The sequence below is a fragment of the Rhodamnia argentea genome, chromosome 9 (assembly GCF_020921035.1).
Source record: "Rhodamnia argentea isolate NSW1041297 chromosome 9, ASM2092103v1, whole genome shotgun sequence".
Taxonomy (NCBI): Eukaryota; Viridiplantae; Streptophyta; class Magnoliopsida; order Myrtales; family Myrtaceae; genus Rhodamnia; species Rhodamnia argentea.
In genome coordinates this window covers 21084047-21155205 of record NC_063158.1, presented here as the reverse complement: position 1 = coordinate 21155205, position 71159 = coordinate 21084047, and the positions used below count along the sequence as shown (strand labels likewise).

The 71159-nt window shown below is 41.1% G+C and overlaps 5 protein-coding genes and 2 pseudogenes across 9 annotated transcripts; 1 reads left to right on the top strand and 6 right to left on the bottom strand.

The window, feature by feature from the left end:
- The first annotated feature begins 16292 nt into the window (after positions 1-16292).
- LOC115752977 (probable alpha,alpha-trehalose-phosphate synthase [UDP-forming] 7) lies at positions 16293-21335 on the top strand. Of its 2 annotated transcripts, none has more exons than XM_030691418.2 (4): positions 16293-16520; positions 16776-18855; positions 18977-19250; positions 20827-21335. In XM_030691418.2, the coding sequence occupies exons 2-4, from the start codon at positions 16877-16879 to the stop codon at positions 21154-21156; spliced, it is 2583 nt and encodes an 860-aa protein (XP_030547278.1). In that variant the 5' UTR covers positions 16293-16520; positions 16776-16876; the 3' UTR covers positions 21157-21335. The 2 variants fall into 2 exon arrangements, with proteins under 2 accessions (XP_030547278.1, XP_048141787.1); XM_048285830.1 differs by lacking the exon at positions 16293-16520 and adding an exon at positions 16640-16665.
- An 839-nt stretch (positions 21336-22174) lies between these two features.
- LOC125316473 (L-type lectin-domain containing receptor kinase IX.1-like) lies at positions 22175-22992 on the bottom strand. The gene is made up of 2 exons (XM_048284807.1): positions 22861-22992; positions 22175-22729 (listed from the first exon to the last, which is right to left on the bottom strand). The coding sequence occupies exons 1-2, from the start codon at positions 22990-22992 to the stop codon at positions 22175-22177; spliced, it is 687 nt and encodes a 228-aa protein (XP_048140764.1).
- A 9667-nt stretch (positions 22993-32659) lies between these two features.
- Positions 32660-66438, bottom strand: LOC115752927 (L-type lectin-domain containing receptor kinase IX.1-like). Of its 2 annotated transcripts, XM_048285831.1 has the most exons (4): positions 66180-66438; positions 59106-59108; positions 57387-57394; positions 32660-34332 (listed from the first exon to the last, which is right to left on the bottom strand). In XM_048285831.1, exons 1-4 carry the CDS (start codon positions 66432-66434, stop codon positions 32769-32771), a joined length of 1830 nt encoding a protein of 609 aa, XP_048141788.1. In that variant the 5' UTR covers positions 66435-66438; the 3' UTR covers positions 32660-32768. The 2 variants fall into 2 exon arrangements, with proteins under 2 accessions (XP_048141788.1, XP_030547209.1); XM_030691349.2 differs by lacking the exons at positions 57387-57394; positions 59106-59108; positions 66180-66438 and having other exon boundaries at positions 32660-34913.
- Positions 38047-40159, bottom strand: LOC115752950 (annotated as a pseudogene).
- On the bottom strand, positions 43745-45716 carry LOC115752948 (L-type lectin-domain containing receptor kinase IX.1-like). The gene has a single exon (XM_048285833.1). It carries the CDS (start codon positions 45008-45010, stop codon positions 43760-43762), a length of 1251 nt encoding a protein of 416 aa, XP_048141790.1. The 5' UTR covers positions 45011-45716; the 3' UTR covers positions 43745-43759.
- LOC115752978 (L-type lectin-domain containing receptor kinase IX.1-like) lies at positions 51493-66682 on the bottom strand. 3 transcript variants are annotated; one of them, XM_048285832.1, is made up of 2 exons: positions 66536-66682; positions 51493-53645 (listed from the first exon to the last, which is right to left on the bottom strand). In XM_048285832.1, the coding sequence occupies exons 1-2, from the start codon at positions 66678-66680 to the stop codon at positions 51712-51714; spliced, it is 2079 nt and encodes a 692-aa protein (XP_048141789.1). In that variant the 5' UTR covers positions 66681-66682; the 3' UTR covers positions 51493-51711. The 3 variants fall into 3 exon arrangements, with proteins under 3 accessions (XP_048141789.1, XP_030547280.1, XP_030547281.1); XM_030691420.2 differs by lacking the exon at positions 66536-66682 and having other exon boundaries at positions 51493-51649; positions 51701-53887; XM_030691421.2 differs by lacking the exon at positions 66536-66682 and having other exon boundaries at positions 51493-51655; positions 51707-53887.
- A 2666-nt stretch (positions 66683-69348) lies between these two features.
- LOC115734101 lies at positions 69349-70923 on the bottom strand (annotated as a pseudogene).
- Between the last annotated feature and the right edge of the window lie 236 nt (positions 70924-71159).

Here is a 71159-nt window from a genome sequence, read left to right as displayed (position 1 = left end):
TCAAGCAAGGCTAGCGGCGGCTCACCGGCCGCCGGTCCTTAGTCGATTTTGTTTTTTTTTTTCAAATAAAAGTAAAAGGGCTTTGTAAATTATAATTTTTTGAAACACCGTTTCACCTAAAGTTGTATCCCAATGTATTTTTAAAATATACTTTATCAAACGCTCTTTGAGTTTCGAAAAACCCTTTTAGTTCAAAGGCCTATACATTTTCCCAAAGAGAATCAGCCAAAGCCTGACCAAACAGGCAAGACATTGGGACAAGATGACAAAGGCGGCACTTAGATTTGATTTGATTGGCTCCTTAACTCAAAAACTAGCATGCTAGTTCACCAACTATCCCTCTATTTTGGTCAAAATTCAAAACTGTCACTTTAAAAAAGGTGCTACCGTTGATAAATGACATCGTTTCAAATGCCGGATTTTGCTGACATGAATTTAACAGAAATTTCTAGTGCGAATCCCTTTTTAAAGTAAGAAAGAAAGCAGCTAACTTGGATTGCAAGGGCCTTTAATTCGTATTATTTTATTCTGGACTAATGTCACGAAAAAAAAATCAAATTAATACGTTTATGACGAATTTACTTTAACTAATTGTTAGAAAGTACAAGGATCATTTTCAAGAATACGAATAGATAAAACCATATCGAGCAAAAACAGAGGGTTCACTGGTTGACCTTATTCATTTTTTTTTGTCAGAACATTATTCATTTTATTTGTGTTGGGCTATCTTTGCAATTTTTTTTTTCCTTAACTAAAATATTAGTCACTACTCGAGTGACTCGTGTGAAACAAACAAGTTAGGTAAATACGGAGCATGCACCTGAAGAACTACAGACAAACAAGAATCAACTGGCGCTATACAACGTCATGGCTTACACTCGACTGGGATTAGGTATTAATATTGCACGGACGTGCTTCACCCTCTCCATGCACTACCCATAATGAAAAGATTTTAGGTTTGGAATCAAGTGACAACCAAGAAAGGATTTCTTTTTCTATACGAATACTGAAATAACTCTAATTTTTAAGGCTTCGCACCAGTTTTTGATTCCCGGAAACAGATTCCATGTTTGATTTCCGATGATATCGACTTCAGTTCTAAGTGCATTTTGCTGATCATCATAGTGGAATTTGGTAATGCATAGACATTTTTTTTTTCAAGATGAGAGAAGCTCGTTCGAGATGGCTTGGACCCATTAAACAAATCCCCACGATGCTCAACTAAAGAGATGCGATTATGAGACAATACGAAAAGACATGGAGCGCCTCGATCTTACCTAACATTGATCGCCAAATCTCGTACAATAACGTAAGAAAATGCGTTACTAATTGTTGCATCAATCAAATTCGAAACGTTGTTTTCACAGGAACAGACGCAATACTATCTTGGGTCAAAACCTATATAGAAAAACATTGCAGGCTGATATATCTCACTTACCCGATAACGACATGCATAAGACACGTAATTTATATGTGTCTTATGAAAGAGCAAAACGACAATCTGAACGTGCGATCGCAAGATCATCAAAAGGGAAACGACACACGGCAAATGCCAAGTGTGTGGAGGCCCCTGCTATTCAAGATTAAGTAAAGAGTTGACTGGCGAAGATGTGGATGGATTCTCTTAAAATAAGAGGCAATCTGCGCTTACTTGGACCATTAGGGTTTCGTTGTTTCTAAATGTTTTAGGTAAATCAAAGGTGCTTTTCGAACGTCCAACCCTTTATTTGTAGAAAAAATAGCAGATTAGAGAAAGCATGAGGTCCTCTTCCTTTTGGCTTTTTTTTTTAATGAGGTGAAAATGGGATTGGCCTGCGATGACAGCAGCAGTTGGGGACTGCTACATGCTAACCACCAACATGAAGGAAGAGCACAATATTGTTCATCCATCGAAATTTTATGGCCCTTTTGATTTTTTTGTCCTTTTTTATTTCTTTTCGACTAATTAATGAAAGGTGTGATAAGATTTGTCTTGTTCAATGAGTTCGAAAGCACATAATGCCTCCCCTTTGGTGTCTTGAAGGAGTAATTCATGGCTGAAACTTTCATTGGTGAATTGTGTGTCCACAGTCATGAGTATATAAACAAGCAGATCACGTAATCTATAGGAGTATTTATTCAGAAATTTAAAAAGAAATGGACGGAATATAAAGTTGGGTTTTGGTAATAAAGTGAAAATGACCAATCGAAAGATCCTAGGTGAAAAAATAGGCAACTTGGTCTTGTGTAGCGACATAAAAGATGGCAAGTTGCTTATGAACAAACTTCTTTTGGCTTTTAGTGCTAGACTTGGAAATACTGAGTTGCATTGGTATTATCCACATACTTTCTGAGATCATTATCGATAGAAAGTTGTATCTAGCTTGTTTGGTGCAGCTTTTTCTCAGCAGTTCAGTTGTGGGAAGGAGTGTTGCGACACTTTATACAATGTTCACTCCCCTAACACCCGTTTAACCGACCTTGTCCGCAAACAAGGCCCCGGCTTTCATCAGTGGAACAAATTCCGCTCCAACTTTCAAATGTCTCAGAAATAGGCCTAAACTTTCATTCGAAAGACAAATCTGATCGCCGTTAGCCTTGCCGTTGGACTTTACTTACATGGCGTCGGATGTGTCAAACGGAGGACGAATGGCCATTGATGACCGTCACATCAGCCAATTCGCCGAAAACTTCAAACAAAAATGACTTTGCCCTCTCTGCTAAAGAAAAAGACGTCGTCAACTTAGGGTGCGCATGATAACACTTCTAGAAGTGAATTTCCGCGGCAGAAGTGCTTTTGGGGTGGAAATCCGTAATGTAACCTCAGAAACAAAAATTCATTTGTTAAAAGAAATTTCCGCTTCTGAAGTGAATCTTCATTTCTGAAGTTGTTTTTCCCTCAATTTGAGAAATTAAAAAAAAATAATTTCTCCAACTCAAGAAGTACTTCTGGCCTCATCCTTTTTTTATTACCCCTCACCCTCTTTTCGATCATACCCATATCCGCCAACCTCTGCAGCCGTAGACCGTCACCGGTTGCTGCCCATCACCGACCTCCACCGGCCGCCACCCACGACCACCGCCAACCACCAACCATCGCTTGCCCCCGCCTGCCGCAGATCTCGGCCAGCCACCATCCGCCGACCATCCTCGGTAGCCAACCACTGCCGACCTCCGCCGGCCACCGCCCGCGACCGCCACATGCCGACCGTCCTCGGTAGCCAACCACCGCCGACCTTCGCCGACCACCGTCTCCACCGACCACCGCCCACTGCCAACCTTCGTCGGCGGCGATCATCGCCAACCGCCGCCCCCTACCGCCAACCATCGACCGCCGCACTAGCCGCCGCCACCGAGTCGCTGTCAAAATAATATTTTAATAATAAAAATTATTTTTCAAGAAATTTAAAAAGTTCAAAAATGAAGTAGAAATTTTTCGCCACTTGATAATATTTTTTTATAGAATATTTTGTGTTAATAATGCTTCAGAAGTAGAAATTTTCAATCATTATCAAACGAATTTTTCTGATCAGAAATAATTTTTGGAGTAAAAGTAAAAAAATCAAATTTTGCTTTTGAGGAGAAGTAGAAAAATCAACTTTTTGCCAAAAGGTGATTTCTAAAGCATAAGTGTTACATGCGCGCCCTTAGAGGTCTGAATCAGAGAGAGATAGATTGGATTTGAAGTCGATTTCATCATCTTGAGAGAGAGATAGATTTGGTGAGGGGGGGCTCGACTTGGGGAGATTTGGGTTTTAAAATTTAGGGGCACAACGTTGTTCAAGTTAAATCAAGACTCGGCTACGGTAGCGGCACGGTAGTCGTTTCTCGTTTTTTTTTAATAGCATACTCCATTTAACAGATCGGACGCCCCATAAGGAAAGTCTAACAGCAAGTTCGATGGTAGCCAGGCTTGTTCATCGAGCCCTTTTATGAGACACTTGAACGTTGAGAACAAGTTTATACAACACGGAAGAAAGTCAAGGCCTTGTTTGGGGAAAAACCCTATGTAACCCTCATAGCTCCGATAACTTACAGCGAGATCACTTAGTTTTGAGGCGCTACAATTCATATATATGCGTATTACCGAACAGAACTCAACCTCGGCGGATTTACAGCATAGTCACAATTATACCAAAGAGACAGATACTAAATACTTTGACGTAAAACTGAAGGATACGCAAATTATTTGAAAACAAAACACCTTTGCATTATGTAATTGCTGAAATTTTCGTTTAATCATTTGTATTGTATCGCAAGCACACATCATACAAGCAGATCATGTCAAAATGGTTAGCCATGGTTCACGTGGATCATCCAAATCAGGATCTGACCTTGGAGTTGGAGTTGTTGCTATATCCCTGGAGGAGTAAGCTGTTGATTTGGATCGTATCCGCCATAATAATTAAGACCTACAAAATAATGATCGAAAAGAGTTTCCAAAATCATAGTTTTATCTCAGTAAGCAACTTGTTAATCTTCTTTAACCACAAGATGATTTTCCACATAGTCCTCATAAAACTAGTATCATACAGCCTTTTTTCTAAATAAATAAATAAAAAGCGACATATATCGATGTAAAGTTGGAAAAAAAATTCAACAAAAACAATCGCCTTTGGTGACGGGGAACAAATGCAAAATAAAGAAGGATACGTAATTAGAATAGCGACTAAATTTCTTGAAAAGCACATGTGTCCTCCAGGTGATGCTAAACATGGAGAAGAAGAAATCAATGTGTTTTTATTTGGCCATTAATGTGATTTCTAACAAAATCCCTTTTCTAAAACAAGTCTTGCATTAGGTGGTGTATATAAATACATGTAGATGGCCCAACACACCCACCACAAAACCTCTCCATACAACCCTCTCTTCACAGTTGCTCTCAAACCTAGCAACCTCTCTCTCTCTCTCTCTCTCTCTCTCTCTCTCTCTCTCTCTCTCTCTCTCTCTCTATGGCTCGGTTTAGCACAGTGATACTCATGACCTTGATGATCGTCTTCGCGACTCTTGCTTCGAGTTCTGAAGCCAGGAAGCTTTTGGAAATGAAGGAGGAGAAGCAGAAGAAGAAGGAAGTGCCATTAATGGATGCGAGCTTGATCTTCAGTGCCCTTCCCAAAGGGGACGTCCCCGACTCGGCCCCTAGCAAGAAGGGTCACGCCTCACCGATCGACCGTAAGCTGCTTGCCAGACATCTCGTGAGGCCCAACCGGGTCTTGCGTTCCGTTCCAAGCCCCGGTTTCGGCCATTAGTCATAGCTCTCTCTAGTATTATTTCAGCTGCTCTTTTCTGCATCTTCACTTTTAGCTAGTAAATTTTGGGATAATTTTCTGGTTTTTTTCTTTTTCTTTTGGTGGGGGTTAGAATATCTTGGATAAGTCAACGTTATAAGCAACATGATTAAAGTTGTGATATTTCCCTTCAACGTCACTACGTGATGATCGGTTTTATTATTGTATGCTAAGAGGGATGCTGCGCATAATAGAACTTTTGATGTTGCGGCAGGTCCAGAAGTAGTGGATCGAAAATTTCACACAAGTGATAACTAATAATAACAAGGGTGGAATAAGTTAATTATGGTAGTCAAATCTCGACAAACATCATTCGACCGAAAAAAAAAAAAAACCAAGTATTCGTATTAATAGTAGTTTATAATGTTGATGTCATAACTATATTCTTGTTGGATACTTGAAAATAAGGTTTTTCATATAATTTGTTCAAACATCCACTTATGCCACAGTTGATTGTTTAGCATCAGTTCTTTTTCTCGTCTTTTTCGTTGAAACTAAGTGCACCTAAATACTCTATATTTCATCATGGGTTTTTGTTTTCTCCGACCGCCATCCCGATTGCTGAATTACAAGTTGTGGACATCAACCACATGCAAAATTAGCTTAGTACAAGTGTTGATAAAATCCAAAAGTTATAACCCACCAGCCAAAGGAAAGTGATAAGAGAAAGCTTTCGACAACCAGGTGAGAGGAAAACGTTTGCCCCTTTCGTCATATGCCTAACGTTCTATTGCAATGTAAAGTCCAAACTTTGATGCCTAATGATTAGTCGGCGGTGTTATATAATCATTCCTTCCATCTTGTGGACCACTTGGGGAGAGTAAAAGAAAAGGAATAAGACCCCTGGTGATGTTAACCTAAGCGACACGGGGACTTATATTCTCATCCATGAAGTCACGAGTTCGAACCCGTTTGCACTAGTAACTATGACTTAACCAGAATAAGACCACTTGTGATTCTTGTGTCGATGAATTGGTTTCTGGACATCTAGCATTCTAGTGGAGCTGTGGCAGTGGGCTCGAACACCAACAAGTACACTAAGTAACTATGACTTAACCAGAATATGTTGTAACGTGTTTGAGACACACACGATTGCCAAATGCTGAAGCCGATCACACCTCGCCCCCTCTTTTTGTCTGACCGAAAAAAAAAAAAAAAGGGTAGACAAGCTTCGTAATGTTGATTTGGATAAATGAACAATAGATTTTAGACTGGAGTTCAATCACAACTCCTTTTAATCCTTATATGGAGCTTTTCTTGATTTGTATGCAAAATTTACAATCTAATTTCAATCATTAACACGTTATTTATTTTTTATGGAAGCCTAATTGAAATAAGAACAACTAAACCTAACTTCATCGATCAGGTTAAACGTAAACTAGAACTCATGTAAAAGCTCAAACATGAATTTATTGGAGTGAGAAACGAATTTTTGTCGTGCGCTCCTCTCCTTTTTAGGATGCATGTGTGAGTTGTGTTAGAAAATTCATACATCGGAAAATTGATGTGGTGTGGAGCAGTTAATATATCCTAGTTGGCCCATAACTCATTAGATTAAGCTTTTGAATAAAGGTGAGTCCAATTGAATATGTTGACGGGGTTTGGACTTGGCTCCCTCTTGGCAATCTCCCCGGGCGAAGGTATCGAAGTTCCACTCTCATGATAGACCCTTATTTCGGGTGAAAATTGGTCCGGCGAGAAGAGACCATGGACAGTTGCTCACACGTGCACCTAGTTGACCCATAACTCATTAACTTAAACTTTTGAGTGAAGGTGAGTCCAACTGGATATATTGACAGGCTCGGACTTAGCTAGATCTCCCAAGGTAAAGGTATCGAACTTTTGCTGCGTACTCCCCAACACTCCTTGCATACAAATTTGCATGCAAATGTGCTCCTTTGACCAGTAACTCAATCTCATAAGGTTAGTGTCACTTTGAAAGGAGATCAACATTTATCATTACACTCAAGCAATAAGCTACATTTTATCTTATAACTTAAACATTATTGAGATAAATTAAAGATAATCACACTACTAGATATCATAAAACAGGTAAATCGGTGTCCGCGTATAATCAATTTTCATACTTTCAATTTGAGAGGGAAGGTTAAAATAATATGGATTTAACACTGCTTGCACCTAATAATTTAAAATGGATAGTCATATCTACTACCTGTAACTCTCCTCACTTATTCCAACATCGATCCTTTTCTATGAAAAGAGTTAGTTCATTGCATAATTTCCATATGAACCTATAAATCATACAACATGCTTAGAATTCCTTAAAGACATTTTATAGGTATGGGTGAGCGTTCCGGGTTCCATACAAGTTACATTAGGAATTTGTAACCTACCCTACATATCTTAGAATGTGGAATCTACCTTGTCATAGATTTCAGTTGGTTTCGGGGTTTACTCAGATTCTATTAGTATTCCGAATTGAACTTGCCCGCTGAAATTTTTGAAATATGGAGCCTACCCTACAAACCCCGAAACCTAGAATTGGACAAGTCCCTACTAGTTTGGCTTAAGGTTCTACCCTAGAATCATGCTCACCCATATTCATAAGTGCACTTTGAAGACATTTTTACCGTAGAATTCATTGACTAAACTCATTTTACAATACCAAGGTAATCAAATCTTATGACAACAATAATATCTAAATTGAATTGAGTCCCACAAAGGAACAGTCCAAAATGTTCCCTTTCCTCCAATATGTTTCATCGTATCCGAAGAAAATCATGTAGAAACTAGCAAAAGGGCGGACGCGTTGCACAAATGTAAAAGATTCAACATTCGAAAGTTCTTAAAAGATCGTCATACTGCAAATTATAAGCATTAGTAAGTATAAAAAGGAAATTTTTTTTTTTTTGTGGTAAAGTAAGTGTGTATTGAACTTTTCAAGAGGCTAGGTACATGTAGGAAATTCGGACACAAAAAAACCATGAACCATCGGTGGCACCATGAGTGCCAGAGATGGTTCAACGGTGAACCGGTTGCAAAATACAAAGGAGCATCAAGGACGCATCAAGGACGCATCGGCCCATAGCCACAAGAGCCAAAAGGAGTAAACAAGTGGCTAACCATGTAGACCTAAGTAAGGAAAAAAAGAGTACGGAACAATGAAAACTAGGAGCATAGAAATGCTGAAATACAATAGGACTCCGGAGACAAAGGAACCCAAAAACACGATACGGGTACCAGCAGCATCGAAGGCCGGCATCATGCGTTGGTGTAGGATGTATCGTGCAACAGAAAAAGAGAAGCCTCCAATCAGCATTAGGGGTAGAGGAGGGCAGTAGCGAGAGGGCCTCCTAGGGTGTAGCACTAGTAGAACTAGCACATCAAGTCCGGGAGTAGCAGAAGAACCGGTTGGTAACAACACCAAAGTACGGACGCAGTAGTCAAGGGGATCAAAAGCAAGCAGCAAGTCGGTAGTAGTTGGCCTGATTGAGTTATGTAGCACCGGCAGAATCAGGTTGAGCAACCCAAGAGCATCAAAAGAAGAACTCGGTAGAAGCAACGCAGCAACAGAGCAGACCCGGGAGGGCAAGAAGCCGGGGTTATCGGCACACAGTATAACCAATCAGCCTAGGAAGCCCCAACAAATATGGAACAGAGGAGGTAGCAGCGGTAGAGCAAGGGGAAGGGCACCAATAATGTAGCCAATAGCGATCGGAGAATAAACCGAAAAGGGAGTAGCGTAGAGCATTGGAAGGAGTGTGAGCAACGACCAACGTGATGCAGCGGGACCATCCATTAGTGAGCAAGACACCCGAGCAACAGTGGAGGTGACTAGTTGAAATCATCCTTATAGGACCAATGGGATGATTACACATAAGCTTAAAGGGTCAGTAGTACCAACACCAACCGAGAACCCACCGAGAACAACAACTCCAACCAGTTGTAATTGGAGAGAGTAATAAAGTAAGTTGGTGAGAGGGCTATGTAACAAAGTGTGCATCGCAGCCAGCAAGCTAGCAAAACAGAACTAAGACAACAACAACTTCCAATGATTGGCTGCAGAATATACAGATAATTGTCTCCTAACGGAGATGAGAGACAACAGCAGGGCAACGTAGCATATGGCAGCAACCCGTAGATTTGTAGCAATAGGAAAATATGCAATGAATAAGTCGGTGGTTATGTAGGATGATGACGTTCATCAAAGATGGTGGGAGATAATCCCCAATTTGTCTGTAACCTTCTATTAGTGGGGTGGTCACGAAGAGGACTAAGAGATACGGCCTTGTCTTTAACCATTTTGGTGAGGTGCGAGATAATAGCCGGTATGAAGAGAGCTTTGTTACGGAAAATAATATTATTCCTCTCTGTCCAAATGATATGACATAGAGCACCAAGAGAGTACCCGGCAATTCGATGGCAAACGATCGGCTACCTATATGTTGCTTGGCCCACCGAATGTGATCAATCCACGGACGATTGCACCAATTTAAATTGCACTTTGATGCCCAAACAGATGCAAGACCATGCGTGATAGCACATCCAAAGAAAAGATGATTAACCGAATCCGGTGTAGATTGACAGAATGCACAAACACCAACATCAATTCTGCTGTATTGGAGTAGTAACACTTGAGTAGGTAGACGGTTACGGGTGGCTAGCCACATAATGAAAGCATCACGCGGTGCAAACGCTTTATCCCATACAAAGGAATGCCGAAAGGCATGTTGTCCCTGGATTTGAGGAAGTCCCATGCTGATGATACCGAGAAAGTCCCAGAGGAATGGGTTATCCATGATAGTTTGTCCTCCTTATGTTCCATAAGCGTAGGTGGCGGCCCCAACCAATGCAATATACGATCCAGCATTGGTGAGGGAGACCACGCGGTGATGCAAAAGTCCCTAATCATTGCCTCACGAGGTATTCTAGAGCGATAGATGTCCCCGGCCGTGAAGTGCTTAAAGAGGGGTCCATTGTCGTGCCAATGGTCAAACCAAAAGGATGTTGATTGACCATTACCAATCCTCCATTTGAATTGCGGGTAAGCATCCGGCCGGAGGTCTAGAATTTTCTTCCAAGCCCAAGAACAAACCGTAGGTCCATTGGCTATCCAAAAGTTGGAATTCTTGAGGAAAGTAGAGTGAATCCATTTACACCATAGCGACTCTTTGTCGGTGAAGAGGATCCAAATATGTTTGAGAGTGAATGCCATGTTGCAATCAAATAGCCTCCGAATCCCTAGTCCCCCTTCGTCCTTAGGAAGACAAATATCTCTCCAAGCCACCTTAGCCCCTCCAACCCCCAAGTTCGGGCCTTTCCACGAAACCGCCCCGAGAATAAGCTCAATCCTATACAAGATTGCCCTCGGAAGAGTAAAAACCGAAAGTCCAATATACGGGTATAGTATGCAAGATGGATTTTAGTAATTGCAAGCGACCAGCAGACGACAAAAACCTTTGGGACCAAGATCGCACTCTAGTGGTGACGGCATTTACCGGGGCAATGCAATCAGACTTGGACAACCTTGTAGCAATGACGGGGACTCCTAAGTACCGAAAAGGAAGAGTACCTTCTTGGAAGTTAAGGCAATGTCGAATCTGGTCCTGAAGTGTAGTGTTACCTCCGGAAAGGAAAACTTCGCTCTTCATGTGATTCGGTGAGAGACTCGACCAGGAGGAAAAGAGATCTAATCCCTCCTTTAGTAGTTCGATGGTGTGGAGGTTAGCTTGAGCAAACAAAAGGACATCATCGGCGAAGAATAAATGTGAGAGCCAAGTAGCTTTGTACCGCCAATAAAATTTGAAGCCCGGTTTATAAAAAGGAAATTATTGACGCAACATAAAAGGATTATCCGTATAGTTTCTTGGAAAGAGAATTATACTTCAAGATTTGAACATTTTTCGGTAAGGTTGTTTATCAAACATAAAAGATTCATTATTTGAAATTAAGACATGCCATGGATAAAATAAAATTGTCAATTCAAGCATTTGTTCATTCACAAAACGTTCATAAAGTAACTAATCGAGGATAATCTGGGAATAAGAGAAGGATGATTATCTTCTCAAAATAGGAGACCTTCTTTACTTTGGGCCTGACTTTTATTGGGCTCGAAAAGTAAAGAATGTTTTTGTTTTTGCTAAAGGCCCCAAAAGTTGCCTAATTTATGAAAATGCACCATAATAGGCAGTGGGCTACGGTGCTGCCACCACATGGCCCAAAAAAAATCGCAATTTCAATGTAAGGGTTGATTGACTACGAGTCCATAATAGTCAGTTTTGACAGAAAATGGAAGAAAATTTGTCAATTGTGCTTATTCCTTACATGCACATAAGCGCATATATAATACAATGAGGTACGATGTAGGAAACAATACACGAAACAATATTTTCCTATTCTGCGGACTAAGTATCCAATCTTATGGATTGTCTGAATCAATCAATCTAAGGTTTGCACAATCAATCTGAAGAATCAAATCCTATCTTCAACTCTATCTTCAACAAGTTTGATCGAAATGTGATTATGAGATAGCCTTCTTGCGCTATCTTATTAAATCAATGTCCTCGGCAATACATCTTCTGAAAAATTGCAGCTCCTTAAACCTAGGTAAAAATAATTTGAACGTGAGGACGCGGCCACAGCTCGTTTTGGAAATTAGAGACATTTTTGTCCTGCGATGTGATTTCATGAAATTTTTTTTTGGCACCATGCTATCTCAGAATACACCCACATGACATTGTGTTGGTGATATGGAGGGACAAAAAGAAAAAAAAAAAAAAAAAAAGGAAACAAATGCCAATGAATAAAGCTGATCAGTTCATAATAGCTGCAATATACAACAAAGGATTTATGGTATATTGCTGATTGGTCCCTGAGGAACAAATATTGATAGAATTAGTCCCTACAAAGAGGATGGAAGCAATCATGCGGTATCTGAAAAAAAAAAAAAAAAAGTACCCGGTGGTAGTTGGGAAGGTCTTGTGGCATATGCCGAGGACAATGCCAACACAAAAGGGTTATCTTAAAATATCCATGTTAAAAAGAAGATATTTTGCTAATTTGATTAATTATGTCAGTCAAATCCCCATTCCATAGGAATTGCAGTACAGAGGATTTAATTAATATATCTCGAGCCAAGGCCTTAATCCCATCTAGATTTTAATAAGACAATTTTGCAAGAATTTTCGGATTATGTTTCATTGAATTGAAAGTGAAATTTTTGGACGGTTCTGATCTACCAAAATTTATAGACGCGTCTTAAATGCTACAATTCCTATTTATTCCTTTTAGATTGTCGCTTGACTTTGGGCGGGGGAAAATTTCTGTTTCTGAAAAAGGTGAAAATACCAAGCAAATAAAAAAAAACCCTAAACTATATTCACGGCGAGACTAGAAACCCACGTTTTTATCGTGTCACCAGTACTCCCAAACTTAGCAGCGCTACGAAAATACCTTTTGTCTACTCAAAAATTCATAAATTTTGCTTACTATGACGATGATTATCCGAAACCTCAAAACTTGTACTTACCATGAAAATTTATGTTTTTTATTTGCATACCGGCACAAGTTTAGGGTGTGTATGGTAACATTTACGTAAGTGAATTTATAATCCAGAAGTGCTTCTGGAGCATAAATCCGTCCGGTAATGCAACTTTTAAAGTAGAAATTCGTTTGGTAAAATTTTTTACTTCCGAAAAAATTTCTACTTCTAAAGTGAATTGTCACTTTGGAAACTGTTTTTCTCTCAATTTGAGAAACTAAAAAAAAATTGCTTCTCAACTTACGAAGTACTTCATGTCTCAACCTCTTTTCACTATGCCTCTCTCGCCCAATCACCCCTTGGCTGTTGCCAATCACCGACCTCTGCCAACCGCCGCCACCCATTGCCTCCCACTTGCTACCCCCGCCGCCAATTGCTGCCGACCACCAAGCACCACCTACGACCTCCGCCTATCGACCTCCGCCGATCATCGCTTGCCGAATCGCGGTAAACTTTAACTGGTAATCAATTATCGGCCTTTGAACCGGTTTCTCTAGGATGATAAATTCCTGTTGCCTCACAAAAATTCTCCCACCACCTCTAACCTTCGTCGGCCACCGCCACTCCCCGTCGTCGGCCACCGCTAACTATCGCCGTCAAGTCGTCATCTTCGGTTGTAGGAGTAAAAAAAAAATTCTTTATTTTTAAAGAATAAATAATATTTTTAATAATAAAAATTATTTTAAAAAATTGAAAATGAAGTACCAATTTTTCGACCGCCAATACTAATTCGTCTTAGAATATTTTGTGTTAATAATGTTCTACAAGTAAAAATTTTCAACCGTTACAAAATGAATTTCTCTAAATAAAAAAATCAACTTTTACTTCTAAGGAGAAGTGGAAAAATCAACTTCTGACCATAAGTTGATTTTTGAAGTAGAAGTGTTGCCATGCGCGCGCCCTTAGAGCCTCAACGACACAAAAAAAAAAAAAGTTTAGATATGATGTTGTAGTGCGCGTAATTTAGGATTTTTGGTAGACACGATAAAAAAAAGAATTCGAGTATTTGATGTTAAACCCTTTTTGGAAAGTGCTAGAATTTTTTTTTTTTTGTCTCCGAGTATTAAATAGAATAAAAAGAAGATGTTCCATTCATTAATTCCGCCTACCACAAACTCCCCACCAACTCGGCACAAATTAGGTGAAGACAGCACACGCCCGCGTTCACATTGTAAAATGATTTGGTCAAAAACGGACAGCGATCTGGTCCAACTCCAAAAGGATGTATTTTTCTCGTACCCTTTTGCCCTCGCTCTTTTCCACGTCATGCTCCACGTCGAGCAGCGGGCGGCAAGGTAAAAATCCGGAATCCCCGGGGACGAATTTGACATTTCGTCCCCGGTCCTCCAACTAGTTAGTTCCCCCCCGACCAGAAAGCACGTTATTAATTCACATGCCACCCTGACCCCAAAAAAAAAAAAAATTTCGCATGCCACCAACCAAAGGGGCCAACTCTAGCCACATCCGCTCGCCATCCAATGGGGGGCCGCCGCGTGTTCCAGTGACGCATCGGGTGACGCCACCGGGAGCTGCACGACCTCTCCTACGTGTCCCGCCGTGTCCCACAACGAGCTCCCCGCGTCCTTCGATCTGCCACGTGGAGGGCTCGCGCGCTTGGGCGGGGGTGTCCCGACGGAGGTGGGTATATTCAGGTGCTCCGTGGACCACCGGAGCTCGCGTCGCTTTCTCCCACTTGGGTCGCGAGGGGTCTCTGAGCCGATGACGTGGCGCGATGGGAGCCGTCCGTAGCGGGAGGGCGCCTCGGGTGCGTGGAACACGTGAGGAAAGCTCTCTGCCCCCAACCCCCAAACCCAACCGAGTAGATTCCAACTCCCACCCCCCAAAAAAACATAATAATAATAAAAATAATAAGGATAAGGGACGCGGGACGTGTGGGACCCGCGCTGAGCACAGTGCGTTAGAACGTGCACGCGTCGTCGGGCCCCATCTGGTTTTGAGAAATCCACGTTGTCAATTGAGCAAAACATCGTTTCGGCGGTCTTTTTTAGGTTTCATGTTGACATTTAATTATCGCATAATAGAATTCACGACACCCTGTTTGATAAAATCTTAGAGATTATACTAGAGGCGTCACAAGTTCAATTAGATAAATTCTAATTGCTTTGCATATAAGATTTACAGAACTAAAGTTTTTGATACAGCATGACTCTACTTGAGTAAGAAGGATAGTCCATTATTATAAAGAATAAACAGATATCGCAAATTTCGCACTCGTTTTCATATGACAATGGGCGGATTTCGGTTCGGACGGCGTATCGATATTTTTGAGAAAGTAGGGTCCTTGGTAAAATAAAATATTTGATTGTCCATTTCCTATTTAAAACCGCTCTTGGTGAAATTTCTTTACAGCACTCGTTATGTATTAACCAACTTCATCATTGTTTATCTTTATTTGCTTTTTCTATTTTTCGAATAAGTTCTTCTTTAATAAACGAAAGTATATCAAGTGAAAAGAAACTGCAATGTATTAGAAAACGTGCTCATTAAGTACCCAATAAAAATCTTAGCATCTCTAACATTGCACCTGTTCATTCTTTAACAGAGATTAAGTTACAAAAGTGGGTTAACATTGAAGAGAAGATTTTCCTTTTTCGGTTTGTGCTTTTTGACTCTCTTGTCAAAACAAATCACGCTACGATTTTTTTTTTCATGAAAATTAAATTATTTGAAGAATATTTTTTTAACAATAAATATATGTATTACTCGAGATAATTAGTCGATAATTTCTTTTATTATCGACAACAATTTACGCTTTAACATTTTCGTCGATAATGAAAATACTCCCTTCATAAGCGAAACAAATATTTTTAGGAAGATATTTCGCGACGGCAAAACAAATGACATGCTAAACCGATCAATCTTTTGAGAAGAGTTTTTTTTTTTTTTAGTGGAAAACCTCGTTCATAAGTTTGAATTCTTCAATGTCGAGTGAAAAAATCAAATCTTAAATTCCAAACACTAACTACAAAGTGGACTAATTGGGGGAAGATATGCGGACTAACATTACTCACGTCGGATCAAACCGCAAATCAAGCCAAAGTACGTACGAAAGAGTCAAAATTCTCAACATAATTAATGATAATAATTGATAAAGGAAGTCAAATAATGAAAATAACATCGTACGGCATCGATTTAAGATTTTAAGTGGAATGCAGTTCATCTCTAAGTAAGGCAAATAACATTAATCTTTCCGAAATTATTTTAATCACAACCTTCGGAAAGTTTGGTGAAATGGTCGGAATTCCGCGGCTCGAAAAGGGGGGGAGATTCTACGACAATATTGCGGTCCATCACTCAAAGAATCATCATATTTATTTATATATATTTATATGATTTTTCTTTTTATTTGGGGAAAATACAAAATGGAAAATGCCAGTTGGCATGACTGGGCAGCCTACTGGCCGACCTTATCCTCTTCCTTTATTTTATTATTTTCTTTCTTTCTTTTTTTTTTCTTCCTTGTCCCTCTGTCTCTCTCTCTGTGTCTCTCTCTCTTTCTTCTTTATTTCACTTTTCATTCAGCAAAAGCAAGAATTTTTTTGGCCTTTGGAGAGGGAAGAGGGAGTGAATGTGCTATTGGGATCAACCCTGGAGGTGATACCAAACCCTAGATTTCTTGTTATCCAGTAACTGGGGGCGGAATTCATATTCTTTTGTTCGATTTTTCGGATCGAAAGCAATTTCTGCGAGAGAGAGAGAGAGACAGGATTTTGGGTTCGTCAACAGCCGAGGTGAGTTGTGTCTTTTTTTTTTTTTTTTTTTCTTTTTTGTGTTCTCTTGTTACTTGATTTCCTCTTCAGATTGGGTTCCGTAAAGTTTGGGCTTTTGTTGCTCTTTGCTTTAGTAGTCTTGGTCCCAGCAGCTTCAAGAATTTCGGTTTGTTTACTGTGTTATTGCTTCGGTGTTTCAGCTTGGTTTTCTCTGCATAGATGAGAGGGTTTCGTCAGTGGGATTGCTGATGTTATGTTGATTGGTGTGTTTTCCAGATCGCGGCCGATTCTGGGTCACTCCGAAGAGAGGGATTAGGAGGTGGGTTGGTTGGTTCTGGGAGATTCTGCGGTTCTTTTGAGCTGGGATTGTTTCGAAAATGTTGTCTAAGTCGCACAGCAACCTTTTAGATCTAGCTTCTGGAAATTTCCCGGTAATGGCCCGTGAGAGGAGGCGGCTTCCTCGGGTGATGACTGTTCCGGCGGACATATCGGAGCTCGATGATGATCAGGCCAATAGTGTGGGTTCGGATGTCCCATCTTCGATTATTCAGGATCGGATAATCATTGTGGCTAATGAGCTCCCCGTCAAAGCTAAGCGACGGCCTGATAATAAGGGGTGGGGCTTCAGTTGGGACGACGACGCGCTGTTGTTACAGCTTAAAGATGGTTTGCCCGATGATATGGAGGTTTTATATGTTGGTTCTTTGAGGGTTGAGGTTGACCTTAGCGAGCAGGATGATGTTTCGCAGCTTTTGTTAGAGAAGTTTAAGTGTGTCCCGGCATTTTTACCACCTGACATCTTGTCAAAGTACTACCATGGGTTTTGTAAGCAACACTTGTGGCCACTTTTCCACTACATGCTCCCTTTTGCAGCCAATCATGGTGGCAGGTTCGATAGGTCTTTGTGGGAGGCTTATGTTGCAGCAAACAAGATTTTCTCGCAAAAAGTGATTGAGATCATAAATCCAGAGGATGACTATGTCTGGATTCATGATTATCATTTGATGGTGTTGCCTACTTTCTTGAGAAGGAAGTTCATCAAGCTGAGGATGGGGTTCTTTCTCCATAGCCCTTTTCCATCATCGGAGATATATAGGACCCTTCCAGTTAGGGAGGAGATACTGAAGGCGCTTCTTAATGCTGACCTGATTGGTTTCCACACATTTGATTATGCTCGGCATTTTCTATCCTGTTGCAGTAGAATCTTGGGTGTAGAGTATCAGTCGAAAAGGGGTTATATTGGTTTGGAATATTATGGAAGAACAATTGGGATAAAGATCATGCCTGTTGGGATCCACATGGGCCAGATTCAGTCTGTATTGAAACTGGCGGATAAGGAGTGGAGAGTGGGCGAGCTGAAGCAGCAGTTTGAAGGAAAGACTGTATTACTTGGGGTTGATGATATGGACATTTTTAAAGGTGTCAATCTGAAGTTGTTGGCGATGGAGCAGTTGCTAAGACAGCACCCAAAGTGGCAAGGGAGGGCCGTTTTGGTGCAGATTGCTAATCCTGCTAGAGGGAGGGGTAGTGACCTTGAGGAGATACAGGCTGAAATACATGCGAGCTGTGAGAGAATTAATACAAATTTTGGTCAGCCGGGTTATGAACCAGTTGTCTTTATTGATAGGCCAGTTTCCCTTTGTGAGAGAGCTGCATATTACACTGTTGCTGAGTGCCTTGTGGTCACAGCTGTGAGGGATGGTATGAATCTCACGCCTTATGAGTACATTGTATGCAGGGAAGGAGTCTCTTGCCCAGGATCCTGCTCAGATTCAACTGGGTCCAAAAAAAGCATGCTTGTTGTGTCCGAGTTTATAGGATGTTCTCCTTCATTAAGTGGTGCTATCCGCATCAACCCGTGGAACATTGAGGCCACTGCTGAGGCATTGAGTGAGGCAATTTCAATGGCAGATCCTGAAAAGCAATTGCGCCATGAGAAGCACTACAAGTATGTTAGCTTGCATGATGTGGCATACTGGTCAAGAAGCTTCTACCAGGATTTGGAAAGGACTTGCAAAGACCATTTTAGAAGGCGTTGCTGGGGAATTGGTTTGAGTTTTGGTTTTAGAGTTGTGGCACTGGACCCCAATTTCAGAAAGCTGTCAATTGATACAATAGTATCTGCTTACTTGAGGTCTAAAAGTAGGGCTGTATTGTTAGATTATGATGGCACTGTAATGCCGCAAACATCCATGAACAAGAGGCCAAGTCAAAAAGTTATTTCAATAATCAACATGCTCTGTGCTGATCCTAAGAACACAGTTTTCGTGGTTAGTGGAAGAGGCAAAACCTTGGGAGAGTGGCTTTCTCCTTGTAGAAAGCTTGGGATCGCTGCTGAACATGGTTATTTTATGAGGTAGTATGCCGTTCATGATTGTAGGTTAACAATTTTACTTCCTTCTTTCATGATTGGAACCCCTCTCTGCAGAAAAATGTCATATACACCTGATGCTTATCCGTTTATAATGAAATATCAGGTGGTCTGCTGATGAGGATTGGCGAGTTTGTGGACAGAGCAATGATTTTGGCTGGATTCAGATAGCTGAACCTGTTATGCAACTGTATACAGAAGCCACGGATGGGTCTTCCATTGAGAAGAAAGAGAGTGCCTTGGTTTGGCATCATCGGGATGCAGACCCAGGTTTTGGATCAAGCCAGGCAAAGGAGATGTTGGACCATCTAGAGAGTGTGTTGGCCAATGAACCTGTTGCTGTGAAGAGTGGTCAATACATCGTTGAAGTGAAGCCTCAGGTATTCATTTTGTCTTTGGCTATTAATTATGTGTGAATATGTATTCCTCTTGAGTTTAATTCGTTTTAGAGAGCATTTATCAACAGTAGTGTCAAAGATGCTCAGGTTGAGTCACCATATAACTAAATTGCAGTTCATTCCAGTGTTTTTACTCTTAAATTTGCAGTGGAGATTACCATAATATCTCCTTAATTTGAAAGCATATATTACAAAAAGGAAAAGTGATTTGTTTTGGAATTGATATTCTGTTCATCATCTAAGAAAATTCAACAATGCGTTCAGTTAGTCGATCTTACTAACCATTAGCAGCTAATTCCCTCCTTGAAAGCTAACATAGTTCTCCTGAAATCTGCATATGAATATAGCTTATTGGAGCTGTCCACCTGTTTCTTGTACGTCTGTAGTATTCTTCGAATGTTTAGTCTTCCCTTTATACTTGTGAGTTACCCTTAAAGAGTTGGCAGTCTTTTTCTTATGGTGGCCCAGGACTGCACCATCTTGTTCATGTGCGATTATTCGATGGCAGTAATTAGAGTCATCCCTTGGTTGATATAAGTAGGGGAAATTAGTTTATGCAAGCTAGCATTGTTGTTGCGGCATTGTTAGGAAGGAGTACAGTACATTGAATTTTCCGACACTGTCTGAAGTCCTGTCTTAATTTGTGAAGAATGATCAGCCTGTCTCTTCGTGTGCTATTTAGCCTTTTTTTTTTCCAAATGCTGCAAATCCATTTACAGGCTTATTTTGCTGCATCATCATGTCATATGTACAATTAACATAACATGGGCACACTGTATTCCCCAGTAGACATGTTCGGTATGAGGCAATATGATTAGGGATAGAAACTGTCTCTTTGTGGTTCTGTGTGGAATGTCTTGAGCGGGCTTCTATGCCAGTCAATGCTAAAAGAGCCATGAAGAAATCATTTGCTATTCAAGTTTGCTGGTTTAATTTGTTGCAATTTTGAATCAATTGAAGTTCTTAGCCAATGAACACTTTCAATTGGTCGCTGAGAATGGGGTCTGAATTGAAGATTTCTTTTTGATGGGGAAGTACTGGAAGTGGGAATGAGTCTTATAGATATGGATCATGATACATAAGGGGATCTTAGATTTCCATCTGCATGGCACCATGTTCGAAATTTATTTAGAAATATTTTCGTTCTAGTGGTAGTCGTTTCTTGCGAGTGAGCATAGTTTTGTCCCTGCTAACAGACAAAAGCTATAGTGAAAGGCATGTTTAATGTCCCAACCTGTGCGGCTCTGTTTGTTTTGCTTTTTTGTGTTTTCTCCTCTAACGAACTGATAAAAGTTGAGGTTGAATTATAGTCATAGTGAGAAGGATGTTAGATGTTACTCATGAATTTCTACCAATCCCGCTCAAATCACTGGACAACTAGTGCAGGAGGTTGATGACTTTTCAAGACAGGATTATATGAAATGTTAACTTTTTGCTGACAAGGTTGAGTGCAATTTATTCTTTGGATGTCTTATTGCCGACCCTGTTTCACCTGCCGTGCGTCTCAAATCGTGCATCTCTTCAGCTTGTGGTAAATTATTTAAATTTTGGTTTGCAGGGAGTAAGCAAAGGAGTGGTTGCAGAGAAGATATTATCTTTAATGGCGGAGAACAGAAGACAGGCTGACTTTGTGTTATGCATCGGTGACGATAGATCTGACGAGGACATGTTTGAGATTTTTGGCAGTGCTATTGCCAGTGGCATTTTATCTCCGAATGCATCCGTTTTCGCATGCACTGTAGGACAGAAGCCGAGTAAAGCAAAATATTATTTGGACGATACATCTGAAGTTGTCTTGATGCTTGAAAATCTCGCAGAAGCTTCAGATGTTCCAAGCTCAGAATCAGAAGAAGAACAACAGGAAGGAGAAAACGAAGATTCCCTGTAGAATGATGCCCAAAATTTTGTCAGATGACACATTCATTCCCTCAAAGCCCAAGACAGATATACCACTCTCATCAAGTTTTATTACAGTGCTCATTTCCTGCTTCGTTGAAGAGAAGCATGGTGAAGAATTACTCGAGGCTGACACAAACTTAAGCAGCTCCAAATTGTCAAATCACAGAGCGGAAAGATTGCTCGTGGATGGCTTATTTAGGATCTTTAAATACATCGAATGTCATCGAACATCTGACCAGGTATCGATGTCCTCTGGGTTCATTTCTGGAGACTTGGATAGGGAATTTCTTGAATATTTACTTGGGAAGCACTGAGTTGACCCAATTCAGTTGATTATGCACACACTTGAGACGATACATATGCAAAGACAGTCTGCCGTTGGAATTGTATTCTCATACCCTTTTTTCTTGTTTCGCCGTGTTTCTCAAGTAACTTTGTTTTGCTTGTCGAAATTAATTTTTGACAAGCCATGTAAATGTTACAGCTGATGTTGGAAGTTTTCTTTTGCTCTATGTCAATGAACATTGTTCCACGTTATTCTTTTATTGCTGGTTGACAATTGACATTACAGTATGGCTAATTTTTCTGGAAATGCTGTTGTTTGGAGACGATATAGACGAGTCAAAACTCATTAGTCTTTGGATTAGGTGGAATCGTGGAGGTTGCGCGACGGTAACAGGAACGCTCCTATTATCACAACAAGACTGATGTTTAAACTGGAAATTTGATAAAAGAGCTTGCAGATAACGAACTAAATCCAATGAAACAGTGGCATAATCCGGATAAAGCAGAGATCACCTTCGGTCATGGAACTACAATTTTCTTTATGAGAAGCAAGGAAGTCCCCGAGCTGTGGAAGGACTCGGTTTCATCTTTGTCCTTGGCCTCTAAGAGGATGTACACACAATTACGTCAAATGTTGTTTTGGTATATGCAACAAGGATGCCCGTTCGATCTATGTCGGTCCTAAGCTTTTTGCAGGATTGAAAGCTCTGATTGGAAGGAGCTCAATATATGTGCTTTTGTTCACGACTTCGAGGGCCGTGGCCATTTGAACATTGTTCCCATTCTTCGTGGAGGTATAGCAATGCTGAGGCTATGCCCTGCTCGATTCCATACCGCTTTTCCCTCATCAAAAAGGTCCGGTCCTTGAATAAATGACAGTCTAAGCTACCGTTAGACATGAATTCATAGATGAGGAGTCCCTTTTCCTCATGACACCATCCGACGAGTTGGACTAAGTTCCTGTGCCTGAGTCGTCTTATGGTCTTCACTTTGGTCGCGTACTCCTTCATCCCGTGTCTTGACTCTGGAGTCATCTTCTTGATCGCGACATTAGCATTCATGCCAATCAAGCAGCCTTCATATACTCTTCCCGACCCCCCTTTCCCAAGCAACAGCGAATCTGCAAAGTCATCAGTCGCCGCGACCAAGTCCTTGTAGGAGAACTTCTTAGGCCCTGTCACTTGGTCAAATTCTTCGTCAATTGACCGGACATCATCCTCTTCTCCAATTCTGTCATTTGACTTTCTCTTTGTCCTGTGACCAAACCAAGTAAAAGGCTAGAACAAGAGTGAGGAACAACAAATAGCCTAAACCTGTGAGAGACCAGACCCATGACTTGGCTTTGACCTTGTTACTTGTGTTTGCATTTTTGGTGACTCCTAGATTGGAGCTAAATTCCCACGTGTACAGAGTCTGCAACACGAAGCTCAACCCGGTGGTTGCCGAGAAGCCGACGGTCACCCATTCTGGCAGAATATTTGTCAAGTTCTGGATAGGAGATCTTGGTGAAGTTCCCTCTTGGATCCGCGGGATCGATCATGCAGACACTGAAATTCTGCGTACTAGAATTGGATGCTACTGAAGCAGGGCTTTTTTCCAAATTATGCAAAAAAACAAAATATTTACCAAATTAGATATAAAAAAAAATATTTACTGATTTGGGGTCCGCTCAGCATCTAAAGTGCTTAGCGAGAAAGGACCTGCTCCGCGCAGCAGAGCGATGTCCGCTCTGCTGCACGGAGGGCCCCCCCAAAAGTGCCGAGCGGATGGGTTTCAATGCACATGGCCCCACCCGCTCGGCATTCTGAGTGCCGAGCGGGTGGGGGCCCCTACCTCCGCTAGTACCAGCCCCTTTAATCGGGCGCTGATACTAGCGCCTACAAAGGTGCTGCGGGCGCCCGCAACACCTTCACAAGTATTACAAAGCCTTCGGCTCTGTTTAAAGCAAAGCCGAAGGCTCTTCGCACTCAGAACGCTATTCGCTCTTTTTTGCGCTCGTAACACTCTTCTCTCTTCTCCGTGCTCGGACCGCTCAGAAACTCTCTCTCTTCTTGCACTCTTAGAGCTTTTCCTCTTCTCGCACTCTCAGAGCCCTCTTGTAGCACCTCCTCGAATACTCTCCTCTCGACCTTTACGCGGATTACAGAGCCATCGGCCTCATTTGTTCGTTGAAGGAGATCCCGCTCCCCTCGGGTGCCTTTATTGATGTTATTATAGGTTGTTAGTGTTTTTATTTTATTGCTAATATTTTCGTCATGTTTAAATTAAATTGAGACTTTTTTATTTTGCGGAAGTTGAGACAAAAGCAAAGCTGGCCTCCTTACTCGGTGCTTTCTTTTAATAGTTTGAGCTCTTCATTCGGCTCGTGTTTACCCTCAATAGTTTGAGGTAAATCTCGTTATAGTTATTTTTTACAGTTTCGTAAGTATTGTTTTATTTATTTGATTATTATTTGTACCCTCAATAGTTATAATGTTTACGAATTTAGCTAAATAAAAAAAAATCACCCTAATCTTGTAAAAACAAATTTTTTGGGAGTCATTTTTGCAACTATGTCCATATTCATGTTGACAATTTTCAAAATATGAAAAATAAATTTAGGAGCATAAAATGAATTTTTGGGAAAAAAAAAAAAGAGGTGATCAAATGGCCCGAAAAGCGGTGGTGGGGTTTGACCAGGTTCGAAAAATATGATTTTAATAAAAAAATTCGAAAATTAGAAAAATAGAAAATTAATTAAAAATATAAAAAATCATAGAAACTTTCAAAAAAATGAAGAAAAAATATTTAAAAATTTGAAAAATTTGAAAATGACCACAATCAACCGGCCATGGACAATTTTGGGCATTTTGGCGGGCGACTTTTTAAAAATGACAATTTTACCCTTCTGGCAAATTGTCTCTCAAAAAAATTGTAAAAAATATCAAAAAATAGGAAATGACCACAATCAACTAGCTATAGACGATTTTGGGTATTTTAACCGACGACTTTTTAAAAATGACGATTTTGCCCTTCTAGCAAATTGTCTCCCAAAAAAATTGTAAAAAATCTCAAAAAATAGGAAATGGCCACAATCAACTAGTCATGGACGATTTTGGATATTTTGGCCGACGAATTTTAAAAAATGATGATTTTGCCCTTCTGGCAAATTGTCTCCCAAAAAATTGTAAAAAATCCTAAAAAAATATGAAATTGCCACAATCAACTGGCTCTAGTTGATTTAGGGTATTTTGGCCAATGAATTTTAAAAAATGAAGATTTTGCTCTTCCGAAAAATTGTCTCTCAAGAAAATTGTAAAAAATCCCAAAAAATAGGAAATGGCCACAATCAACTGGCCATGGACGATTTTGGGTATTTTGGCCAACGACTTTTAAAAAATGACGATTTTGCCCTTCGGCAAATTGTCTCCCAAAAAAAATTGTAAAAATTCCAAAAAAATAGGAAATGGCTACAATCAACTGGCCATGGACGATTTTGGGTATTTTGACGAACAAATTTTAAAAAATAACGATTTTGCCCTTCTAGCAAATTGTCTCCCAAAAAAATTGTAAAAAATCTCAAAAAATAGGAAATGGCCATAATCAACTGGCCATAGACGATTTTGGGTATTTTGGCCGATGGATTTTTAAAAATGATGATTTTTCTCTTCTGACAAATTATCTCTAAAAAAATTGTAAAAAATCACAAAAAATAGAAAATGGCCACAATCAACTGGCCATGGATGATTCTGGGTATTTTGGCTAATGAATTTTTAAAAATGACGATTTTTCCCTTTTAGCAAATTGTCTCCCAAAAAAATTGTAAAAAATCCAAAAAAATAGGAAATGGCCACAATCAACTGGCCATGGATGATTCAGGGTATTTTGGCTGATGAATTTTAAAAAATGACGATTTTTCCCCTTCGGCAAATTGTCTCCCAAAGAAATTGTAAAAAAATCCCAAAATGTTGTCTAAGCCCTTAGGGCTATACTAGGACATTTATTTCATTTGATATATTGATAGTGGTAATGTTAATTTGATAACATATACGGGACAATATTTACCAAATTGTAGTTTAGAAATAATTTCTAATTTATTTATTTAGTAGACTGTCGTCTACATCTTTTGCGATTGTGCATTGGGGAGGTACAATAATACGAACTGAATATGGAATTGATTATGAAGGCGGACAATCTACCATCTTCGGGATTGCAAACATATCAAAATTGTGTTACAGATGAAATTACGGAGATGCATGATGATGCTACGATTACGATGATCCAGCAATTTGCACTTTAGGCCGGTGCTACGGGATTTTACAGTTTTATGCAATTGTAGCAGAACACCAAACAATAGATGATTTCGCGGAGGAAGGTTCGAATGTTGGTGAAGATGACGATGGTCTGCATAATCAATACGTGCAATCCGATGATGATGACAATGATGACGATGACGACGACGACGATGATGAAGAAGATGATCCTTGGATGGACTCCGATGACAATGATGAAGAAGATGTCGGATGTGACAATATGGAGGCTTACTACAATACCCGGTGCAGTAATCTCATTTTGCCGTTGGTACATCCACCGCATTATTCAGAGATCGACTTTGACATGATGCAAGACGATACAAGAGCCAAGCCGGGCCGTATGTTATTTGATCCATCAAAAGAATTTGATGTTGGCATGTTGTTTCTATCACGGGACGCGGTGCGGTTGGCTGCAAAAAAGTACTCCCTTAGGAGAAATCAAAATTTTCGCAGTTATTTGACAAAGAAAATAAAATATGTGATAAAGTATGACAATCCAAATTGACCGTGTGGTTGGAGGTTCCGCACGATTACTAAATCGGATAACATGTTTTGGAAAATAAATAAGTATAATATACCACATACATGTCGTTCTCCCCAAATGTCACGGGATCATTGGCACATTGACCAAAAGTACCTCTCCGGTCAGACAACAGCAATGGTCACCGCCCAACCGGATATCAAAATCAAGCTACCGATGGCGGAGATTCAAGACAAGCTACACTTCGAACCTACTTACCGTAAAACCTGGAAGGCCAAACAAATGGCGATTGCCAGACAATTTGGAGATTGGGATGAGTCATACGATAGGTTGAGGACGTGGATGATCAAAATGGAGAGCCGGAATCCAGGTTCACATTTTGTGATCGATGATTACATCAACCTAGATTAGGGTTGCACGATTTTCAACCGGATGTTTTGGACTTTCAAACAGACGATTGAAGGCTTCGCAGGTTGTCGTCCTATGATATTTGTTGATGGTACATTTTTGTACGGAAAATACCAAGGAACCCTCATTTGTACTGCCTCACTTGATGGCAACAATCATAATTTCCCGTTGCCATTTGCTGTAGTTCATCGGGAAAATATTGACAATTGAACTTGGTTTATGAATCATTGCGGGAGACATGTCACTAGGAGAGATGATATTTGTGTAATATCGGACAGACATATCGGGATGCAACGAGCAATGGAGACAGCACGGTGGCGTCCTCCACATGGCCACTATAGATATTGCATTCAGCACGTTGCCAGCAATTACAATAAACAATTCAAAAATGTTGAAGGCAAAAGACTTGTTCGGATGGCAGGAAAATTCTCGAATTTGTAAATTTCAAAAAAAATACGTGTTGAAAAATTTGAGTACGAAGTACTAATTAATGTTGTACTGTGCAGCTTACGCGAACTAACGGCGGAAGCTCGATCAAATCATGAGCCAAATTAGGAGGTTTGATCCAGCCACGAATGCATGGTGTGATCAGATTTCAAGAGAAAAATGGACAAAGTTTTATATGAAGGGAGGAGATATCCAACAAATTTAGTTGAATCGGTCAACGAGATGTTGAAGGGTTTCTGTGGTCCGCCAATAGCAGCCATGGTCGACAAAATATTCTACCGGTTGGTACACTATTTTGATACGAGAAGAACGATGTACATGGTGCAGAAAGACAATGAGTGGAAATATATGCAATTTGCGGGTGCCACGCTCGAGCACAATAGTCAAAAATCAAATAGGCATGCAATCACATATTTCGACTCTGATAGCGGGATTTTCAAAGTGAAAACTGGACGTGACAAATCCAAGGGTTCAAGGGGCCACAAACACATAGTGCACCTAGACTTGTGAACGAGCACATGTGGGAAATTTCAAGGGCTGAAAATCTCATATTCACACGTAATTGCAGCATGTCAAGCGTATAACATTGATTACGGATCGTACGTAGATGAATAATATACGTTAAATAAAACCCTTAAGTGCTATCAGTATATGTTTAATCCATTGGGGCATCTTGATTACCGGTTTGAACCTGACGAGTTACCATTAGTGCCGGACCCGAGTCGTATTCGGAAGAAAGGAGGGCCTCGTGCATCACGGATACGGAATGAGATGGACTAGAAAAGCCCGAGCAGTAGCACTTCGCGAAATCATTGCACACACTGTGGAAAATCGGGGCACAACAGGAAAACTTGTGCACACAGATCGACCCGAGAGTAGATCATACTTGTGTTAATTATGTAAATTGGTTTCATGAATTTTTTGTAAAGTTATAATATCACTATTGGATTGATATTTATAAAGTTCATTTTTCCTGGGTTTTTACATTACATATATGAATTTTTTGTAATGTTATAATATCACAATTGCACGATATTTATTCAGTTCATCTATTCAATGTTATTTGTACATATGAGAATTTGTTGTAATGTTATAATATCACAATTGTGTAAATAAGGTACAGAGTACTTATATTCAGTGGGCCCTAGAGGATGGTTCACTACATACTAGGCAAGCCCGACGTAGATCTCAAGCTATATGGGACGCTAAGGCAATCGAAGAATTTTCAGTTGATCTGTCCTTTGTAACAACATTATCAAAATTGCAACTAACTGTTCATGTTACATTTCACAGATACATCCGATAGAAGCCCTTAAATGTCAGCGAGTAATGCTACACATAAATGAATTTGATCGGCGCATAGTCCCGTATCTGCAAGTTTCGGGATTTTATGACGTTTATTTGATGGGATTTGTGCAGGTTGATTGGCATTTAATTACTGTTTTAGTCGAGCAATGGAAACCCGAGACCCATACCTTCCATATGCCGGAAGGTGAATGCACTATCACGCTGCAAGATATTGTAGTGCTTATATGACTTCCTATAGATGGACGTGCAGTTACTAGTCCCACTATTGTGAATTGGGCCACCGTCTGTGATGATCTACTTGGTGCTCACTCAGCCCGGTTGTGTGGCATACGAATAAGTTTGAGCTGGTTGAGATCACGCTTTGAAGATTTTCCGGCAGAAGCATATGACGTCACTATAGTGCAGCATGCTAAAGCTTTCATTCTTTGTCTGTTAGGAAGATCTATTTTCGCGGACAAATCAAGTGCCCGAGTTAGTTTGCTGTTTCTTCCATTATCGGCGAACCTCAACGTCCCTACGCAGTATAATTGGGGTTTAGCAGCACTTGCATGGTTGTATCGGGAGTTATCTTTGTGCAGCCGACCCGAAGCGAAGCAAATGGACGGTGCCTTACATGTACCGCAGATTTAGGCGTGGGAGTGCTTCAAATGTGTTTCCTCATCCCTAACGGTTGATGTTCCTTTAGTACATGCACCTTTTAGTAGTCGGTATGTAATCTATTGCATTTTCAGTTCGTACATCATTAATTTTTTTCAATGCGTATAATATATGAAAATTGAATGTTTTTTGTTTATGCGGTTGGAGTCAAGGTCGAAACACAACGGAGGTCCCCACGAATACGTTGGTACATCTGTGCTACCAACTTGATAGATTGGCATCCAAAGATGTAAGTAATGATAGCAACGAATGAGTTTAATATAATGTTAGCTTTTAAATTAATTTTTCATTTAATTTGATGTGTTTTATTACGATAACAGATTACTTGGGAGCCCTACGGCAACGACATTCTGGAGACTCTACCGTATTACTGTCTGCAGGGACAAGATATTTGGAGGGCTAATGTCCCACTCATCTGTTTCTAGATAGTTGAGTGGCATTATCCAGACCGAGTACTTCGCCAGTTTGGTATGCAGCGGCCAATACCTATTCCTCCCGGCGATCACAAAATCTTGCATGATATTGACAATATGCCACTTGGGAAGGATTAGGCAGGTAAGCACAAACGATGGATCGCTATATGGGACAAACGTACCGAATATATAGTCCATGCCGATCCCGCAAAGGAGGAACTACACTTTCATTCGGAATATATGGAGTGGTTTTGTAGACATACACGGAAGTAGATTTCTATTACGGAAGCTGCAATGGGTTCAACGGTTCATGCAAATGCTTTCAATTTAATTCATTAATTATATTTTAGTAACATAAGTTATTGGCATTTGATAATATTTGTTACTTGTGATATCATTACCAAGGTGATAGCGTGGAACAAATTTTACATATAACAAATTTACGTCCATCTCATCAGGCTTGGGCGGATGTGAGAAGGATAGCTAGGGCAATGTTATACGCTTAGAATGAGGAGATGCGACTAACAATAATGCCACCACTCCAACTAGCAACTACGGTAGCACCCATTGGCCTTCACGATGACAATTCACCCGAGCCTGTTCAGCCGATCCAGAGGACTTCTCGAGCTTATGTAGTTGGCGATGCCGTTCCTTACACCTTCGAGTATCATACGATAAATTCCGCTCTAGGTTTCACTCCAGGATTAGGCCAAACATGTTTCGATGTAGGATTCGCCCATTTTGCCGCCCCATTTCCCGAGGGATCTACTTTTGCATTTCCCGACCTGTAGACTCCAGCTCATTCTCTTGCTTTGTATGGATCCGATTTCCCTCCTTTTTATCCAGGCTTCTCTACAGTATGATATGTACCGTTTGGGCATGACATATTTTCACAAGATATACCTTCATCATCTATACATCCTCCTCAGCCGGATCCTCCTCCTCAGCATTGTCCTCGTTGGTACAATAATAGACTTGCCGAGCACCGAAGAGAACCCGATTGAGGAACATGATGTCATGTAGGAAGACGATATCGTTAATAGATGTAATTGCGATTAACGATTGTTATTTATTATGAAACTTACATGTTTTTCATATATCTCAGCACATTCATTTTATGAATATTCTCAATTAATTTCATTAATAAAATAAGCTTCAAAAGAAAAAAAATTATAAATAAAATAATTATTAATAATAAAATAATCCCTTTGACTTGCACCGAGGCGCACTCATGTGCCGGGTGGTGTTCACACAAAGAGTCGATGCTCTCGATGCCTTAATCTTAATGTCCTCCCTTATAAAGGCTTCGAGAAGCTCATCATAATCCGGATGACCTTTCTACTCCCAGAGAGCATGAAGAAAGTCCTACGACTTTCCGATAGACTATTGCTGAAAGCAACAATCTTTTCAAACTCTTCCAAACAACCACCTACCTAGATGACATCCTTTAATTTGTTGTTGAAATTGTGACATGGTCGATCGGTTCGGTCCTTCCATCCCGTGTTATGACTTTCATTTCACGCTGCAAACCCTTAAGTTTTGCTTTCCGAGCTCTTGTTCTCACAACGTGGGGAGTGCACCACGGTTGTACCATTGTTTCAGTAACGAATACGGAAACAAAAAGAGGATTACTCATAATCCATGATACAACTATCAATGCCAATGAGAATTTACAAGACATTTGGAATATAATGAGGAGAAAAAGTAATTTTCACAAAATACAAGGATCTCATTCCTATTTTCAGAAAGTTATGGGACCAAATTGCAATTTTCAAAAAGTTTGGGTACCAAATTGCAATTTTTAAAAATTTTGAGGATCAATTTGCAATTTATAAAAGTTCGGGGATCAAATTACAATTTACAAAAAGTTCATGGACCAAATTACAATTTACAAAAAGTTTGGGGACCAAATTACAATTTTCAAAAATATAGAGAACAATCGAGTCATAACAGGTCGAAATCGAGTCCGGGATTGGTCAAAATCGGATCCGGGATCGGGCGAAATCGGGTCGGGGACACGTTGCATGTGTCGCTCACGTAGGCATGTGAAGCCTATTTGCACCGGACTCCTCCAGCATGTATGACGGGCGACCAATCAATTTTCTCGGATCGCCGAGCCCGTTCCATTGATGTGTTCAAAATTTATTTTTTATGAACAGAAAAAAAAAAAATCCAATGAACAGTAAGGTCAAAAACAATGTTTTTCGCATTAATTCGACTACGAAACTCAAACAATCGAAAAACAAGAACTACTATGCTCTGATATCAATGAAGGGAAATACATGTAATTGCTAATCCAGATCTATAAACGCAATGAAAAAATTATGGATCTACATACTTATAAGCATTACATGTGGATTATAGCGGAACAATAATCTCAATCATCATATATGTACATATACACATGGATTGCACTAGATCAATATGTTTTAGAATCAACTTGTATCTCCGATCTGAGAAGCATATCACGATTAACGAACATATCTCGGTTTCCACAGATTAAGAGCCCCAAAATGCAAGTGAGAAAATAATTCGGATCCATCGATCGATCGTTCTTAGGGAGAGTTTTCACTAATAGAGTTTTTTTTTTTTTTTGTTGATTGATAGAACGACTATGTTCTATAAAGTGGATATACCATCTCCTCTCTCTTTGTATTGAATAAGAAATAAATCTCCCTTAATTGTAATCAATTTTCGCAATAAAGGCACATATTGATTTTGCCCTTAATGGGCACAATCTTTCCCAACAGTATATTACTTATGTTTTTTTGAAGAGTTCAAGCCAAGGTGGAGATTTGTTGAATATGTCTCGAATTCTTATGGGCTTGGGTCAACGTTAGGGCTGGAACCAATATAAATATTATTTTTCTTAAGTTATTAGATTAAGAAATAGAAACAGAAAGAGTTTTTAGCTTTTTGAGCCACATTTTGTAATCTTTCAATTTCCATAATGATTTTGCTTCCCTCTTTCTGTGCTTTTTCTCACAAGGGTTTTTTTATGTAAATCTTTGTGTTCGTTTATTCTTCTCAATTTTAATTTCAGTATGTCTCTGCACTGGTCATAACAAAAGGACAATTACACGATTGTAGATTTTGTTAGGAAATTCTAACTTCCATGATAATAAATCGTCAAAGAAGATACAGAGTACCTCACTTAATCATGGAGATCAAACGGAAGTTTGAGCACGGCGAGCTAATACTGACACATGAAGCAATTATATGAAAGCAGATTACATCTGACATCAAATTTTGAAGGGCAATTTACCGTCGAAAGTGATTATCGAAAAAAATTTACACGGAAAGGAGGAATTCATATTGTATTTGAGAGCAATGCAGGTGAAGCTAAATGAGAGGATTGTATAGAAGAGGTAGTAAATGTGGACACTTCGGTGCGGCTGGTCGAGGTGGCATGAACAATTGATTCTGTAGACATTGTGGATCGAGGCGCCTGGTATGTAGGGACCGGCAATTTCGATGGGAGAACGGGCGGCGGGGCATTGAAGTTGAGAACGTTTAAGGCGTCTCTAATGGAAGGACGGCCAGTGTGATCCGGATGAGCGCACCACAGCCCTACGACCATCGTGCACTCCAGTTGCTTTTTGTCGAAATCGGTACCAAGTTTCGACTCCGCCGCATTGAGTATCCTCCCGGTCCCGTACAGCTCCCAAACCCAGTCCACCAGCCGAACTTGGCCATCCTCAGCCCTCGGCTCGATGACTTTTCTACCGCAAGCTATTTCTAACAGGACGACTCCGAAGCTATAGACGTCCGATTCCCTACTCGCCTTGCCCGTGTAAACGCATTCGGGAGCCATATAGCCCATGGTTCCGGCCAACACCGTCGTTTGCAACCCTTTGGCATGGTCGACTAGCCTAGCCAAACCAAAGTCCCCTAATTTAGCATTGAAATTATCATCGAGCATGATATTGCTGGACTTTATATCGCGGTGCACGACGCACTGTTCCCATTCTTCATGAAGGTAGAGCAATGCCGAGGCTGTGCCCTGCGCGATTTTGTACCGTTTCTTCCACGGCAAGAAGGTTCGTTCTTTGAATAGATGAGAATCGAGACTACCGTTTGACATGTATTCATAGATAAGGAGGAGTTCCTTCTTCTCATGGCACCATCCGATGAGTTGGACTAAGTTTCTGTGCCGGAGCCGGCTTATGGTCTTCACTTCGGTGGCGTACTCCTTTATCCCTTGTCTTGATCCCGGGCTGATCTTCTTGATTGCGACATGAGCATTCACGCTGGTCAAGTAACCTTCATACACTCTCCCAAAGCCTCCTTCCCCAAGTAACCGTTCCATTGCGAAATTGTCAGTAGCCGCGACCAAGTCCTTGTAGTAGAATTTCTTGGGCCCTGGCACCTGCTCGAATTCTTCATCGATTGCCAGATCATCTTCTTCTTCGCTCATGTAAGTTCCCTTTCTCTTCGAACGGCGACGAAACCAAATAAAGGCTAGAGCAAGAATGAGCAAAACGAAAGAACCTGAGCCTAAGGTAGCCCATAGCCATAACTTGCTCTTTTTTCCAGCCACTTGCACATTAGAGCTGAATTCCCATGCCTCAATAGTGTGCAACTCAAACAGCCTACCCGTGGTAGCCGAGAAACCGAAAGTCACCCACTCCGGCAAATACTTGGTGATGTTGACTATGTCATAGATACCGGAGGAATTTATGTCGGTACCCATGGCATCGGCGTCTATCATAAGAACGCTCAAGTTCTGTGTGCTAGAATTGTACGCTATCGTAGCATTGATCCGCCCGCCGCTCATGATTTTATCCTTGAACCAATCGATGCAGCTATAGACCGTGGAAGTGAGATTATTCAAGTCTATTCCGACATGGGTAACTTGGGAACAATTCGGGTCCCTGGCATTGATATCGTTGTTGTGGAAAGTGTCGAACTCGACAGCTACAAAAGAAGTTGAAGAATTGGAAGGGTCGCGGTTGGGATTTAAAAGAGCGAGGTAGCGTCCCGATGAGTTTGCCGGAAGTTGAGACCCTTCGGGGACAAGAAAGAAGGTCAATCCATCGGCAAAACTGGATGCTCCTTGAGAATTGATGACGAAGGTGAATTGGGTGGTGAAATCCGCTACATTCCCTGTTGCCTTATCCCAAAGGTGCATCGGCTCACGGTACGTGGCCCACCCCATGCTCCGATTGAGGTTCTGGTCTCGATCGGCCTCCGTAAGTCGGATGGAGTCACTCGAAACCGACGCATCGCCTTGGAGTTGAATACTATTGTCGTTGAAAGTCCGGAAGCTGAAATTGATTCCCTGAGACGAAGTGGAAGTCGTGGACACAGTGGCTAGAGACAGAACCAAGACTAGGAGTGATAGAAGAAGCTCTCTCTTGAAACTCGCGATATCTGAGCTGTGAAGCTCCATTCTCGTCAAGGTTCCTAGATTGCTCTTGAAATCAGGGGACTCAGCACAGCTTTTTGGTGGTGGGTCTCAATGGGCTCCTGAACAGCTTTGCGAACAATCTCGGAACCGTTCAACGTTAATAAAAAAAGGGAAAGAGTGCAGACGATCTTCCACGACTGTTGAGGGAGCACTCCGTAATTACTTAATCAAGAGAACTTCTGACTTGCCCTTGCTTTGACTACAGATGCCGCCACATGAAAAATCCATCGTATTGAAAATTTTCGGACATCTCTGTTGGTCATTAAAGAATGTTGTCTACCCGCGGGTGCCGTGACTGAGGCTGCCAACTTCGTCTGGGGGATCACATTGGAATTGTTCCACGAATCAGTAAAGGACGATAATTGCGTTTAACGTCGTGTGATTGCGACGCAAATATACATCATCTTTGAAGTCTCGAGTTCTTTATAGGATGTTACAATGACATAACCATTAAAAAACGAGGGGTATCCGTCTCTGTTCGACGAGCCTTTTCCTTTTTTGCAGGCCAAACAATGGACATCTGAAAGAGTCCGAGTACCACCTAACCACTGACTGAGTCGATCTTCCAATTCAGAATTTTAAAACTCTAGTGTTACTTGCAAGAGAATGGAGGGGGAAGAGAAATGGAAGCAACTCAGTCACGGCAAAGAATGGCGTCGTTTCATGGGATTCAATTAGTCAACGATCTCTACTCCTACGATCAACATCCCCAGAATCAATTGCTGTTATAAATAAAGGTCAGTCACAGATGGATGGCAAGACCTTTGTTTTAGTAATCAATAAACTAGCCAATGACTTTGAAATTTAGACACCAATGCCATTTATGCCAACTCATTAGCCTCGTGATATTTACATCCACGGACGTGATCGGTCTCGACCTTATCGAAGTTCAACAGTCCCCATTTCCGGAATTGGACCCGATCTGATACCTCAATAGTCAATCAAGAAGTCGGAAATAGCCCGTCCTTGGACATCTAGAAGTGAAACATAAGACAGGTCAACCGAGATAGTCAATGCCCACTTCTGAATTCTACTCATATAATCGATTGAGATATCATATTTTTGATATCATCTGTCTTCCAAATAACCTCGAGCTCCATAGGCAAGATGTAGGGTCGAAACTTGGAAAAATCAAATTATAACTTCTGTGTTATTTAGGGTGTGACTCAAGTACTCCCTGGTCATTCTCGTGTTGGCATTGAATAGCCGATGCAGACTCTTAAGTTCCCACTTCACTTCATCACCGGCACAACAGTAGATTGCTAGTCGACGTTTCCGGTCGGCCAAATAAACTTTACCTTGAGCAGCCTTTCGATCTCCTCTTTTACGATGTCAGATAGCCATCTTTAATAGGCAAACGTCCCGCGACCGGTCGGCTGAGACCTGGCATCTAATTATAAAACCAAGCAAAACTGGCTTTACATTCTGTCAATTAATCAATCAACTTATCTCTGAAGTCTGCATCCAAGCCTTCGCTAACATAAGTAAGTCGATGCTCGCCATCGCCTCGTAATCTTGAGTTGTTTATTCGTGTTTTTCTTCAGAGGTGAATCAAGTCATACTTTCAACATGATTTGTAATTTAAAAAAGAGAATTACATTTCGTGAATTTAAGCACGGGTTTCCCGTTGACTATGAAAAGATTTTTTGTTGATTCATTTTTCTAAATAATCATAATGCCACATAATGAGGGAAAATATCTGGAGACGATTATTTTCCGAGAAATAGATGGAAAGTAATTGAACGTTCTCCGAAATATCTATAAAGATAAAAAGCAACCCACTAAGTAAGTCAATGGCATGTGAAAAGAAGAGCTCATTCTGCATTTGAAACCAATTCGGAAGAAGATGAACAAGAGGCTTGCTTAAGCAAGGTAGTTCATCGGAACATTTCTATAGCGCAGAACAAGCGATCGAATAATAAAATAGACAGAATAAGAAAATAAATCAGACGTCGGATGTATGTGGTTCAGTCATAGAGACCTACGTCCATGAGGAAAGCGGCAATGAATTCCACTATAGATCAAGTGATACACAAAGATTACAAACCACGCTTGAGTTACTCAAACACTCTCGGTGTTTCCCACTCCCAACTACATCAAATAACCCACAAGTGTTTAGCCCCCCAATTCCTCATGAAATAATCTCTCAATCTCACAAAGGAATTTAACCTCAAGATTTAATCGGCATCGACACTTGAATTCTTGATGTAATTCCATGAACAAAACCAACAAAGATAAACCCTCTCAAGTACTCAACGATGACGCTTCAATAAATCATGTCAACAACGGCACGAAGACCTTAGCTATCAAGCACCCAGCACCTATGGATGTCACCCACGGACCACCCACGGCACTCGAGGAAGGAACGGCGCTACTTCCAAGTAAAGGAGAAAACCACAATCCAACTTGTAACGGCCTTGGGCCCCACGCGCTTCCGCTGCGCCACTTTGCAAGATATTGTCCGCTTTGGACACACAATCCTCACGGTTTTGTTCCTCCGAGCGTCGCCCATACAACGCCCGGAAAACGCGTCTTGCAAATCTAAGGGCACCCAACCCTTAGCGGCACGGCGTCCCCGCTACAACGCCCGGAAAACCCGTCTTGCAAATCTAAGGGCACCCAACCCTCAGCGGCACCAGCGAGCGCCCGTTGCGGCCCCACATGCGGTCGGAGGTCAGCTCCGATACCAACCGTAACGACCTTGGGCCCCACGCGCTTCCGCTGCGCCACTCTGCAAGATATTGTCCGCTTTGGACACACAGTCCTCACGGTTTTGTTCCTCCGAGCGTCGCCCATACAACGCCCGGAAAACGCGTCTTGCAAATCTAAGGGCACCCAAGCCTTATAAAGCCTTCCCAAGACCTCCTCCTAGGCAATGTGGGACTAGGGATGTCACACAACTGGCAAGAGATATTTATGTATGAGAAACCCGTGTTGACCACGTCAACTCCAAAAGTCCAGTTTGGACTTTTCAATGCAGCCGAACAGCTCCAACGCATAATAGGATTGTTAGATTCCGAAAATTTGTTCTGATATTTCTTCTTCTTTTATACTTATCTTCTCTTTGTCGATTTCAATAAATAAGGATAAAGTTATGAGGATTTCAAAATAGAATTTCATCCAATACAAAGTAATAATGTCCGATTTGGAATATCAAATTTTCGCCTCAGGCTCAAATTCAAGACATATTTTGAACAATTTTGATGCTATGATCACCTGGTTCACCACCAGTCCGGACGCCAAAGGATGACGTTGCTGACCAAATAGATGGAGGAGGTCCAAAATATGTCGGGACCGGCAATGTTGATAGAAGAGTGGGTGGCGAAGCATCAAAGTTCAGAAGATTCAGTGCTTCTCTTATAGAGGGCCGAGATTTGGAGTCCAGATGAGCACACCAAAGCCCCACGATCATCAACCGCTCCAATTGTTTCTCATTGAAATCACTGCCGAGTTTGGGGTCCGCTGCATCTAGCAGCTTTCCAATTCCGTGGAGCTCCCAAACCCAATCCACGAGCCAAACATGGCTTTCTGTTGCCAGTGAATCCACAACTCCTTTTCCACATGCTATTTCCAAGAGGACGATACCAAAGCTATATACATCTGATTCCTTGCAGGCTTTGTGCGTGTAAAAGCATTCGGGCGCCATGTAGCCCATGGTTCCGGCCAATACAGTGGTTTGCGACCCTTTGGAGTGGTCAACCAGCCTAGCCAAGCCAAAGTCCCCCAATTTAGCATTAAAGTCCAAATCGAGCATGATGTTGCTCGACTTTATATCGCTGTGCACAACACATTGTTCCCATTCTTCGTGGAGATAGAGCAATGCCGAGGCTATGCCTTGTGCGATTCTGTACCACTTTTCCCACGTTAGAAAGGTTCGGTGCTTGAATAAGTGAGAGTCTAAGCCACCGTTAGACATGAACTCGTATACAAGGAGGAGTTCCTTCTTCTCATGACACCATCCGATGAGTTGGACTAAGTTTCTGTGCCTGAGTCGGCTTATGGTCTTCACTTCGGCCGCATACTCTTTTATTCCCTGTCTGGACTCTGGAGTGATCTTTTTGATTGCCACATTAGTATTCACGCCAATTAAGCAACCTTCATAAACTCTTCCGAAACCCCCTTTCCCCAGCAAACGCGCGTCTGCAAAATCATCAGTCGCAGCGGCCAAGTCCCTGAAGGAGAACTTCTTTGGTCCTGTCACTTGGTCAAATTCTTTATCGATTGATAGGACATCGACCTCGTCTGCAATTCGGTCATTTGTCTTCTTTGACCTGTGACCAAACCAAGCAAAGCCTAGAAGTAGAGTGAGCAGCAAGAAAGAGCCTAAACCTATGACAGACCACACCCATGTCTTGCTCCCCTTTGCTCTGACCTTGTCACCTGTGTTTGTGTCAGCAGGAGTAGTATTGATTGTGCTGTTTACATCTTGGGGGACACGTAGATTAGAGCTAAATTCCCATGAGTACAGAGTGTGCAACTCGAAGCTCAACCCGGTGGCCGCCGAGAAACCGACGGTCACCCATTCTGGCAAATGCTCTGTCAAGTTAACTGAATGGGAGACCTCGGTGACGTTCCCTTTTGGATCAGCGACATCGATCATGACGACACTCAGATTCTGCGTGCTAGAATTGTATGTTATTGAAGCTTGGATCAGTCCAGGGCTCATGATTTTGTCCCAGAACCAATGGACACACGTGTAGTTGACAGACGCGATGTTGTTCAAGTCTATACCGACATGTTCACACTGGGGGTCCCAAAAATTGGTGACATTGTCGTAGAAAGTGTCTGAATTCCACGGTGACGAATGCGGTAGAAGGGTCGAAAGGGTCTCGAGTCGAACTTACAAGAGCCAGATAGCCTCCAGACGAGTTGCTCGGGATATCGGACCCATTGGGGGCGAGGAAAAACGTCAGTCCATCGGCATAGGGCACTTTACGTTTGGAATCGATGATGAAGCTGAACTTGGTGGTGAAGTCTGCCACATTGCCGGTCAACTTATCCCAAAGGCGCATCGGCTCGTGGTACGTGGCTCGACCCACGCTTTAAGTAAAGCTCCGACTCCTATTGCTTACGGTGAGCTGGATTTGTGAAGGCGACGGAGACGCGTCGCCTTTGGGGACAATTTGACCATCAAAAGCCTGGAAATTAAACGACAAATCTTCACATAACACTGGAGCAATGAATCTGATGCTTAGGTAGAAGAAAAAGACTAAGGATGATGCTTGAAGCCTACGCATGTTCTCTTCCAAAATAAAAACTTTCCTCAATGCATCTGTGTTGGGGTGTGTCATGACTGGGGCTGAGTTTTATTGGAGACCATCTTGGAATGGTTCAATGAAATCTCAGGAAAAGACATGCAAGCTTCATAAAAAGTTCAAGGGTGAAAAAGACGAGGTCAGGCATTGATTAGAAACGTCATGTTGGAGCTGGTTTATAAGATAGTAAAACAACGTTGCTGGACAAAGTCGGGACCTTCGGACTTTGGCTAATTAGCCTTTTTCTCATGTTCGGTCCAAAAGATGCCATGGCCAGCTGAAAGAGACTGGGTAACGAGTCATAAAACAATGAGAGGTACTATTCCTAGATGTTATCTTTACGACAGACAATGTCAAGTATATTTTTGTTTAAGATAAAGTGAACTTTTTTTGTTTGTTTTTTTTTGTTTTTGTCAAAATTTGTAATGTTGTTCAAATTTTAACAAATTTATTTAATTTAATTTCAGCCCGACTCATTTCGATAGCCATTGCAAATATATTTGCAATATTATTTTTCCCGTTCAACTTCATCGTGATATCTTTTTTTTTTTTTTTGTTGTCATGAGAATGCGTGCATACGATTGACTTGCAGATTAAAAGTGGACACAAATTAATGTGCCCAACATGCACACATGCGGAATATGCATTCTTTTGATTTTTTATGTACGTATTTATGTATATACGTACAAAAGCTAATAACACGACACGGAACACGACACGATATGACCACACATGATTTCTCAAAAAATAAAGAATTTCGACACTTTGGGACACGATATACAGTGAATGTATATATTTTACATATACATGATAAATATTATTTTCATCTTTTTTTTATGTTTCACAAATAAAACAATCCATATTTCACCACTAAATTTAATATTTAACAGTAAAGGAAAAAAAATACCCATTTCATATTCAACGCTAATTATGTGTTTATACCTATCGAGTGATTTTTAGTGCTCAAGGCCTCAAATTAGGTTAGTAGGGACTCTAGTCTCACTTAAGTCCTAATTCAGTGAGAAACCAAGTTGCAATTGGTATGAGGGGAAAATTATGCAAAAAGTCTTAAACCTATTGCACTTTTGTGAATTTAATCTTAAACCTTTTAATTTTTCTAATTGAGCCATAACCTTTCCATGTTTTACCAATTGAGTACATCGGCCAATTTTAAATGGAAACCCCTACCGTGGACCCCAAGCGTCCTGCGTGATGCGATTGGCACTAACGTGGACAATTATTCACATATTTTAATATTTCTTCAAATTTTGTAAATGTTTTTTATATTTTTTTCTTTTTTCTTTTTTTTTCCTCCTCATGTGACCAGCGAAAGAAAAAAAAACAAAGAAAAGAAAAGAATTCTAAAAATATTATAAAGTTAATAAAAATTTTCCACGTAAGTACCAAGCTGCGCCACGTATGATAATCGGCGTCCACGTCGGCGATATCTAGCCAAAATTGGCCAGATGAACTCACTCGACAAAAGGTAAAAACAAGTTTGTGACTCAATTGGCATTGCCACTTAATTCTTCTAATTGCTGTTGGACCTATCTTCTCCACTTAAATCAGGTACTACACTCACCCTCGGGAACAAAAAACTCCGGATCGACTTCAGGTATGAAAGACTCCCTAAGTTCTGCTATGCTTGCAGACGAGTAGGACACTACACAACGGACTGCAAAACACATCCGTATGAATGGCCAAAAAACTCAACTGGAAAGTTCGGAGGCTGGTTACGTGCTGAAGCAAGAGAGCCTAGTCTTTTTTGGGAGCTATATTTTGGCAAAAAAGTGCCGGAGTTTGAGGAGGAAGAAGTAATACCCGAAACCCAACCCCCCCCCCTCTTCTTTCACAACCCATATCAGGGGTTGGGGAGGCATCGGCTTCGGGACAGAAAGAGAAATGTCTTGCGGTGGTGGTCCATAAAGGCTGAGAAAAGAGGCCTGATAGCTTCCAAACTCAAGTGGAAATTCAGCAGGCCATGAAGGGAGATGAAAAAGGAGGATCCTCCTCCATTTACCTGAAGAACGACAAGGGAGCTATGAGCACCCAACCTCAGAAGAAAATGAGGAGATCTTGCCCTCCTAAGCAGCAAGGTTATCCTGAATTCTCTATAAATGAAGATATGTTACTCAAGATCCCCATCCTTTTAGTGGAAGACAACAATGAACGGGCTTTGGTGGCTAGCCCTAATAAGCCACCGAGGATCGTATGAAAATTGTGGGCCGAAACTGTCAGGGTTTGGGTGCTCCCCTGACAGTCCAGCATCTTCATGCCCTAGTGGCCCAAGAAAAAAACCCAATCTCGTCTTCTTAAGAATAAAGAGGAAGTGGTGAACCGAGTGAGAAGGTCCTTTAATTTTCAGAATTCAGTGGTAGTCAACCCTGACGGTATTGCGGGTGGGCTGGAATCTAGGCCTAGTTGCCAGGGTCTTGGGCAGGGTGTCAGGGACCCTAGCCCTACCTTGGGGACTCGGGCTCAAGTTGCTAGGATCTGGTTGTCGTTAGGAAACAAGTTTTGACTTTTAATAGAAAACTTAGCTTTTTTGAGTTTAAATATAGTTGCTCTCCCGACTATGAAAAGTTTTGTAGTCGTTCATAAGCAAATCAAAACTGTTACGATGCACGTATAAATTATATTTGAGAAATTTAGTATGAGAAGATTGATGTGGTATGAAGTAGTTGATATAACCTAATTGGTCCATAATTCGTTGACTTAATGTGGGTCCAACTTGATATATTGATGAGCTAGGACTTAGACTTCCTCTTAGCAATCTTCCTTGATGAAAGGTGTTTGACTTTTGTTGCACAATCCCCAACAAATTGGTATCCAAGCCGATGGTTGATTAAGTGGGGGCTCCAAATTTGTTGCGATGTTTGGTGGATGAAGTAGGGGGAATTTCCAGGCGATGGGCGTTGTGATGTAATAATGAAAGCCTAATGGCAGACTTCATATCTTGATGCATAAGAATACCTAGATTAAAGGTAGCATACCTAACACTAAGCTCACACGGGGGGGGGAGGAGATTGTATCTATGGGGGAGTAGACTTAACACTAAGCCAACAAGTGATAGAGAGATTATTAGAATGATCGTGTGAGTTGTGTTATTCCACATTGAAGAATTTGTGTGGTATAGAGCAATTAATATATTCTAATTGGCCTATAATTTATTGACTTAAGATTTTTAATGAAGGTGAGTCCAAAATATGTTGACGGGTTGGACGCTTCTACTATATGCTCCCTAACAAAAACCTAAAAAATAAGAGAAAATGTTGCGGACAATAGATGTTCCGCGAAACAACGGAGTACATTCTTTGAAATCTCTCTAGATAAAGCCTTGGGGATTTACAATTCACAGTAGGTGTCAAAATTAAACTGAAAATAATATAGTTCATTCAGCATTTGAAATCAATGCAGAAGAGGATGAACAAGACGATTCCTTAGACAAGGTAGCAGATGTGGACATTTTGATGCTATGACCAACTGGTTCACCACCAGTGGAGCTGCCGGAAGAGGAAAGGAGCAGTCATGTCCACAATATAGACAGAGGACGCGCGAGATATGTCGGGACCGGCAAATTTGATAGCTCATTCAACATTTGAAATCAATACAGAAGAAGATGAACAAGAGGATTCCTTAGACAAGGGTAGTACATGTGGACATTTCGATGCTATGACCAACTGGTTCACCGCCGGTGGAGGTGCCAGAAGATGAAAGGAGCAACCACGTCGACAATATAGATGGAGGAGGCGCGAGATATGTCGGGACCGGCAAAGTTGATGGAAGGGCCGGCGGCGAACCATCAAAGTTCAGAAGATTTAGTGCTTCTCTTGTGGAGGGCCGAACTCTGGAGTCTGGATGAGCACACAAAAGCCCTACGATCAGCAAGCGCTCCAGTTGTTTCTCATCAAAATCACTGCATAACTTCGGGTCCACTGCATCTAGCAGCTTTCCAATTCCGTGGAGCTCGCAAACCCAATCCGAGAGCCGAACTTGGCCGACTGTTGCCCATGAATCCACAACTCGTCTTCCACTGGCTATTTCCAAGAGGACAATGCCAAGGCTATAGACATCCGATTCCTTGCTGGCTTTGCCCGTGTAAATGGATTCAGGAGCCGTATAGCCCATGGTTCGGGCCAGTACAGTCGTTTGCGACCCTTTGGTGTGGTCAACCAGCCTAGCCAAGCCAAAGTCCCCCAATTTGGCGTTGCTGTCTGGATCGAGCATGATGTTACTCGACTTTATATCCCTGTGGACGACGCATTGTTCCCATTCTTCGTGGAGGGATAGCAATGCAGAGACTATGCCTTGTGCGATTCTGTACCGTTTTTCCCACGTCAAAATGGTTCGGTGCTTGAATAAGTGAGAGTCTAAGCTACCACTGGACATGAACTCGTAGATAAGGAGGAGTTCTTTTTTCTCATGACACCATCCGATGAGTTGGACTAAGTTTCTGTGCCTGAGTCCGCTGATTGTCTTCACTTCTGTCGCGTACTCCTTTCTCCCCTGTCTCGACTCTGGAGTGATCTTCTTGATCGCCACATTAGAACTCATGCCAATCGAACAGCCTTCATAAACTCTTCCGAAACCCCCTTTCCCAAGCAATCGCGCAGCTGCAAAATTTTCTGTCGCAGCGACCAAGTCCCCGTAGAAGAACTTCTTGGGTCCTGTCGATTGGTCAAATTCTTCTTCAATTGATAGGACATCATCCTCTTTTCCAATACCGTCATTTATCTTTCTCTTTGACCTGTGATCAAACCAAGCGAAGCCTAGAACAAGAGTGAGCAACAAGAAAGAGCCTAAACCTATGACAGACCACAACAATGACTTGCTCCCCTTTGCTCTGACCTTGTCATTTGTGTTTGTGTCTGCGGGAATAGGATTCATTGTTCTGTTTGCATCTTCGGTGACTCGTAGATATGAGCTAAATTCCCATGAATAAAGAGTGTGCAACTAGAAGCTCAAACCCGTGGTTGCAGAGAAACCGATGGTCACCCATTCTGGCAAATACTTTGTCAGGTTAACTGAATGGGAGAGCTTGGCAGCGTTCAGATTTGGATACGCGGCATCGATCATGAGGACGCTCAAATTCTGGGTGCTAGAATTGTATGATATGGAAGCGTTTATGAGTCCGCCGCCCATGATTTTCTGCCTGAACCAATCCACACATGTATATTTGACGGACGAGATGTTATTCAAATCTATACCAACATGTGCACACGTCGGATCCCAAAAATTCGTGGACCTGTCATAGAAAGTGTCGAATTCCACAGCTACGAATGCGGTAGAAGGTCGAAAGGGTCTCGAGTCGCACTTACAAGGGTCAGATAGCCACCAGACGAGTTGCTCGGGATGTCAGACCCGTTGGGGGCGAGGAAAAACATCAGTCCATCTGCAGACGTCCAGTTATGTTCTGAGTCGATGACAAAGCTGAACTGAGTGGTGAAGTCTGCCACATTGCCGGTCAACTTATCCCACAGGTGCATCGGCTCGTGGTACGTGGCTCGACCCGCACTGGAATTGTGGTTCCGATTCCTATCACTTATGGTGAGCTGGACGCGTGCAGGCGACTGAGACGCATCGCCTTTGGGGACGATTCAACCGTCAAAGGCCTGGAAATCAAACGACATTCCATCACATGACACTGAAGCAATGAATGTGATGCTTGGATAGAAGAAAAGGACCAAGGAGAATGCTCGAAGCCTATGCATGTTTCTCTTCAAATGAAAAACGCTTCTACATGTCATGACTGAGGCTGTCGTATAGAGACCATCTTGGAATGGGGAAAAGTACACTATAAGTACCATAACTTTTGTACAACGTTCATTTGAGTGCCATAACTTTCAAAACGTTCACTTAAGTAACATAACTTTCAAAAATTATTCACTTGAATGCCATGTTGACGTGGACGTCGGAAAAGCTGACGTGACACGCTGGAAAAAGTTACTGTAGTACGCCGGAAAGCTGACGTGGCACGCGCGAAAAGTTACTATAGCACAACGGAAAACCGACGTGGCATGCCGGAAAAGTTACTGTAGCACTCGAGTGAACGATTTTGCTCCGACATAGCACTTAAGTGAACGATTTTTGAAAGTTATGACACTTAAATAAACGTTTTGAAAGTAATGGCACTCAAATGACCGCCGTACACAAGTTATGACACTTCTAGTATACTTTTCTCTCTTGAAATGGTTCAATAGAATCCACAGGAAAAGACATGCGGGCTACGATGAATAGTTTGAGGATGAAAACGGCAAGGTCACTTGATCGTCTTGCCATTGTTATAATCAGAGAGATATGTTCCAAAACAAGAGAAGGACATTGTAGAGGAAAATGTCTAAATTATAAGCAATATAAACCTAGTGGAAAGCTAAAGCGTTGGATGTCATATCGTCGCGACATAATAGAGTACGTCCTTCAAGTCACATAAATTGTTCGAGGTCAAGCCCATCTGCACATCTGCTGACGGTGGGGCCTCTCGACTTGTTCTCAGGATTACCAAAACAAGAATAGTACGTACTTAGACAAATAATTCATGATTAGAAAATTCAGTTGGTTTATAAGATGCTAAAACACCATGCAGGACAAAGCTGGGAGTTTTGGACATGGGCTAATTGGCCTCGTCTCGTGTTCGGTCCAAAGCTTGGACTCCAAACGATGCCATGGCCAGCCGAAAGAGACTGAGTAACGAATCCTAGTGACAGCATCGATGTTTTCAGTCAGAGGCTTGGACCGATCATAACGAAGAGAAACGAAGCGCGGGAAAATGTTAACTTTGCCCTAGACAATGTGACAATTTGAAGTGGTAATCAAAATTTAATCAATTGTACGAAAAATTACACGTGATATCTACGTGTTAACATTTGCATTCTATAAGAGTCTCAAGTGTTTCCGGAGGTAAGAAAAAGTCGAAGTGCATGAGTCTAAAAATTTTGGTTGAGCAAATTGTGAAATGCAAAAGTCAAATCCAGACAGTTTCTTGGCCACGTTTTAAAAGTTTCTTCCTACCATCTTTCTAATTGGTGGGTCAAATATCGATATCACCAACATCTATGTTTGGTTTAATTTGCATGTAGATGATATTCATAATTCATAACTCACCAATCAGATATATGGTTAGAGAAAACTTCCTTCCATCTATGCTAAGATTCTAGATATGTGTTATTTCTCTAATTTTGATACTTTAAAACTTATCTTTATTTAGAGAAAAGTAATGATGTCAAACTATTGTTTTAGCTAATAAGTGCATTGTATAAAAAAATTTAGCTTTTTTTCCTGCCAATGCTGAGCAAGTTCATGATGTCAAACTAGGTTTCACGAAAGTGCAATGAAATCCTTTCTCGAAAGATTTCTATGTAGTAGTAGAAGATTGTTGAATGTCACAACTGTACCATTGACGACATATTTAAAAAAAAAGATGACCATAGAAAGTTCCTTTTTTTTTTTGGTCGGACGATAGAAAGTACTTGACTATATCAGAGATATGCAAAAGAACCAAAGAAAACTTGTAGCAAGGTAAAGGATACGAGTAGAGGTGTGCATAGTCCAGGCCGGTCTAGTCCTGGTATGGAATCGGGGACTAGATCAGTAGTCCCGGCCCCCAAATTGTTGGAACCAAGGACCAGAGTGGGACCGGACTAGACCGGATCGGGATCAGATTGGATCGAGACCAGCAGTCCGGTCCGGTCCTAGTCCCAACCTAGTGGGACCATGAACACCAAATGTTTATGGAAATCTAACTCTTGAAATACAATATGCTTCGATTGCATGTTAATTTACAATCTATACCTCCGGTTAAATAAAAAAACACGATGGTCCAATTTGCTCACCTTCATAATGAAGGCGTGTCTTCGCAGAATTATAGGCTTAACAATGACATTGGTCTAACCGCCGACACAATAGAGATATATAAAGGACGAAATTGAAAAAACCTAGTTGGCGAAGACATACTAATAGTGATGTTGTTCACTAAATGGATCCCACATCCAAGTAGTGTGCAAAAACAAAATAAGGACTACTCATTGAAATGAACAACCGAAACGCATGAACAGTAAGAAATTGCTACTACTATATTAAATGAATCAATTGAATTATTTCTTTTTAGAAAGAACACGCTAGTGCACACTCACCACACAATGCACTGGAAAAGACCATAATAAATAGGATAGACCGTATTCGCAACATTGAGGGACTGCCCGAGTTTCAAAGAGAAATTGATATAAACCATTCTTGTAAAGTGGTTTCACTAGCATTCAACTCAGACATGCTTTCATGGTTCCAATTGAACTGTCACTCAATTCTTTCACAATTCCTATCATTGTTAACAGGCAAAGGATATGCCAGATATGCAAAATGTTCCGAAGATACCTTATCAAACATGTACAACCTAATAATGGAAATGGCTCTAGAATGAACATTGAAAATAAATGAAAGCTTCATTTTTTAAAATTATATATATTATGGATGGCCCGGTCCGAGCCGGTCCCATCCACCTGGAACCAAGGACCGGACCGCCCGGTCACGGGTCCCATTTATTAGGAGGGGGGACCGGACCGCCCCCCTCAAGGACCGGACCAACCCTCCAGGTCCGATCCGGTCTCGGGTAGGTTCGGCCCGGTTTGTCACCCCTAGATACGAGGTTCGAGTTACTCTCTAGACTACCCCTTTAAGTAAATTTATAAGTTCTTGATTAATCATGCTTTTCGTTTTTCTTTGAAAATCTCACTTTAAGATTTGTGACGGCCTTCGCTGGCCAGTAGCATCCAACCCCATTTCACCTTGCGCCTATCTGTCGATTTTTTTTTTTTTCATAGTCTTTTAAATGGTATTAGGTTTTAGATTATTTATTTTTGGAAAAATTCTCAAAAAAGTACAATACATATTGCATTTTGTCAATTCAGTTCTAAACCTTTAATTTTGTTAATTGAGTCCTAACCTTTTCACGTGTTGCTAATTGAATCTACCTAGCCAATTTTGAGCAGAAATCGCCGACGTAAAAGCCAGGCATCCTACTTGACATAGCCAATGCTGACATTGACACTTTTTTAATATTTTTTCATACTTTTTATTTATTGTATTTATTTTTTTCTTTTCTTTGTCCATTTCGGTTTCTTTTCTTTCTGTTTTTTATTTTTATTTTTCTGTCAAATGGCTAGTGGCCTGCCAACCACAAGCTGAGGGCCACCAACCTCCGTTGCCCTCGTTGCGACTCCTCACCCAGAGACTGGTGGGGTCGGCGACCCTTTGAACTAAAAAAAAAAAAGAAAGAAAGAAAAGATAAATAAAATAAATAAATAATTTCAAAAAAAAGTATTAAAATAATATTAGAAATGGTCCGGCCATGGAGCAATTTCTATCAAAATTGGTTGGATAGACTCAATTGAGAAAACGTAAAAAGGTTTAGGACTCAATTGATAAAATTAAAAGGTTTAGGGCTGAATTGTAAAAAGTAAAATAGGTTTTGAACTTTTCGGATGTGTTTTTCGACATGGACAATATGCCCTATTATCAAGTGCACTTGTATGTGGAACTTAGAACATAATAATAATTAAACTTTCGACTATTTTATTTTGATAATCTCAAAGAAAAAAAATACAAACAAACAAACGAAAGGTTACAAGAGAGTACTGGATGGGAACTTGGATAATCAACATTCCAAGTTCCATGGTGGTTATATGAGCCTATATAATTAAGGTTCTGGGTTCCAAAAATTAGAATCAGTACCCGTTTGGGAGGATTTGGCAAGTGAAATATGCTCCATGGAGCATCATCTTGCCTAGTGGAAGATGTCGTTGGACATCGGATAATGGGAGTATTTGGAAAGTGGGGACTGATATAATGCTAACAACAGTAACATTCAATAATACATAGAAACGAGTCGATTGCATTGGAACAATATGACAAAAGTGTTGGGTTTGACCAAACTTTATACACTAGCTCATTTTATATATGTTCAACTCTATTGCTCACCAGTGCCCAAAAAAAAATAAAAAACACTCTATTGCCCACCAGTGACCCCAAAAATAAATAAATAAATAAATAAATAAACTCTATTGCTCACCATTCATCAGTCTTTACTACCGTTCTCGGTCAGATCAACACTTGGGAGAGCAAGTTCCAATGGACTTTATGTACATGTACTAACCCCCCATCTATCTACTCAAATCTCTGCACTAGCCTTCCGAATTGTCAGCTTCCATGTTATTTATGGTTAATTAGGATACGTTTGTTTAACGGAAAACTCGATGAAAAAGGAAAGTGATTTTCGAAAAACCATTTTTCAGTAAAACGATTTGTTTTAATTTTTTTGGTAATATGTGATCGAAAATATTTTCTGATGTTTTGGTTCTCATTTGAAAATTGATTCATCAAGCAAACAAAAAAAAATCCTATTCTTAAATATATTATTTATTCTTTTCTTTCTTCTTCCTCCACTATGACAGCCCGTGGCCACCACCCACAGTCGCAGTGGAGGAAGAAGAAAAAGAAATAAATAAATAAAAATAAAAATATTTAAAATTAAAAATATATTAAAATTAAAAAATTAAAAAAAAAAAAACGAGAGGAACAAATCCTAAAAATGTTTTCACTTATTTAGATTTAGAAATTCACTCTCCTAATTTTGTGCATGAATTTTCCATTGACCGAGACATGCTTTCAGTTTTTTTTTTTTTGGATGAAAAAATGCTTTCCATTGACTAAATTATTTTCAGCAAACTAAACAGGTGAAAGTTCGGAGAACTTATTCAAGAAAAACACTTTTCCTGAAACAACTTCACCCTTAGGGATCATTTGGCTTCTTCAACATTCTTTTTATGAACAAAAGTAAAGCTCCATTTGTTTCACGGAAAATGATTTACTTGAAAAATATTTTTCTAAAATTGATCATTCGTATCGCTTGAAATAATTCGCCATGAAAGATATTTCATTATGATTAATAATTAATTTTTAAATATTTTGGTGGAAAATGATTATTTCTCTTCGTTCGTTCACTTTTGTAAGCGATACAAGTGATTATTTTCAGAAAAATTTAAATCAATTATTTTTCGTGAAACAAATAGACCCTATAAACACATTTAACTTCATCCGACTTTGAGTACACTCACGATCCCAAAACTTGCATAGCGATTGCAATTGGGGCATGGTAGTAGATCCTTCAATTTGGGCAATGCATTATTAAAGTTCAATTGAGACCAAATAAAAAGTTTAAGACTTAAAAAGTAGTTTCGCTTGATGAGTCCAGGCAATGAGAGCGCACAATATGTTTTCATCCCTGAATTTGTTTGAGGCTTTCAACCTATTAATTTTTGTGGGTTGTAACTTCCATGGAGCATGAAAGAAGGATAGAAGAACGGTAGATTTTGCTAGGACACTCTTAACTATCAATTGATAACAGATGATACACCATCAAAGAAGACACATACTACATTAGATAATCCTGGAGAACAAATGGAAGCTTAAATATGGAGTTTCAATACTGAGCAACATGTGAAGAAATTCATATGAAAGCAAATAGAATCCGATATCAACTTTCGAAGAACAATTTACAATCCAAACTGATTGTTGAAAAATACAGCGAAAGTAGTAACTCAATTTGTATCTAGGAGCAATGCAGAGGAAGCAGAATGAGAGGGTTGACTGGAAGAGGTAGTAAATGCAGACACTTCGGTGCCACTGGTCGAGGACGAAACAATGGATGCCATGGTGAATGAGGGTACAGGCGCCAGGTATGTAGGGACCGGCAATGTCAATGGGAGAACGGGCGGCGGAGCGTCCAAGTTGAGAACGTTTAATGCTTCTCTTATCGAAGGACGGGCGCTGTGGTCTGGATGAGAGCACCACAGCCCTACAACCATCAAACACTCCAGTTGCCTTTCATCGAAGTCGGTACCAAGTTTCGACTCTGCTGCATCAAGTAGACGCCCGGTCCCATACAGCTCCCATACCCAGTCCACCAGCCGGACTTGGCCTTCCTCGGCCCTTGGCTCGACGACTTTTCTTCCACAAGCTATTTCTAATAGGACGACCCCGAAGCTATAGACGTCTGATTCCTTACTCGCCTTGCCCGTGTAAACGCATTCAGGAGCCATATAGCCCATGGTTCCAGCCAACACTGTCGTCTGTAACCCCTTGGCATGGTCGACAAGTCTAGCCAAGCCAAAGTCCCCTAGTTTAGCACTGAAATCGGAATCGAGCATGATATTGCTGGACTTTATATCGCGGTGCACGACGCATTGTTCCCATTCTTCATGGAGGTAAAGCAATGCCGAGGCTATGCCTTGCGCAATTTTGTATCGCTTCTCCCATGACAAGAAGGTTCGTTCTTTGAATAGATGAGAATCGAGACTACCGTTAGACATGAACTCATAGATGAGCAGCAGTTCCTTTTTCTCATGACACCACCCGATGAGTTGGACTAAGTTTCTATGCCGGAGCCGGCTTATGGTCTTCACTTCGCTGGCGTACTCCTTTACCCCTTGTCTTGACCCCGGATTAATCTTCTTGATTGCGACATTAACATTCATGGGGGTCAAGTATCCTTTGTACACTCTCCCAAAGCCTCCTTCCCCAAGCAATCGTTCAATTGCGAAATTGTCGGTCGCCGCGACCAAGTCCTTGTAGTAGAATTTCTTGGGCCCTGGCACTTGCTCGAATTCTTCATCGATTGCGAGATCATCTTCATCTCCGCTCATGTAAGTTCCCTTTCTCTTCGAACGGTGACGAAACCAAATAAAGGCTAAAGCAAGAATGAGCAAAACGAAAGAACCTGAGCCTAAGGTAGCCCATAGCCAGAACTTGCTCTTTTTTCCTGCCACTTGCACATTAGAGCTGAATTCCCATGCCTCAATAGTGTGCAGCTCCAAATCCGTACCCGTTGCAGCCGAGAAACCCAAAGTCACCCTCTCCGGCAAATACTTGGTCAAGTTGACTATATCATAGATAGCGGAGGAATTTATGTCGGTGCCCGTGGCATCGGCATCCATCATGAGAACGCTCAAGTTCTGCGTTCTGGAATTGTATGTTATCGTGGCGTTGATTCGCCCACCGCTCATGATTTTATCCTTGAACCAATCGACGCAGCTAGAGACTGCGGAAGTGAGATTATTCAAGTCTATACCAACATGTGCAACGTTTGTACAATTCGGGTCCACAACACCGCTATAGTTGTTGCGATAAGTGTCGAACTCGATGGCTACAAACGAGGTAGAAGAGTTGGAAGGGTCGCGGTTCGGGTTTACAAGAGCGAGGTACCGTCCCGACGAGTTGACCGGGAGTTGAGATCCTTCTGGGACGAGAAAGAAGGTCATTCCATCGCCGAAATTCGACTCCTTTTGCGAGTTGATGACGAAGGTGAAATTGGTGGTGAAATCCGCCACGTTCCCGGTCGCCTTGTCCCAAAGGCGCATCGGCTCGGGGTAGGTGGCCCACCCCATGCTCTCATTGAGGTTCTGGCCTTGATTGGCCTTCGTAAGTTGGATGGCGTTACTCGAAACCGACGCATCGCCTTGGTATTGAATGCTATTACCGGCGAAATTCTGGAAGCTGAACTTGATGCCCTGAGACGACGCCGAAGCCGGTAAGGCGATGGCTAGAGAGAGAACCGAGACTAGGAGTGATTGAAGCTTTTTGGTCTTGAAATTTATGGTATCTGAGCTGTGAAGTTCCATTCTCGTTGAGGTTTCCCAGATGGCTCTTGAAACCAGGGACTTAACACAGCTTTTTGGTGGTTCGACATTGTTGCACGATCATATATGGCCCAATATGGCAATTTGGGTACGTGGTGGGGTCGGTTCTTAGGACACCGTGCGACCCGGTTCAAAGTAAACGAAAATGAGGTGGTGCCCACGAGATTCCACAACAACTAGGCCTTAAACTAGGGGGGAAAAAACGAGGGAATTTTTTAAGGTTTTGTTGAACAAAAAAAAAAGAGAGTTATAGCAGGAATTAATATATTATCTGGTTAATACCATTAAAAATCCTAAATTGATATACTTGTGATAAATTTATCTCAAACTATTTTTTGACCATGAAAAATTCCAAACCGATACACATGCGACAAATTTATCCCAATATTTTTTCACCACCAAAAACTCTAAACTAATGCATCCGTAATAAATTTATCCGAAACTTGTACACTTGCAATAAATTTATCCTCTATTGATTTTCGTTAAATTGATCTAATATCCCAATAAACCTCAAATTGATATACCTATGACAAACAAAGAATAAAAATTTCAAATCAAGACACTTGTCAACCGCCATATGTCATCCGACTTAATAATTTGACGGTAGAATTTAACAAAAACTAAGGGAGGATAGATTTATCACAAGTGTATTAGTTTGAGATAAATTTGCCACATAGATATCAGTTTAGGATTTTTAGTGGTAAAAAAAAATAATTTGGGATAAATTTGTCGCAAATGTGCCGGTTTGAGGCTTTTTATGGGTGAAAAAATAATTTTGGATAAATTTGTCACAAGTATACCAGTTTGGAATTTTTCGTGGTATTAATTCTATGTTCTAAATATCATGTTAACAAATTAGCAGAGGACACTCCATAAATTCATTAGTTAGGAGAAATCTCGATTGCGAACAGAGTCATTGATTATGCATGTGCTACACCTAAGATGACTAGCCAATTTTGAAAAGTGGGATCGATTATTGGTCTCATTGGCAATATTATACGATGCAAAGGAACAACATGACAAAAGGTTCGGTTTGCGGGACCATCCCATTCTTTCTTTATGTTAGGCTTTTCTTGTTTTTGGTCAAAAACGACGGGCGTTGCAATACCAGAGGCAGAGGGGCAACCACTTGAGTCTCGTTTTCTATGGTCGTGACACGGAAAGGACTCTGACCCTCGCAATTATTGGGAAGCTATTTTCACACCAGGCCGCCTCCCGACGATGGAGCCGCCGTGGGGCCGGTGGGAGCCGCCGTGTATCTGTCCGCTGGTCGTCAAAGCAAATATCTTTGCATGTGTAGAATATTGTTTTCCTTAGTTTAGGTTTTTATATCCCGATCATCGAGTCCGGAGTCATGTGGTTCCTTTATCTCGCTCCCTAAGCTGAGTTTCCGCATCTGCAATTACCGCTGCCGCTCGCGACGGGCTTGAGCTAAGCCCTACGTTTGACCTTCAATTATAACTACTTAAATGATGTTTATCTTGAGCTAAGCCGTATCTCTTCCGCCGTGCTGACCGCGTTCGAGTCTGTAAAGAGGGCGGACAGCCCTTTCTTGGGTCTTGTCGAGCCTCGTCGAGTTGGTTTCGATAGTTCCTTCGCCCTCGAGTTGATTGTGATGCTTGAATGTATTGTTTGTGTGTGTCTAGATCTAACGCACCACCTCAGCCGCCATATCTTAGCTATGAAAGCCGGGGTGCGATGCGACTCGTGCTCGAAACATTGGCTGTTTGCTTAATTGATTTTGCTGTGTCGCAAATTAATTAGTGTGTTTAATTTTATTGTCAAAGCAAGCACTACAAAAAAAACCCAGATTTAGTCACGAAAAATTTGCGACGGAAAAAATTCGTCGCTAATTTCCGACGAAAATAGCGACAAAATAAATATTCGTCACTATTTGCGACAAAATTAGTGATGAAAAAATTAGTCACTAATTAGCAACGAATATAGCAACGAAAAAAAATTCGTCTCTAATTTGTGACAAAAATGGCCACGAAAAAGAATTCGTCGCTATTGCGATGAAAATAGCTACGAAAAATATTTCGACGCTAATTTGCGACGAAAATGGCCACAAAAAAAATTCATCGCCAATTAGCGACGAAAACGGCCATAAAAATATTATTCGTTGCAATCTCCTTTGCGACGAAAATAGGCTTCGTCGCCAATTAGCGACGAATGTCTTTTTTCATCGCAAAGTCTTTTCTTAAAAGTTAGCGATGAAAATCAACATTCATCGCTAATTAGAGATGAACTTTTATTTTCGTCGTAAAATTAGCACTTTGAATAAAAATAACAAATAAAATATTAAAATTACTGATGAATCATTATTTTCGATGCTAATTTAGCGATGAAATGTATTATTCGTTGTTAATATGATAGAAATAAAAGAAAAAAAGAAAATATTCAATTTAGCGACGAATTAGCTTTTTCATTGCTAATACGATAAAAATAAAAATAAAAATAAAAATAAAAAAATAATTAGCGACAAGCATTGTTTTTGGTCACTAACTAGAGACGAAAACCAAATTTCGTCGCAAATTTGTTGCTATCATTTAGCGACGAACCACGTTTTTCGTCGCAAATTCTCTTCTTAAAACTTAGCGACGAAAATTGCCGCTCGTCGCTAATTAGCGACGAACGTTAATTTCATTGCAAAATTAGCACTATGAATAACAATAAGAAAGAAAATATTAAAATTAGCGACAAATCACATTTTTCGTCACTAATTTTATAGAAATATAAATAAAAAAGGAAATATTCAATTTAGGGACGAATTAACTTTGTCGTCACTAATTTAGCGACGAAATTTGTTTTTTGTCGCTAATGTGCTATAAATAAAAATAAAAGTAAAAAATAAAATATTAAAATTACCGACGAATTAGCTTTTTCATCGCTAATTTAGTGACGAACAATTTTGTTTGTCCCAAAATTAGCACTATGAATAAAAATAAAACAGAAAATATTTTAAATTTAGCGACGATCTAATTTTTTCGTTGCTAATTTAGTGATGAAATGTATTATTCGTCGCTAATATGATATAAATAAAAATAAAAAAATATTAATATTAGCGACAAATTAGCTTTTTCGTCTACGATTTAGCAACGAATTAACTTTTTCATCACTAAATAAGCGAAGAATTGTTTTTTTTTCAGCTAGATTTCTCTCTCATATCTTATGTAATTTTTCTTTTGGCGTTAATTTCTAAAACCCTCTTGCCCGGGTTTCGGTCCCACGTGCTCTCTCTCTCTCTTGCCTTGATCGAGCGACCCCCGTACTACGTCTTCATCTTCTTCTTCGGTTCTGCATCTTCTTCATTTCCTCCTTCCTTCTTGTTCTTGCTTTCTTTTTCGGGTTTAGCCGAGTGACCCACCTCCACCCGACCACTACAGCTTGCACCACCACCCTCCATCCACTCCTGTCACTAGCCACGCCTCACGGCCAGCCGGCCTTGCGTGAGCCGCAACCAGCCGAGTCGCTTATAGCAACCACTTGCTAGCCTCGTTGCCTAGTCACCGTAAACCCGGGACCTTCGCCCCACGACCCTCCTCCACTTGAGCTCTGCCGCCACCAAGCACCGCTACCCGGCCACCTCCAGCTACCTAAGCTGGCCGAGACCCACAAATCTGACGACGAACCCGTCGCGATGATGATTTGAGCTCCCCGCTCGTGAACCCGATGCCCACCCGAACCACCGTAGCCACTACTCGGCTTGGCCGCCACCCGAAACTTGCAACCCAAAACCCTCGCCTAGCGGCCCAGCCACACCTCTCCAGCCGCCATCACGATGACGCCACAAGCTCAAGGCGTCGCTTGCGAGCCTAGTTGAGCTCAAGAGCTCTGAGATCCGTGAGGCCCAAGTATCGACCCGTGAGCCAGCAGCCCCACCGTGCCACGCCATCGTCCCCAATAGCCCCGGCACCGCTGTCCGGCCACCGCCCGAGCCCTAGCCGTTCGTGGCACCGTTGACCAACCACCGCCGATCGGAGAACCGTGAGCCTTGCGACCCGAACCCGTTAAGTTGACCCAACCCAAGGAACCTCTTAACTCCTACGGACCCAACCCGGACCCGAAAATCCGATACCCCGACCCCTTAGACTCTACCTAACCTCGGTGACGAAAAATATTTATGTCATTCTTGTGAAAAATGTAGATGAATGTATCTCATTTTCATATTATTATAAAATTTTGATATTATTAAGTGCTTAATCAATGTTAAATATAAATTGTCGAAATTAATTTTTCTTTTAATTAAATTTAAAATCAAAAAGTAAAAGAAATGATTTATCATGTAAAAAAATAAAATTTCGTCGCTAAATTGGGTTTACGATTAATTTTGCCACGAAAAAAGATTCGTGGCTAATCCGGTGTCGCTAAATTTAGCGACAAAACATTGTGTTTTCGTCTCTAAATTTAGCGAGGACCATAAAATTCGTTGCTAAATTCGTCGCTAAATTTAGCGACGAGATTTATTTTCATGAAAAATTCATGACTAATTAGCAACGAATAAGTTTCATCGCTAATTTGCCACGGAGAGTAATTCGTCACAAAATTCGTGGCCAATTAGCGACGAAACTTATTCGTCGCTAATTAGCCACGGATAGGTATTCATCACAAAATTCGTCACTAATTAGTGACGAACTTTGTTTTTCGTCGCTAAATTTTGCGATGCCGAATTGACGACGAATATTTTTCCGTCGCTAATTTTCATCGTAAATCAGTTTAGCGACGAATTTTGGTTAATTTTTCATGGCAAAATCCGTGGCTAAATCCTTATTTTTTTGTAGTGAAGTCAGTCATGCATCTCATGATAGGAATGTTTGCATTTGCATTACCTCTTTTGCCAGTTCTGACTAGTTTTTCTTTAATTTCGTTGCATCATTCAGGTTCGGAAGCATCATTATTTGGACATCTTTTGCATTTCATGATAGGATTACTTTAGTCTTCTTTCCCTAACTTTATTATCAGCCAATAGATCACATTACCATGACTCAAGTGCTCCTATCAGATGTGTACACTTAAGGTGCGTTTGGTAACATTTCTGTTCTTGGGAACAATTTATGTTCAGAAATAAGTTTTTCTATTCTATTCCCTGGATGAATTTCTAAGCAGAAGAATGTGTTTAGTAACTATACAAAATTTCCATTTCCATGATAGAAAATGAACAGAAATGCGTTTGATACGACTCTAAAAATGTATATTCCCAAGTTTTTTTTCATTCAATTATGAAAATGTTAGTGCATACTTAATAATTTATGTTTTAGATAAAATTGGACTTTTGTCAGGACTTAATTGATCAAGACATTCTAAGATGGCCTCAAAAAATCCAACGTGATAGTTAGTAAGGGTATCAAAAAATACCGGAGTCGGCCCTACCGTACCCAAAATTTTTAAAGTTTTTCGGGTCAGATCTGGTCGGACTAAGCAATGCTGGGACTAACAATACAATATAGAGGGAGTGAATAGGTTGTTTGAGAACTTTCAAAAACATTTGCAGAATAAAATAAGTTCAAGTTCAAACATCGGGTCAAACATCTATATAGATATTGTAAAGATCAAGTTAGCAGATGTTTGAAATACCGTAAAAAGATTGTATGCAAAGTGTATGAAGATCACGAGAAAGCACACAAAATAGTAGGTGATATAAAAAGATTTGGTGAGCAGATATTTCACAAAACAATATCTAAACGTGTGCAAAACTGAATAAAAGATCAAGTAAAATGCAAGCACATAATATATATAATGGTTGGGCTTTATCCCCAAGTCTACGTCTACTATCAAGACTAACAGTCACAACTTAGCTAAAATCCACTAGAAATCTTCAAGACAAGTAACAAACAGCAACTACCACTTTCCAATAGATCACACTATTAGGACTCACGTACTACTCTCACTACTGTATACTTGATCTTTTGTACAAGATTACAATACGTAAAGATTACCAGAGAAGATCTTTCGGGAGAACAAATAAAACAACGAGAAAAAAAGTAGCTCACAGCAAGTGTATGCATTTTATATTGTGCTCTCCCTCTAACATTTTGGCCTAGATAGTCTTCCATTATATAAACAACTTCATTCTTATCATTGGAGGGGCTTGAGAAGTCCAACTAGCCTTTAGAGATCCGTTGGAACTGCTGCTGCTACTGTTTCTAACACAGTTCCGAAAAAACTAGCATATGGTAATGGCCATAATATACCCGATAGACTTTCCGATCTTTCTTTGCCAATTTTTCAGCCGCCAACGACTAGATTTTCTTCTAACGAAACATTCGCAAATATATCCGTTGTTCCAACATCACTTAACTCGATATCGACATAAACATTATCACACCTAATCTTTTGGTCCGTTGGTGCTGTTTATGTGAAAATCATGGGAATGACTTGTGATCTATTATCTGTTGATCCTCTTGAGTATCCCAACTTCTAAAGATGTCATCTTGATGATAGATCGACCATGGTACCTCAAAGTCATTATGAATACCCCGTCATCTTTGACTTATTCTCCTCCTTGTCAAGATCTTCATCCTTGTACTTAGTATTTGCTGAACTCAGGTCATTTATAGCATCACAATCATTGTAGCGACTATATTCTTCAAAACCATCAAGCGACCGCACCTTCCAAGAGTAAACATCTGTACTATCCCTTACCCATAATCAAACGTCCAGATCTTTACTAGTCTATTGATGTTGTTCACCCGATCTTCCAACCGATCTATATAAGGCAACTTCTCTTTGCCAAAGATCCGCTACTTCAATAACAATCTGATAACCGATCTTTCTTGTGGCCCTTCCAAGCATGTTGGCAAATTCCAACTCCACCAAGATGTTCATCTTCATGGTCCTTCCAAGCTTTATCGAACATCACAGTTCTCGGCTTGTTCACCATCACCAGGTCCATTCACTGTTCACCCGATCTTTATACTTCCAAGCCATCACGAACATCCCCGTTCTTCTCGACCTGTTTACCTTAATTAAGGTCCTTCCAGATATTCACCATGTCTGAAGATCCTTCTAGCTCGCACACATCTTCACCGCTCACTATTTTGTTCAACTCAGAGATCAGCTACCAACCCCAAAGATCAACAGAGCACTCTAAATATTTGCAAAGCAGGTCTTAATCTCAGAAACATCTTGTGCACTTTATAAAATCATCTGCATTTTGGCTTGTGCATATACAGCCTGTTATAACTTAATCAATAACATCACCGTGATATGATTGCAAAGATTTTTTTTTTTTTTTGGTCAGAAGATTGCAGAGTTTGGAAAGTGGGATAGATAATTGCTTGAATAATAGTTCTATATAATCCAAAGAAAGAGACGGAGTTCATATTGTTAATATTAGCTTCTCGTTTTTTGGTCAAAAACAACGGCTGCCAAGGGCTATTGTCAGTTTGACCATCTGAACATGATCAACATTTGTCCTTCTATCATATTTTTTTTTTTTTTGTGCATAATAATGGCTTTTTGTTTCCCTATCTCTGTAATTTTGGATTGACCATAGTGCATGATTTAAGAACGAGTACCAAAAAACTCTTAAATCTATTGTATTTATACCAATTCAAATCTAATCCTTTTAATTATATTAATTTAGTTGTTAACCTTTTCACATTAGTACCAACTTAGTCAATCCGATCAATTTAGGTCAGAAATTGCTAACGTTGACGCTAGCGCTTCTATGTGACATGACTGACTCTCATGTGGATATTTCTTTTATAAATGTTTTAATAATTTTATATTTTATAATTTTTTCTTGGTTTTCCTTTTTTTTCCTTTCCTTTTTCTTTTGATCGGTGGTAGGCAAGGCTTAGCGCCGATGAGGCCTCTCTCACCGATCTGGCGAGGCCAACCCTTGCCCAAGCTAGAACGGCTTCGTCGGTCGATATCTAGGCAAGGTAGGCCATGCTAAGCCTTGCCTGGGCAGGGGAGAGGCCTGAGGAGGCCCCCTTGCCCAGGTAGAGTTTAACGGCGGAGATAGGGCTAGAGTTGGAGGTGACGGCAGTCGGTGAAATAGAAAACTACTTCTTGTTGGTTCCTCTACAATTCATACAGACCCTCTAGTAGTTCATGTCTTCTAGGCTCCTTCCTCACCCTCGACCTCCACTATCTTGGCACTCATGAGCCTTGGGTTGTCGCTCGGTCCAATGGTACGTCTTCTTTGTCAGCTAGTCAAGGCCTGGCGAGGCCAACCCATTCCTATGCGATGCCTAGCAGGCCACCTGGCTTAGGCGAGCGTCGGCCTAGCCAAATATGGCATGGGGGGGCCACGTTGATAGTCCCGCTCTCCCAAGCACAACCTGGCAAGGCCTTCCCTAACCTATGGCGAGGTTGCTAACCACCAGCAAAGAAAAAAGGAAAAGAATAAAAAGCAAGGAGAAAAAAAAGAAAACTTTCAAAAGCTAAAAGATATTTTAAAATGTTCATGTCAACACTAACCGCGCCATATAATTCCGACCTAAATTAACTTGATGGACTGAACCGGCCACAATTTAAAAAGATTTATGACTATATTGATACAATGGAAATGTTTAGGACTGAATTTGTACCAATTGAATAGGTTTATGACTTTTTTGGTACCTTTTTCTCACAAGATTCATGATAAATGTTGTTTATTACAAACTTTTATTTTTTTATTGTTCTAAAACATAAGAGTCATTTTTTAAAATTTTTATGATTAGTTATTACACAAATTGGTAAGATAGATTAACCAAGTGGAGTAATTCAAGTATCTAAGCGAATAAAAAATTTCCACTACTTTTCTGCCGAAAGATAGTTGCCTTAAATACCCACCAGTAAATTTCTTGAAATGAAGTTGAAAGCTTGCTGGAAAATTTTCTCTTTCTTAATGTACGTTTGTTTCATGAAAAATTCAAAAAAAAAAAAAGCCGAAGAATGATTCGTTATATCACTTGAAAAAATTTCCAATGTGCTTGGCCTTGCGAACCCCCAACACTAGTTGCGGGACTCATGGCAACGGGCCCCGGACTAGAGAGGTCGGGGTCGGGTTCGGACCTCGGCGTCCCTACTGGGTGCATCAAAGCCATACCTAAGACTCCGACTGTCATGCCCGAGTACATTGAGGCCGGGCTCGGGACACCAATGTTGATGCCCGAGACATCCAGCCCCATAACATTGAGGCTAGGCTCGGGTTCTCGAAGCCTACATCGGTGTTCGTATCCATCAAGGCCGGGCCCCGGACCCCGATGCCCGTGCTTAGGTCACCAACTCCCGAGCCCAAGTCTATCGAGGCCAAGCCTGCGAGTCCCATGTCTGTGGTCAAGTCCCCTTAGCCTGCGCTTTGGTCCCGAAAGCTTGTGCTCTCACCCTCGGCGCTCAAGCCGTGCCCATCCAGCCTGTGCTAGAACCCCAACACTAGTGCCTCTGTCTTTGGTGCGTAGGCTCTGTCCATTGAGGCCGTGCTTGGGACCTCGGCACCCGCTCCTCGATCCGCGGTACATGGGCTCATGTCCATCGAGGCCGGGCCAATGCTCGGGACCCCGATCACCCACACCAATACCAGAGTCCTTGCCTTGCCTCGATTGACCTAGCCTTGGATTGTGGTCCCAATTTCGAGCATTGGGGTGCGAGGCTTGGCCTCAATGGACGCAGGGTTTAGGCACCGGAGACATGGACCTAGCCTTTATAGACCCGAGCCAAGGTGCCAGGGAGTCGAGAACCTAGGCCTAGTCTCCGGAAAATATTTTTCATAAATGTCACATTTTCTACAAAACAATCGTCACCAAAAATTTATGATTTGGAAAAAAATTCTTAAAAAAATGATTAGTTGTGTCTCCTACAAAAAATTAGTCAACGAAGAATATTTTCATTATCGACAACAATTTATGGCAAACTATTTCCGGAAGTGATGAAAATTTTTCTCATTCATTTTTGTAAATGATATAACTAAACAACTTTTAGAAAATGTTTTACAAATCTTGAATTCTCCGTAAATCAGCACGCCCGTTATCTATTATCAAGAAGATGTCATCCAAACACGACGACTCTATTTTTCCGCTTGCAAAGATTTTTTTTTTTTTTTTTTTGATGCAATTATGTTTCTCAAAGAGCTGGTAAGTGTTGAAAAATTATTGGCAAAAACAATCACCAGTCACCCGTTTTTTCTAGCTTGGTTACTCAATCATTTTTCCATCCTCTCAGTTGCGACGGGTCGTATGCGGCAGCCAGTTGACCAACAAAAAAACCAACAGAAATTCCAACGGTTAATATTTGTAGCTGCTATACAATACCGTAACTTAGAAATTCCGATCAATTATAGCATTTGGATCTTAATGAGACTTGCCATACCAAGCGACTGTAAACCCGTGCTCCTCCTCTTCCGCTCGGCATACCAAGTGACTTCACGTGATACTTATCTTGAGCCCGTATTTCATTAATAGTTTGGATTTGGGTCCATGAATAGCTACTGCAGTATATATGCTGTTTTTCACTTGTAATTGAATGACGTAAGAGAGAGGTGCGATGTGTTGATTATAGTGGAATCATCTAGATGTAGCCATAGGCCAAGGGTGAACTAGGATAATTTTTGTGCCTCGATTTTTCTTTATTGCTTTTACGATCTATTTCGTTGTGGTTGCACGTCGGATCCTATCCTAACATCAACAGAGTGCAACAGGAAACCATCAAAGAAGATATGCACTACCTTTACTTGATCCTGGATGTCGGACGGAAGTCCAAACATGAAGAGTAAATACTGAGGTACAAATGAAGAAATTTATATGAAGTGAATAATATACAAAATCAAATCTCAAAGTACAAATTACAACTCAAACTGATTACACCAATGAAGTGGATTTTATCGTATTTGGGAGCAATGCAGAAGAATCCGAGTGAGAGGACTGTACAGAAGAGGTCGTAAATGCGGACAGTTCGGTGCCGCTGGTCGAGGTGGCGTGGAACGAAACAATTGATGCTTGAGAGAACGGGACCGGCAATTTCGGTGGGAGAACGGGCGGCGGAGCGTTAAAGTTGAGAACGGTAAACGCTTCTCTTATGGAAGGACGGGCGGTGTGGTCCGGATGGGCACACCACAGCCCTACGACCATCGTGCACTCCAGTTGCTTTTGGTCGAAATCGGTACCAAGTTTCGACTCTGCCGCATCGAGTATCCTCCCGGTCCCGTACAGCTCCCAAACCCAGTCCACCAGCCGAACTTGGCCTTCCTCAGCCCTCGGTTCGATGACTTTTCTACCACAAGCTATTTCTAATAGGACAACCCCAAAGCTATAGACGTCCGATTCCCTACTCGCCTTGCCCGTGTAAACGCATTCGGGAGCCATATAGCCCATGGTTCCGGCCAACACCGTCGTTTGCAACCCTTTGGCATGGTCGACAAGCCTAGCCAGACCGAAGTCCCCTAATTTAGCATTGAAATCGGAATCGAGCATGATATTGCTGGATTTTATATCGCGGTGCACGACGCACTGTTCCCATTCTTCGTGAAGGTAGAGCAATGCCGAGGCTATGCCTTGTGCGATTTTGTACCGCTTCTCCCACGGCAAGAAGGTTCGTTCTTTGAATAGATGAGAATCGAGACTACCGTTTGACATGTATTCATAGATAAGGAGGAGTTCCTTCTTCTCATGGCACCATCCGATGAGTTGGACTAAGTTTCTGTGCCGGAGCCGGCTTATGGTCTTCACTTCGCTGGCGTACTCCTTTATCCCTTGTCTTGATCCCGGGTTGATCTTCTTGATTGCAACACGAGCATTCACGCTGGTCAAGTAACCTTCATACACTCTCCCAAAGCCTCCTTCCCCAAGTAACCGTTCCATTGCGAAATTGTCAGTAGCCGCGACCAAGTCCTTGTAGTAGAATTTCTTGGGCCCTGGCACCTGCTCGAATTCTTCATCGATTGCCAGATCATCTTCTTCTCCGCTCATGTAAGTACCCTTTCTCTTCGAACGGTGACGAAACCAAAGAAAGGCTAAAGCAAGAATGAGCAAAACGAAAGAACCTGAGCCTAAGGTAGCCCATAGCCATAACTTGCTCTTTTTTCCAGCCACTTGCACATTAGAGCTGAATTCCCATGCGTCAATAGTGTGCAACTCGAACAGCGTACCCGTAGCAGCCGAGAAACCGAAAGTCACCCACTCCGGCAAATAATCTGTGAGGTTGACTATATCATAGATGGAGGAAGAATTTATGTTGGCACCTGTGGCATTGGCGTCTGTCATGACGACGCTCAAGTTCTGCGTGCTAGAATTGTACGATATCGTAGCGTTGATCTGCCCACCGCTCATGATTTTATCCTTGAACCAATCCACACAGCTATATTTCGAGGAGTTGAGATTATTCAAGTCTATACCGACATGTGCAACCTTCGCACAATTCGGGTCTACAACCACAGAGGGCTCCTCGACGTTGTAATAAGTGTCGAACTCGACCGCTACAAACCTATTGGAAGAGTTTGAAGGGTCGCGGCCTCGATTTATAATAGCCAGGCCGCCTCCCAACGAGTTGTTCGGGAGCTGAGACCCTTCGGGGACAAGAAAGAAGGTCATTCCATCAGCGAAATCTGTCCGCCCCAGCGAATTGATGGCGAAGGTGAATCGAGTGGTGAAATCGGCCACGTTCCCCGTCGCCTTATCCCAGAGGCGCATCGGCTTGTGGTACATGGCCCACCCCCCGTTCGCGGTGAGGACCTTGTCCCGATCGGCCTCCGTGACCCTGATGATGCCACTCTGGGTTTCCGCGTTGCCTTCGACTTTAATGATACTGTCGTTGAAAGCCGTGAGGCTGAAATCGATGCCCTGAGACGATGCCGAAGCAGTGAAGGCGATGGCCAGAGAGAGAACCAAGACTAAGAGCGATCGAAGCTCTCCGGCCTTGGAGCTTTGTAAATCTGAGCTGTGAAGTTCCATCCTCGTTTTAGGACAGCTTTTTTCTGGTGCTTTGACATGGTTACATGCGCATATAAATGAACGGGGAGTGGCCGGCCGGCCCCCGACATGACTTGGCCTTTTGCTTCTTGAACAACTCGCAGTCCATCTTGGAACGGGTCAGCGAAAACGAAAACGAGAAATATCTACACGCGAGCTTCCCGACGACTAGTCTCTGGACCTGGATTAAAAAAAAAGTTAAAATTGACAAAAACAACACGGTGTGCTAGAAAAAAAAATTAATTTTCAACACAACAATTAGTACAATCTAAAAGGGTCGTGTTATCAAATATCTTGGGAAACACTTCCGCATTAATTAATTAAAAAAATTGCGCTGCGAAGGGTTGACCGCATGCGTAAACCGCCACGAGAGAAACCAATCCCATGGAAAACCTAGGTTTCCTTTGTTAGTCATCACACAAGTTAGTCTTTACTTTCAGGGAACATTTTGTTTCACGAAAAATAAGTAATTTAGAAAATATTTTCCTAAATGTTATCGCTCGTCCATCGTCCACGAAAATATCGCGATATAAATTGCTTCTCATACACTGATTCTTTCAAGCAAACATAGGCGATTATTTTGAGGAAAATATTTTTCAAATCGTTCGTTTTCCGAAGCAAAGGAAGCCTTAAACGCTAGCCCTTCTATTTTTGCTTTTCTGGAATCCGAAGGGTTTAGGAGACCTCGTCAAAAAACAACAATTGACCATCGGGCGACTCGGCCATATATTGGCCATCTACACATGACCTATATTTGGTATTCAATCGATTTTTAATCACCTAATCGCGATTTCAATGATGTTTAGGTTAAGCCACATAATTTGGTGTACCGATGTCATCGCCTGCTTATGGAGGGACTTGCATATGAATGCAAAGAAAATGACGGAAGGTTGGGTTGAGGAGACTTTGTCGATGTTATGCTTTCGTCTTTTTTTTTTTTTTTCCCCTTTTTTGTGGTCGAATGTTGTGCTTTCGTTATTCGGTCAAAAACACCAATTGACCATCAGCGCCCGAGCCACATATTTGACCTTTGACCTTCAATAGATTTTTTTTATTGCGCTATCATTAGGGAATGATCAAACAAATTAGGTTAAATGAAATTAATGATAGTGAACTTTAGCCAAATATACAATGCGATTTTTGAACTTTGAATTTGTTCAATGTGATCTCTAAATTTTTTTAGTCCAATATGCAATATTAGATCCGAGCTTTTAATTTATTCAATATGGTCTCCGACGTTTGGTACATGTTCGATTTAATCTCTAGATTGTCTAAAAATATTCAACGTTGTTCCTAAACTTGAGTTTTATTTTTTTATTTTTTTGTCCGATCATATTCTACTCTATTTTACAAGCACAGCTCTGTTCCTTCCTCATGCGTCTCCATCCCCACTCCTCCCGAAAGTGGGGATTCGAACCCTCCACCTCCCCCTTTCCAAGTGAGAAGAGTGGCCACTGGAGCAAAACCCTAGTGATTAAACTTGAGTTAATTGAAGCACTACATTAAACATTAAATACGAATGAATCATTTTGCCTCACTGCTTTCTTGTATAACACAAGTTTTCCCCCCATTTCTTTAATTCATGCAGTTCTTTAAGAGCTTAACACCTATATTTTATTTTGTAAGTTTTACGACTAGTTATACCACAAGCTTTTTTTTTTTGGTAAGTTAAGTATGTATTGATCTTCCACAGTGCTAGGTACAAAAGAAACTGGACACAAAAATCATGAACTCAATATGGCACAAAGTGTGACATAGGGAATTCAATGGTGAACCGGTCGCAAGATACAACTAAAAAAATGCGAATACAGGTAGGCGTCAAAGGTAAGTAGAAATAGAACAAAAGCCAAGCAAAAGGCAGAAGGTAGACAGGCAACCAGCATAGCCAAAAAACAAGCGGAGCTGGGCATAGCAGGGAGACCAAAAAGCACCACACGGAGGGGCAACTGTCGGAAGAGCCAGCAGCAGCATCTCAACAGCAGAAGATGAGGGCCTCCTGAGTGACTTCGGAGGAGAACAATTATACCACAAGCTTTTTCCATCGAGTAAATTCAAGTATCTAAACAGAATTTCCTTTCAGTTGCATTAAGAGTGTGTTTGTTTTGCGAAAAATAGGTAGTTTTGAAATATGCTTTTGCAAAAATGTTCACTTGTATTACTTCCAAAAACGAATGAATGAACAGGAAGATATTTTCATCATTTACAGAAATATTATGACATAAATTATTTTCGATATGAAAATATTGTTTATCGACTAATTATTTCAAGTGATATGAGCGATCAATTTCAGAAAAAAAAAAATTCCGAATCATTCATTTTTTCACGAAATAAAATGGAACTTAAATTTCATTAAATTTGGACAAGTGCTGTTAATCGTCGGTTGTGTTTATTCCATAATTCCACATCGGACGATATCATGCTATGGTTGAAGAATCTCAACCATGTTCAAATGTAGCCGCATAGGTAATGCCACGTCTCTCTCTTTTGAAAAGAGGCGACTTACAGCTCGTTTGAACACTAGACTTCTTGCTGATACTCGAGAAAAGAAAAAAAATTCAGACATGACGGTTCTATTTTTCAGCTTGGTAAGAAAAAAGAACTCCTCCCTTATCTCAGAGCTCATCTCCGGTAGCTCGGACTCTGATTTGTTCTAGGGGAGATCAGACTTTCGAGATGTGAAAAAGGGGTACTGAATCGAATGGTCATCGGAATCGAGCATGATATTGCTAGACTTTATATCATCGCGCTGTACAACACATTGTTCCCATTCATCGTGGAGGTAACGCAACGCCGATGCCATGCCTTGCGCGATTTTGTACCGATTCTCCCATGGCAAGAAGGCCCGTTCTTTGAATAGATGAGAATCGAGGCTACCATTAGGCATGAACTCATATATAAGGAGGAGTTCCTTTCTCTCATGACAACACCCGATGAGTTGGACCAAGTTTTTGTGCCCGAGCCGGCTTATGGTCTTCACTTCGGAAGCAAACTCCTTTATCCCTTGACTTGATCCGGGCTTTATATTTTTGATTGTGACATTAGCATTCGCGCTGGTCAAGTAACCTTTGTACACTCTCCCAAAGCCCCCTTCCCCGAGCAACCGTCCGGTTGCGAAGTTATCAGTCGCTGCAACCAAATCCATGTAGGAGAATTTCTTGGGCACTGACGCTTGAGTTCTTCTTCAATCGCAAGATCATCTTCTTCAATTGCTCGAGTCGCTGGATCATCTTTTTTCAATCAACGGATCATCTTCTTTTCTAGTACGGGGACGAAAACAAATAAAAGCTAGAACAAGACCAAGCAAAATGAAAGAACCTGAACCTAAGATACACCACAGCCACAACTTGCTCTTTTTTCCAGCCATCACTTGCACATTAGAGCTGAGTTCCCATGCCTTAATAGTGTGCAACTCGAAGTACACACCTGTGGCAGCGGAGAAACCAAAAGTCACCCGCTCCGGCAAATACTTTGTCAAGTCGACAAAATCATAGACAGTAGAGGAATTTATGTTGGTACTCATGGCATCAGCATCTATAATGAGAATGCTCAAGTTCTGGGTGCTAGAATTGTACGTTATCGTAGCGTTGATCCGCCCACCACTCATGATTTTATCCTTGAACCAATCGACGCACCTATATGCCGTGGAATTGAGATTATTCAAGTCTATGCCAACATGTGCACCTACTGAACAATTCAGGTCCACGACGATAGCGCTATTGTTGATATTGTAGAAAGTATCGATCTTGATGGCAAAAAACCATGTGGAAGAGTTAGAAGGGTCGCAGTCTGGATCTACTAGAGCCAGGCCACCTCCGAGTGAGTTGACCGGGAGTGGAGACCCCTCAGGAGCAAGAAAGAAGGCCAATCCATCAGCAAATATCGACTTTCCTAGCGAATTGATGACGAAGGTGAAATGGGTAGTGAAATCCGCCACGTTCCCGGTTGCCTTATCCCAAAGGCGCATCGGCTCGCGGTACGTGGCCCGCCCCCCTCTCGCATTAAGGTTGTGGTCATGATTGGCCTTGGTAAGTTGGATGAAGTCGCTCGAAACCACTGCATCGCCTTGGAATTTAATCCTATTACCATCGAAAGTCCAGAAGCTGAAATTGATGCCCTGAGACAACGCCGAAGCCGCGAAGGCATTGACTAGAGAGAGAAGCAAGACTAAGAGGGATAGAAGCCCTCTGAACTTGAAACTTACGATATCTGAGCTGTGAAGTTCCATTCACGTTGAGGTTCCTAGATTTAGCACAGCTTTTTTTGGTGCTTTGACCGAGGTTTTTGGTTCTTGAACAACTTTGCGATCAATCTCGAACGGTTTAATGCTAACGAAACTGAGACAGTCCACACGAGCTTCCACGACGACTAGTCTCTAGACTTGGAAAAGTAAAAGGAAAAAAAAGGAACACTGTATAAAAAAGAAAAGAATCATCGTTCGAGGATATTCTATGATTAAATAAA

Bases quoted from the DNA above. Each gene is read 5' to 3' on its own strand.
- LOC115752977 (XM_030691418.2), top strand. From the start codon at position 16,877: ATGTTGTCTAAGTCGCACAGCAACCTTTTAGATCTAGCTTCTGGAAAT. The intron at 18,856-18,976 runs GTAGTATGCCGT...ATGAAATATCAG, and splicing joins GAACATGGTTATTTTATGAG to GTGGTCTGCTGATGAGGATT. The intron at 19,251-20,826 runs GTATTCATTTTG...TTTGGTTTGCAG, and splicing joins TCGTTGAAGTGAAGCCTCAG to GGAGTAAGCAAAGGAGTGGT.
- LOC125316473 (XM_048284807.1), bottom strand. From the start codon at position 22,992: ATGATCGATCCCGCGGATCCAAGAGGGAACTTCACCAAGATCTCCTAT. The intron at 22,730-22,860 runs GTACACGTGGGA...CTCTTGTTCTAG, and splicing joins AGCTTCGTGTTGCAGACTCT to CCTTTTACTTGGTTTGGTCA.
- LOC115752927 (XM_030691349.2), bottom strand. From the start codon at position 34,850: ATGGAGCTTCACAGCTCAGATATCGCGAGTTTCAAGAGAGAGCTTCTT.
- LOC115752948 (XM_048285833.1), bottom strand. From the start codon at position 45,010: ATGAATCCTATTCCCGCAGACACAAACACAAATGACAAGGTCAGAGCA.
- LOC115752978 (XM_048285832.1), bottom strand. From the start codon at position 66,680: ATGGAACTTCACAGCTCAGATTTACAAAGCTCCAAGGCCGGAGAGCTT. The intron at 53,646-66,535 runs GTATCATTAAAG...ATTTCGCCGGTA, and splicing joins CCTCACGGCTTTCAACGACA to ATAGCATTCAATACCAAGGC.